Source organism: Anabrus simplex, chromosome 2 (assembly GCF_040414725.1).
Source record: "Anabrus simplex isolate iqAnaSimp1 chromosome 2, ASM4041472v1, whole genome shotgun sequence".
Lineage (NCBI taxonomy): Eukaryota > Metazoa > Arthropoda > Insecta > Orthoptera > Tettigoniidae > Anabrus > Anabrus simplex.
This window is the reverse complement of record NC_090266.1, coordinates 565,223,445-565,295,533: the sequence shown is the minus strand read 5'-3', so window position 1 is coordinate 565,295,533 and position 72,089 is coordinate 565,223,445.

The following is a 72,089-nucleotide window of genomic DNA, read 5'->3' as shown; positions in this document are numbered from 1 at the left end:
TAGAGAGAGCTTCGAGAGGCAACATTACATGCTCCGCGCCAGTGGGAACTGGGAATGTGCCTGTACGGAACGTGCTGTGTGGTGTGTGCCTGCGTGTAGTTATGGCCATGGTCCAGCATAAAGCTGCAGGGAACGTGAACGAACAGTCGGAACACTGAAATTCGCGCCCAATAATCACGTTTAAAGGCTGCTTTTTGGTTAAGATTTTTCCGGTCAATATAAAATACACATAACACGGTTACAATGGCAGTGCGGGTGTTTAAAAGTAACCAATTCAAGAATATTTTCACCAGTTGAATATATTGGCCTGTATTGTGAGTAATTAGTAATTAATATCTCGAAAATTTCCCTCAACACTTTCTCGGGAATTGACGTTAAAAATTAATTTGGACTTTAAGAAAACTTTTAAGCCCAAGAAAAATATGGGTCGTCGCTTTGGAATTAAAAATATAACTGGATGAAAACATTGATATACTTTCGTGCTGTTATGCTCCCTGCACTTCGAATTCCTTCCCTCTCAACTTCCATTTACTTTCTTCAATATCTCGAAAATTTCCCGGAACACTTTCTCGGTGATTGACGTTAAAAATTAATTTTGACTTTAAGGAAACTTTTAAGCCCAAGAAAAATATGGGTCGTCGCTTTAGAATTAAAAATATAACTGGATGAAAACATTGATGTACTTTCGTGCTGTTATGCTCTCTGCACTTCGAATTCCTTCCCTCTCAACTTCCATTTACTTTCTTCAATATCTCGAAAATTTCCCTCAACACTTTCTCGGTGATTGACGTTAAAAATTAATTTGGACTTTAAGGAAACTTTTAAGCCCAAGAAAATATGTGTCATCGCTTTGGAATTAAGGATAAAACTGGATGAAAAAATGTTGACACTCCAGCATAGGGTGGCACACAGCCGGTATCGACAGGCAGACACAGCCAAGGCCAACTAATCTATCTAGTGCGGCCTTGGCACAGCACGTTCGGTTCAGGCACATTCCAGCGTAAGCGGAGCATGTCCTGTTGCCTCTCGAAGTTCTCTCTAGGACGCAGTTACAGCCCTGTGTCATGTGTCCCGTGTCCCGGCACTCTGTACCTAAACACTCCGCCTCAACCTACTAATGCTGCGGAACAAGTGAATGTTCCGGTCTGCCCAACCCTACTTCGTTGACGAAGCTGGCAGAACATGCAATGGATACCTAAATAACCTTTTGTGAGTACCATTTGAACACACTACTTCCTATTCTTGCTACTGTGTGAACTTGCAATCTAATGTCGCCTCTGTTTTCAGTGAGGGTGATTTGGGTGAGTTGGTGGGTCCCTGGCAAGCATAAAGGAAGGATGTCTCCTCATCCCTGCGTCACATATCGTTTCATATCGTTCGTGCATGCGTTTCTGATTCCTAAACATGCACCCGCGCCCGTAAATTGGGAACCGTAAATTGCCCCATACTGATCGGGCACTCAAGTGGTAGGACCTATCGAAGCGGTCTCTGATGTTTTCTTCCTTTGTTATTAAATTTCAGTATTTTAATGGGGTGACATTATATCATCAGTATGCATTATGTGATGTGAAGTGCTCATTTTCTGCTGTAACCCATGGGATGCTTAGTTGGTGTTTGTATGTACATTTAAATATCAAATGTGGGCTCGTGACGTCATAATTTCATCATGGCTGACCTTCCAAAGGTTGAAGGGATGAACTATGACGTCATAAACACGGCTACTCTGGCAAGAGAGTCGTAGCGCTTGGCACATTTTGGCATTTATTAATTACTTAAAAATTGCCAACATTCCTAATTTTCGCATCTATGTTCCTTAGCAGTACGAGCGCACTTACAAGTGTACTGCATGCAACGTATTCCTTTGTCTATCAGCATTCAGCTGGTCTTATCATGTAATAATTCGTGCTTAAATTGTTTCGTGCTCTGTTTCATCAATGGCAGACACGTTTACGGGTCAACAGTGAGTTTACATGCTTCAGTTGTTATGGAAGCAGAGAAGACAGACTACCAGAGTTCATAATGATTTTTAGGAAATATTTCCTTAGTCGCCATTGCCATTTCAGCAACATTTTCGAAATTTGAACCTTGAACATCAAATATAAAGGAACTGAGGGCATTAAAGAGATACGAGATCTGGTCGGCCACGTAAAATTCATACTGAAGGAAGTACTCAATTGGCTGCCCAGGCATTTGCAGGAAATCCTCGTAAATCCATCAGTACTGCATCTACACAATTGTACATATCCCGAATGAGCCTTAGGAGAATCTTACCAGATATCCACATCACACCATATCCTCCACATTTACTTCATGAGTTGTATGAGGATGATTGTGACAGATGTCTTGGGTTTCGTGAAGCTTCTCTAATCCTTAATTGAGCAGATCCAAAATTTTGTGGTCAATCTTTTGGAGAGTTCAAACAAATTTTAAGCTCAATGGATATGTAACAGTCACCGACACAATTGCGTTTACCTGTCTTACTCTGTACTGGAAGGAAATCCCAACGCGCTTCGTGCTTGTGCCTGGAAGGAATGTGGAAGGTGAGACTAATATGTATTAAGAGATGCATCAGATCGCTGTGTTACCCAAGGTGGAATACAATCCGGATTTCTTATTTATTTGTTAATTTGGCAAAAATATTGAGCTCTTCCCCACTTCAGATTGAAGGTCCGCAATTTATTGACTGACACATTTTCAGAAAAGAGCGGACGTAGTGGAACCATCGATTCATGTGACTTGACACCATGGGAGATTTTGAAGGAAACTGTGTATTCCTAGTCACCTTTAAACGTACATGAACTAATGCTGACCATTGAACATTAATTTGATGATGTTAATGACGATAAATACTGCCACATTGCCATTTCAGCAACACTTGTAAAAACTGAAATTTGGACATCAAATGTAAAGGAACTGATAGCATTAAATATATACGAGATATGGTCGACCACGCACAAATCATACTTAAGTGTGTGCTCGTGCTGAATTGTGCATATGTTGTTATTAAAGGGTATAATCTCACATATCTTTGACACCACTCACCACCGGACTGAGCCGGGATCCAACCAGCCAAACTGAGCTCAGAAGGTCAGCGTTCCACCGTCTCAGCTAATCAGCACGGATTATTGTACGATCTACATTCTTCTTCTTTCTTAGTCCGTTTAACGTCCAGGGTTGGCTTTTCCCTCGGACTCAGCGAGGGATCCCACCTCAACCGCCTCAAGGGCAGTGTCCTGGAGCTTGAGACTTTGGGTCGGGGATACAACTGGGGAGGATGACCAGTTCCTCGCCCAGGCGGTCTCACGTGCTATGCTGAACAGGGGCCTTGTGAGGGGATGGGAAGACTTGGCGGGGTAGACAAGGAAGAGGGAAGGAAGCGACCGTGGCCTTAAGTTAGGTACCATCCCGGCATTTGCCTGGAGGAAGTGGGAAACCACGGAAAACCAATTCCAGGATGGCTGAGGAGGGAATCGAACCCCCCTCTACTCAGTTGACCTCCCGAGGCTGAGTGGACCCCGTTCCAGCCCTCGTACCACTTTTCAAATTTCGTGGAAGAGCCGGGAATCGAACCCGAGCCTCCGGGGTTGGCAGCTAATCACACTAACCACTATACCACAGAGGCGGACACGATCTACCGATCAATTATTTTGGTTAAATGTTGAATGCAGAGGGGTGCTTACTGTGACTTCGATGTTCCAAACATTTCACGACGGCATTGTAATTGAATATTTCCTTCTGTGTGCTTGAACTTTCATGACCTTCAGTGTGTGTAGAATCTGTTATCCGAGACTGTGTCCATACCATCCACCATTTTCTCCTGACCTTCTGCAGACTCAAATGAAATAATAATATCATAGGCAAGTCTCAAAGTTTTGATTTCATCTCTTGGATTTTGATTCCCTTTTCAAATATATCCTTGATCTCTCTTACAGTCTGTTATATCTAAGCACATAAAAGGAGAGGGGACTAAAGCAGCCTTGCCTCATTCCTTCATTGACTGCTGCTTCATATAAGTTGCCTTCGATTCTTATCACTGCAAACTGATTTGTGTACAGATTGCGGATAATCCTTCTTTCTCAGTATCTGGCTCACATCACCTTCAGAATCTCAAATCCATTCAACATTACCGAATAGAAAAAAAAATTTGAAATTGCTGCTCTCAGAGATTTTAAATTAGAATCGCGACGCTGCGTTGACTTAACTGGTTACAGCACACCCCTTTATTTTCCGGTATAGTAATTTATTTCCGTCCAAGGACTCCTATCGGTTTACAAGACTAATGTGTTTACGGTAGTAAATACAATAATTGTATTTAACCTTTGATTCTTACCTCTCTCATGGATGTTTAGGCAATCCAAGGTTATGCAGTGAACTGTTTTATGCGTGATGAATTACTCTGCGGTATTGTTTTGGATTGATTGCCGCTCACGCAAAGAACGCTCCTCAACTGAAATCAGGAGTCTGAAAGAGCGCAGGTGTTGAATCTCAGACCAAATTTACATACATTGGACGAACTGGCAAGCGGAACTGGAACAAACTTTAGCCTATCACAAACTTATCACAAAGTATTCGGTGCTGATGACCAACAGCAACCCATTACACTGGGCTGATCTGATTGGATAAGCTGAGAAATGTTTTCAGTGAACTTTAATTTTAATTAGATTCGTGAGGCTATTTCCAGCCGAGTGCAGCCCTTGTAAGGCAGACCCTCCGATGAGAGTGGGTGGCATCTGCCATGTGTGGGTAACTGCGTGTTATTGTGGTGGAGGATAGCGTCATGTGTGGTGTGTGAGTTGCAGGGATGTTTGGGACAGCACAAACACCCAGGCCCCGAGCCACTGGAATTTACCAATGAAAGTTAAAATCCCCGACCCGGCCGGGAATCGAACCCGGGACTCTCTGAACCGAAGGCCAGTACGCTGACCATTCAGCCAACGAATCGGACTTTCAGTGAACTACCAGTCACATATAGAAGATTCTTCACTGACACCTCATTGGTCACCCCTGTATGAGTAACACTAGTTTACGTTAATGACCTCCTCCCTCCTATTACTCACACTTCTGTGAAGCACTTTAGATAAAATCTCTCCGTCGAGCTCCCATTCGTCTACGGTCCAGCCCCTTACATCGATATGCCTTGGCAAGACGTATGATGAAGATAAAAGTAAACCAGAAATCGCTTTCACCATGAAGTGAAATGAGAGTCAGGTGTGGTAAATCTTGACCACCTCGCGAGATAGCAAGCATGTAAACGAGGAACTTACCGTCGATCATCGCTGTTCTAAATCACGCTAGACTGCGCTCCGGTATCCTCCTCCGTGCTGGAAGTTCACTGCCGTGCAAGAGATAATATACAAACAGTTATTCTTATTTATAGAACTGGAAATGAGGGGATTGATATTTGTTACAATCTTTACAAGTGGTCATTTCGACTATTTCATATCTCAGCCCCTACTACATGAACAGTAATGAAATATTTTAAATGAGGCACATTGCTAATTTACAATAGAATCACGTATTTCAGAACTGGCATAGACATTACCAAATTCAATATTTTTTTAAGAAATCATTCCCGACATACTTCAGAGTTTAGAAGTTACGATGAATAGAGGTTTGAAAAATGTACTTTGAATAAAATGAGCGAGAAGTTTTCTTTAGACATGTACTAATACACTGACTGCTAAAACGTAGCTCGTTGCTCTTCAACTCAAATATCAAAATTAATACTGATATTTAGAAATTATTTCACTACATTGTACTGATATTATTGGGCTATAAATAAAAAAGACTGCCCAAATTCGAATATTCAAAGGTCGTGGCATGTACCAATCACGTTAAATTTTAGGAAATCTTGTGAAGTGGAATGTTGTTGGAAGTACGTCTGTTACAAATAATTGGCATTTAAGTGTGTTTAAATTGTTGAGACGTCATGTAAAGGATTGAGAATTTCTGGCACATTTAAAATAACTTTCAGCTTTATAAATAAGTATGTACGTATGTTTAGTCCTCATCCCGAAGGCTGGTTGGATCCTCAACAGCTCCGCCATCAGCCGTCATAGATGGTCTAGGCGTCAATGAAGAGGCGTACTAGGGAAATGAGGAGCGAGGTAGTTTCCCGTTGCTTTCCTCACTGAGCCAGAAGTTGCTATTACATATCAGTCTGCCAAGCCCAGTGAAACACATGCACCAACCGACCCTATGAGCAATATTTTCACACCATTCATAGCAGGGACTGGCTGCAGATGGAATGGCATTACTAGCATCACCCATGCCTCAGTCACCTTCATTTTGTCAAAGCTTAGGATAAAGCTGAGACAGATCAATGAAAGTAACAAAATTGCTCTAGCCCATACCAGAAGACATGGTGCAGTGTAAACAACAGGTCCCGCCAGCAAAGGCACTATAAATAAATAAGTACATGTATAAATTATGGCGGCTTCTGCTTAAAAATAGTACAATACTAAGATGAATGGTTTTTGCAGAATACTTTAGTGACATTTAAGCACAGAACGATATTAATCCAAATTTCCAGAAATATGCCTCAGTAGAACTAGATACACTGTAAGTTACGAGAAATTAGAGGTATTCTTTATCGTGTGTCTGTTAGCTCGTCAGCACGGTGGTCGGTTGAATACTGAAGTTAAGTGGTTGTAGGAAAAAGTAAAAACAATGACACTGCCAAAATGAGGCATAATGGTCAAGATGAGGAGCCAGGTAGTTTGTCATTGCTTTTCTTACTGTGGCAGAAAAATCTATTGCAGCCTGGCAGATCCAATGCGTAGCACCTTTCATAACACTCGGACGCATTATTCGTGCTCCAAATAATCTTACGAATAAAACACTTACCTCGAGAACTTTCATACTGTCCCAATCATAAATGAGACTAACATTTCGCGGGAAGATACACTTTTCCAAGAGATTGTAGTACAAATAATCTGTCCATCAAGAAATAGTAAATAGCATGTAATACAATTATCTCCTGAGTGTTAAATACAATTAACCTTGGTAGTCAAAACAGCTCAAGTAAGCCAACCTTGAGTGAGTAGATTTATAGGCATAGACCTATAAAAATCCCGTGGGACAAAATTCTGGCACCTAACCATTTCATAAAAGAGTGTGCGTTATTTTGACGAAGATACAATCACATTATAATTATTATGAATCTATGAATCCATCAGTCCATTTTAACATCAATCGACGGTAGCAACATTCAGTCCCACTAGATAAAACACAGGAAACAAGAGCCGACTGGCTGTACAATACAGCCAACTATTTACAGTGTAGATTCAAATGTCTTCTGAGGAATAAGTCATTAGAAACATCTTGCACCTAACTTGCCAAGTATGTCAACAAACTTCATACAGTCGGCCAGAGGTGGAGAGCAAGTGTTCCCTGATACGTATTCACCTCGGTGAAAGGTATGCCGATCGGTAAAGAACTAGAAAACCTCAAACATTATCCCCATTGTATCGAAACTCATTGCTATTTTCATAAGTATACGTTCGATTCTAAGCTTGTTGAAGATCATTGCAGACACATTCTCTTGTACTGTTTGTATACACAATAAGTGTACTCCATTCCGACCCATTCCGGCATAAGTCAATACAACGCAATGGTACTCCATTTCGGTGTACACATGTTATCCAATGCTCCATAACATTCATTGAACTGGCATATGTGAAACGTAATAAAGAAGTATCAGACTGATGTCGTAACCAGTCATAGTCCCATTTAGTGATTGTGCTATGCGCGAAAATTCCTTCTTACTCTGAAAAAATTTCCTTTGAAATTCCTTTTCTTACTACTGGCTTTACTTCGCATCGACACAGACACATCTTATGGCAACGATAGGATAGGGAAGGGGAGAAGTGGATAGGAAGCGGGTGCCCTGAATATGCTTTTCCTTGGTTCCCCGTTTTCACACCAAGCAAATGCTGGAGCTTTGCCTTAATTAAATCCACTGCATCTACCTTCCCAATCCTAGACTTTTCCCATCCTTGCGTCGCTAAAAAAACTTCGATGTGTTACAACATGTTAAACCGCAAGCAATTAGGCCTAATAACCTTTGTTAAAAGACAATTTCTGTATTTCACGTAAATGTTTAAGGGAACCAACGAATTTCTGCATGATTAAATTTAAAATGTAAACCAAGTAAGAACGAAAAACACAGTGACGCCGATGGAGCCTTAGTCATTCACTTGCCGGTCAATGGTTTCCAATTATGTTTATGCATTGTAGACAACCTAAATAAAACAGGAGCAATCAAAAGACTAGTTCAAGTGAAGCATACAAGTAACAGAATTGTATCAGATACCCAAGAATCATGCCACCTTATTCCCACTGCTTACGAAATTCTACCGTCTGAAAGTGGTAAAACGGTACATTCTACTAACAGTTGACTCACCACAGAGGAAATCATTACAGACTCGCCCACTTATTTATAATAAACAATTTGTAATGTATGATGATGGTGATGATGATTATGCTTGTTGTTTAAAGGGGCCTAACATCTAGGTCATCGGCCCCTAATGGTACGAAATGAGACGAAATATAATGACAAATTAAAAGTACAAAATCCTCCACTGACCAGAATTCAAAACGTGAGGACGAAGAATGAATGGATGGATAAATTTCTAATGTAGAAAGGCTCAGCTAAAGGATACCAATGCCAAGTTTATGAGTGGAACATAAGCGTAACCTAAAGTGAGGGGACAAGTTAAACAAAAAAGAGAAAATTTTATGAAATCTTTAGATGGGAAACAATTCAACATAGATAAAAGTCTGAGTTTTAGTTAACCACTTACTTATCTTAAAAATTACAGTAAAAAATACGAGAGTGTATTTCACATTACTTTCATTTCAGTAATGTAAGAGAGCCAAAGGGGAGTCTCTCGAACCAAACATCAATGTGACGTAAAAGCAACAACATAAAAAGCAATAAAATATTACGTCCGAGTTAGCGTTGAAACGCGTCACCTCAGAAGCTCCCTTTGCACTGCGGTAATTGAGGAAAGTGGGATATCATGTTTGGCCACTGTCCCTTTGATATTGCTCATAAATGTGTAGCCGCGACGGATTTCATGTCTGTCAGAGGACTGGTGCAGATTGACTTCAGATGCAGAGAGTCACGTGCACATAGACCAATGGTCACATGCGATTTCCTAATGAATTTGAGCTGTAATGTTGATGGGAATTCCTCGACAACTAGTCACTCATAGCCTCTACTTATTTAGTAGCATAAATATTCCTTTCAAAGCAAAAATAAAAGTTCCGATGTACTGAGTTTTTTAACACAACGTGGCATGATGTGTCGTTTACATCTCGGAAGAATATGTATTCACTTGTACAGGTCTATTCCCCCTCGTTTCCTCCCTCTACCTTCTTATTGAACCCTTTAAGGTGCTCTGCAGTCAATTACCTGGGCCGCGTCGGAGACATGTATCGTAGATTCTTGTATTGTCACGAAGTTTTCAGTTTCTTCTGTCACTTGCTGACATGATCGACAGGGAACAAGAAAGGTATAACTACGATAAATTAAAGGCAAGAGCATTGCTGAATCAATTTTATTTTACTCAGAAAAATGAATTAAATAAAAATGAACCTTTCAAGGGAAAATTTATAAAAATAAGTTTATAACCAAAATAAATACAAGAATTTACTCAAAACAGCTATATGACTTACTCATGTACCTATGTATCTCGCCTTATGGGCTGCATGAATTGAAGACCATCATTGAAAACGATAATCACAAAACCAAGACCTGTAAGTCATAATATTCGGCTTCCGTAAATAACCAAGGGTAGTATATTTGATCCGTGAAATTTCGACCCTCGCAAACAGAACTCCAGACTTTCGATAAGAATTATGTTCATCCGCTGACGTAATACCATCGCAGGGTACATTAATTCATCGCCTGTATCCTTAATTGAATCAGAGTAACTTCCAGTTCTATCTGGATAGGTCACTCATATTTGTAAAGGTTTACTGTGGTTATGGTAATCACCAGACTCCAAAATGAAATGATATGATTGAAGACAATTATAAAAACTTATTATGCCCCTTGTCACAAGTCTACATCATAAGAAAGTAAATGCTGAAAAATGCTCAAAACACGCACAAAGAATACAGGCTGTGTTCGAAGAACAAATTAACTAATCACGAAAGTAATTAATGTTAACCTTGAATAAAGGAACTCATTAAATTTCAGATTACTTCCAATTTCTTCACTTTAACTAGCTTGATTGTTCACGTACGATGTTATTTGATGAAAATATAACACTGAGTAATATTGAAGTTAGGATGGAATGACAAATGAAACTGACATTGAACATGGTTTCCATCGAGCATCGAAACCGATTAACATTCAACTTCGATACTTTTTAACATTTAACATCCAATATTTAACTTCAAGAGTAGTTAATATTTAGCGTCGAATTTGGTTAACACTTAATTTTCAAGTTGGTTGGTTTTATTTTTTTGTTTGTTTTAGACAACAAAGTTGCCCATGATGACATTGTGCGTAAGTTCATCATTGTCTAAAGTTTTCTAAGGTTAACAAAATCAAAACTCAAAAACAATAAATATACAGTGACGTTACATGTGGGTTTTCCTTAAGCGATTTATTTAGATGAATTATTTTAATAAGCACTCACTAAATTGCGATATGTTAATCTACTAAACTACACCAAAATATCCTACACCGAGATAAAAATTAAAAATATCATCTAAAACGTACGAAACAATTATACCTAAACTATACATTCACTGAATATATCCTTGGATTAGTGTATGATCAACTGTCCACTATAAGAATTACTTACTTACAACCAAGAAACAAAGTATCTATTAGCTTGAACATGAATGCCACCAATGGTTCGTTTGACTGGATTACTACAGTTAATAATGTCCAAGTTCCTCTGAATTTTATTGACTAGGCGGAACTTGGACATATTGACTGTAAGAAAGAAAGTGGCAATGTGAATATCAATCGCCATCCCTGTATCATAAAATAAAAAATAATGACCTAAAATAATAACCCATTACTATGTTATTCTATCAAAGATGTAGTGATTGATAACGCCGCTAGGTTATTAACTGTAATTATGAAGACTCAACTGTCCTGCTATAATCATGATCGCAAATAAACGAGGATTAAGTCAACCCATGTTGCACTCGAGGTCACTCAAAAAGTTCTATCAGAAGTACGAGATCAATTAGGTTAAGTTATCTGAACCTTTGTTATAAATGGCATAGTTAATAATAATAATGTTATTTGCTTTACGACCCACTAACTACTTTTGCGGTTTTCGAAGACGCCGAGGTGCCGGGATTTAGTCCCGCAGGAGTTCTTTTACGTGCCAGTAAATCTATTGACACGTGGCTGACGTATTTGAGCACCTTCAAATACCACTGGACTCAGCCAGGATCGAACTTGCCAAGTTGTGGTCAGAAAGCCAGCACCTCAACCGTCTGAGCCATTCAGCCCGGCAATGGCATAGTTAACATTCAGTTAACCTTCGTTCAACATGAACACTAAATGAAGATCGAACCAACCTAAGTTAAACTTGATGTATACCCAAAATTTTCAGTTAAAAGGGCAAGCTCAACTAGCTTTAATGCTCTAAAGTGTTCCAACTTCCATGACTCCTATCACACCTGATGAGTCAAGACGCTCACATAAAATCACAACACCTTGACGTAAATATATTTAACGCAAAACAAAATGATAACCAAAGTTCCAAACTACTCCCTTTCCTACAAGATCAAAATTCAATCCTTCGAGGCCTAAGGAATCACTCAACACTCAACAAGTTTCAATTTGGTATTCTGGAAGACTTATATTACTAATTTCTAGACAAACGTTAATCACCAAATATCACTTCAGACCACACGTATTTCATCAAGCATTTCACTCACAAATCCCAGCAGTCTACCGAACCGGAACAAACCAAACCATACCCCATGGCGCGACAGCCCCGAAGGGCCAAGGCCTACCAAGCAACGGCTGCTCATCCCGAAGGCCTGCAGATTACGAGGTGTCGTGCGGTCAGCACGACGAATCCTCTCGGCCGTTACCTTGGCTTTCTAGATCAGGACCGCAATCTGACCTTCATATAGTTACTCAATTATAATCACGTAGGCTGAGAGGACCACGAAACAGCCCTCAGATAGGGTAAAAATCCCTTATCTGGCCGGGAATCGAATCCGGGGCCACCGGCTTGAAGACAGGCACTCTACTCGTACACCACGGGGCCGGCTCCAGGAACCTACAGTGAAAATCCACAGCATTTTTTCAGTCATTCGACCGGAAAAGGAATGGAATGAATGAAGCCCTATCTAGCGGCGTGGATAGGAATTGTGCCGACTGCCGAAACTTGACGCACTGCTCTGGTCCAGCAACCTACACCTCATCGTTATCCCACTGGACATTCAAGCCTGGAATATGCACAAATGTGTGTTTCAGGGTCTCGCAACTCCCTGGAGCAGAACAAAACATGTGTTGAACAACACAATTTGCAAAATAAGGACAAGAAATACCCTCCTCTGTGGTGTTGTGGTTAGTGTCGAACGGGGTCCACTCAGCCTCGGGAGGCCAAATGAGAAGAGGGGGTTCGATTCCCTCCCTACCCAACCTCGAAGTGGTTTTCCGTGGTTTCCACCTTCTTCTCCAGGCAAATGCCGGGATGGCAACTAATTTAAGGCCACGGCCGCTTCCTTCCCTCCACCTTGTACATCCCTTCCAATCTTCCCATCCTACCACAATGCCCCTGTACGGCATAGCAGGTGAGGCCGCCTGGGCGAAGTACTGGTCGTCCTCCAAAGTTGTATCCCTAGACCCAATGTCTCACGCTCCAGGACACTGCCCTGTAGAGGTGGGATCCCTCGCTGAGTCCAAGGGAAAGAAACAACCCTGGGGGGTAAAGAGATTAGGAAAGAAAGAAAGAAAGAAAGAAAGAAAGAAAGAAAGAAAGAAAGAGAAGAACGACACGAAATTCCACCGGCACAATATCCCATGATTACTCCAGAATTATATTATTATTACAAATTCCCTCACACTTGGATCTCGAAAGTATGTTAAATTTTACATGAAACTACAATATATCAATCCTCATTTTAACAATCCATTAAATTTCCAATTTATTCAGGATTTCTTATTTTCTTAGGGGAAAGCTATACATTTTAATATTAATTGTATTTATTAATAGTTATAAATGTCCGCCCCTGTGGTGTAGTGGTTAGCGTGATTAGCTGCCACCCCCGGAGGCCCGGGTTCGATTCCCGGCTCTGCCACGAAATTTGAAAAAGTGGTACGAGGGCTGGAAAGGGGTCCACTCAGCCTCGGGAGGTCAACTGAGTAGAGGTGGGTTCGATTCCCACCTCAGCCATCCTGGAAGTGGTTTTCCGTGGTTTCCCACCTCTCCTCCAGGCGAATGCCGGAATGGTACCTAACTTAAGGCCACGGCCGCTTCCTTCCCCCTTCCTTGCCTATCCCTTCCAATCTTTCCATCCCTCCACAAGGCCCCTGTTCAGCATAGCAGGTGAGGTCGCCTGGGCTAGGTACTGGTCATACTCCCCAGTTGTATCCCCGACCAAGAGTCTGAAGCTCCAGGACACTGCCCTTGAGGCGGTAGAGGTGGGATTCCTCGCTAAGTCCGAGGGAAAAACCGAACCTGGAGGGTAAACAGATGATGATGATGATGATGATGATGATGATTAATAGTTATAAGATATCACTGGACATAATTTAGCACATAAAACAATTCTAAGCTCTCTGACACGACAATAGTGAAAATTCAGCATTAATGGCCTTATCACTCGCCCTCTAACACAAAAATAACGACAGTTTTAACAAAAATGACTGTGTATACTTCCTTACATCGCAATGCAGTTTAGTAATGATACGAATGGTTTTGCCTCATAACAGAACAGTATTGACAATTTACGTTTTTTGAACACAGCGACATTACCTAACATTCGTCCTAAGACATGCGGTATTGGGAAAACACCACACACAGTAAAAATATGGCTTAAATCAGCCCTGAAATGGAGAAAAACAACTCGACAAAAGCAAGTATTTACTTTAGAATAACACATATAGTCACAGCCTTTCATTTTACAGCCGACGCCTGCCATGATTCCAATCCACTGGCTATATCGGGGGCTTCCATTCCATATTGGAAATCATTTACAACATGGTGTGCATTCTAGGTAAGCACATTTTACAAATCCTCGTGATTGTTACACACCTTATGCTAGAAATCTTCAAAAGAAGCACTTATTTACATTGGGATGATATCTCGCATTCGCTTCCTTACTAGACCCGTACCACTTCGCGCACACGAAAAGTTACTGCTCCACTAAAAGGTAAGACCTCAAGTAGTGTTGCCAACCCAGTAAACTTTACTCCACTAAATTCTAGTTGGCAATCCACTAAATTCCGCGAAATTTCCAATTGAAGTAAAATGGCATATAACTGCAGTTTCTATGGCCCAACACTCAAGAGCTTTAGAATACGAGGTCATCTTCGTCCACTCTCCGCACTGTATCATCTGAAGCTGTTGTGCTGGGTTCAGGTCCTGTGATTTCAGGTGAAACCATGGTATCATTCTTTTTCAAAACATCTGATGGCAGTTCATAGGCAATGCAGCACTTGTTCATTCGTTTCGGTCTTGTTCTGGTGGTAAGCAATAGTGGTAGACATTCTGTTACGCAGAGATGTTTTACCAAATTTAATTGGCTGAGATCTTTTACAACATCAGCACTGGGCCAATATCCTAATTCTTTAGCACTCTTTTGGAGCAGCCAAAGAAACTTTCCGTAACACTGGTACAATGTGGAGGAGTCAATGTTGCAGCTCAGCAGCAAGGCACATATCAACATTTTCAATCCATATCGAATGTAATTTCCACTTTCATTACTCTATTAATAGTTTTTTATCAATTCGGAAAGAAAGACTTCAATTTCATAGCCAGGATATATTTTAGGAGTTTATGTCTACTAACATCTACTGGTGCACTATGTCTTCTGGTATGGGCTAGAGCAATCTTGTTACCTTCATTGATCCCTGTCAGCTTTATCCTTGGCTTTGACAATATGAAAGTGACTGAGGTATGAGCGATGCTAGTAATGCCATTCCTTCTGCAGCCAGTCCCTGCTATGGATGGTGTGAAAACGTTGCTCATAGGGTCGGTTGGTGCATGCATTTCAGTGGGCTTGGCAGACTGACATGTAATAGCAACTTCTGGCTCGGTGAGGAAAGCAACGGGGAACTACCTCACTCCTCATTTCCCTAGTACGCCTCTTCAGTGATGCCTAGGCCATTTATGACAGCTGATGGCGGAGCTGTTGAGGATCCAACCAGCCTTCGGGCTAAGGACTAAACATACACACACAACATCTATTGTTAACAGATCACCTTTGTACCCTGAAACAGCAATTCTCCTGGCGATATTGCTAATTAGGACAAGGAGGTCATGTAAAACACAGACTGTTCTGCAGTGTTCGACTGAATGGGTTTATTTACTTTCAAACATTTTTAAAGCACGATTTCAGAAAAGTAGGTAACGATTATTAATGATATCACTCGACATGCTGTACAGAAGTTCAGCAATGAAACACTTTATTTGACCTTGTTTCTTGAAAATAGATCATAAACTCAAGTCACTGGGAAAGGATGCGATCTATTGCGACTCGAATAGACAATAATAATGTTATTGTCTTAACGTCCCACTGACTACTTTTTGACAGTACCGGAATTTTGTCCCGTAGGAGATTTTTACGTGCCAGTAAATCTACGACATGAGGCTGATGTATTTCAGCACCTTCAAATGAAACCGGACTGAGCAAGGATCGAACTTGGCAGGTTAGGGTCAGAAGGATTTCTGGGCCGATCAGTCCGGCACTTGAATAGACAACCATCTTGTGTTGGTTGGCTGCACAATTCGACTGAATTTACGTATAATGACCGTGACAGTGATTAACCTTTCGAGGCAAGTGATGAAGGAGATATTTCAGAAAGTGATCTGAGTGATAATAATAGTGACAGCAATGTGTCTGATGTTGAGGGAGACGAAAATGTGGTACTGCATGTATCTCGTGGACTACAGGTGATGTGGCCCTGCTTAAATTCCGGTTTAGGTCAGTAAGTGGATATGCAAGCCATAGAAATAGACCTTTTACAGAATTACCGTACCGGCAATTATATTTTACGGACCAGCAACTAACTTCTATTAAGAATGAGACTAACGAATACGCGAAACTGAAGATTTATTTATTTATTTATTTATTTATTTATTTATTTATTTATTTATTTATTTATTTATTTATTTATTTATTTATTTATTTATTTATTTATTTATTTATTTATTTATTTATTGTCCTTTTTAATATGGCGGGACTCAGGCTATGAAGCCTACTATTCTGTCCGACCATACATACACCTACATGATGAGTTAAATATACACTAAATTATCTACAATTTAATATCTTAAGGTATCAATTAAATGTTTCAATTAACCTAATAACTTAGCTATGATATAATCCTACTATGTTATAAAAAATTATTATTCATTATTAACATTTATTAACATTATTTATTAACATTCAGAGAAACACTCCACTTCAGAAGCGGTCTATATGGTGTTTATGTAAGTAAGTGTTCGACTCGTTGGCTGAATGGTCAGCGTACTGGCCTTCGGTTGAGAGGGTCCCGGGTTCGATTCCCGGCCGGGTCGGGGATTTTAACCTTCATTGGTTAATTCCAATGGCCCGGGGCCTGGGTGTTTGTGCTGTCCCCAACATCTCTGCAACTCACACACCACACATAACACTATCCTCGACCACAATAACACGCAGTTACCTACACATGGCAGATGCCGCCCACCCTCATCGGAGGGTCTGCCTTACAAGGGCTGCACACGGCTAGTAACAGCCACACGAAATTAATTAATGTAAGTCACAGTAGAAGGACTCCATGCTTTGCGACTATAGGAAAGTTGAGTGGGAGAGGCGAGAAACGGTTCACTTCTGCAAAAACCTGTGAGAAGCAACCAGGACTTCACCCAGGACTGTGCTTCGAAAAGTACCGCATCCTCCAGAAATTCCGATGAAAATGTGGCAAAAAACCTATCCGTGTCTTCCTTATGTCTTTGTTTACAATATCTTTGTATTTTGGACCTGTACAAATTTGTTATAAGTATGTAAAGAAGTGTTTCATAATACATTTCCCAGTACGGCAAAAACTGACTGAAATAATTACAAGTTGGGTGACATTATGGCTAGGAAAATATTCGAGGGCAAAAGGTATTGTTAAGGGATCAGCACCATCATTGATTGCGTGGAGTAACTGTTAGTGTCTATTTGTCTTAAAGACTATTTCGACAACCAGCAATAAGTCTAAGACAGCAAAAATTATGCATTTCTTGGCAGTGATTGAGCTGCAACCATAGATACGGTACTACTAATTGATTAGAATGTGCACACGTAAGGAACTGCCGTAATATACGGTTAGAAAGTTCTTCTTGTATGCTCCATTGTATACGCCAACCATAGCTGCAGGAAATAATCTTATTGTTGGAAATGTAGAAGTATATTCTTTAGAATTCTTGAATGCAGAGAATTCTACGTTTGACTCTAATTGCAATGAAAATGGCAACACAACGTTTAAATGTACGTTAAAAATCCCATAATTAAGAATGTCAAAAAATGTCGCACATATATATTGCACTGACATTATCTGCACCATCCGTGTTCAGATTCACTGGAAGACTCGAACAACTACTCTTTTATAGATTTATTATTTAATTACATATTGATATATTTCGGACTTTATGTTTCAACATATTATTTCGACATAATGATATACCAAAAATACCATAATTTCAAAAGAAAAACGATATAAAAGGCGACACTACGTAGCTCATCAAGATTACAGTAACTACAGCAACGCTAAACAACTGCTGACTGAGGCTGAGGGCCACAGCTGGTGTAGAAGAGGAGTATCAACTGGCCTCACGTTATGAATGAGAAACATTGCTGGGTCATCACATTTTTCTTAAGTAATATATGCAGCATAAGCTCAATTAACAACGAGATTATGCTAAGTTCTGTATAGTCAATTTTATGATATTGTTGCCATTGAAATGTAATGAAATGTCGTATGGCTTTTAGTACCGGGATATCCCAGGACGGGTTCGGCTCGCCAGATGCAGGTCTTTCTATGTGATTCCCGTAGGCGACCTGCGCGTCGTGATGAAGATGAAATGATGATGAAGACAACACATACACCCAGTCCCCGTGCCACTGGAATTAACCAATTAAGGTTAAAATCCCCGACCTGGCCGGGAATCGAACCCGGGACCCTCTGAACCGAAGGCCAGTACGCTGACCTTTCAGCGAACGAGTCGTACATTGTTGTAATTGAAAATCGTTAACAGAAGTCTGAAATTTCGCTGTCCGATCAATGGAAATTTATCCGCTGTTCCATTTTAAAATCCGCCAAAATTAACGAAAAATCCCTTAAGTGGCCACAAGCTATATCTGGGACTGGTGATAAGAGAAAATCACCCCTAATACAGAAATTTCTTCACACTTGGCGTTTACAGCTGACCTTAGATTGCGTAATTGTACATTTTCAACAATCAGTCATCGTAATATTTTCAGTATCTCGTGAGTGGTATAATACTAACATGACGTATGCCTGTAGAGGCATATCTGACCTACAGTCTTGTCTATGGTTGTTAAATTACTTTTCTCCCCACCTGGGGTGAAATTGTTAAGCACTGACAATGGTGTACAAATATTTAGACTTCCAAACTCAAATGTAGTTCAGGTCCCTATTCCCCCATGATGAAAAAGTTAAAGTACAGGAAACGATATAAAATTCTTATATGCCCCCAAATTCAACTACTACAGAATACTTTAGAGTACACATACTTCTAACTTAAACGGAATAGATTCTTGTAAACTAATCTGACAAGAAACAGTGCTGGAATACCCTTCGCTCTCCATTAGAAATGACAGCTGATACACACGGGAGCCCATGTTTATAATAAGGATCCTTCCCGCAAACATGTGTGGTGCAACATCACGCCATGGCTTGATTTTCTCTCCTCTGCTGAATTTCATATCAGACTCATGCTCATTGTATTCCGAAAATTACTACCATACTTGATTGAGTGCTTAAATAATTTTAAATACATTCTTTGATATAGTAGTGCTGAAAGAGTCACCCTGCCCTTACTCGTGTCTCATAGTGACCGGAGCACTGCTTATGATTCCACTGGTTGGAATCCGCTTGACATTTCTCAGGTCTGAAATGTATGATTCCACACTGGAGAATTCACTTGTTTACTTGGATTCTTACCATTCAAATTTAGACTTTATGTATGCCACAAGGGCTTAAATATTCTAGGAAATAGTTCTCCAAATTCTTTCAAACATACGACTTGTGACGACTATTTCTAATTTGATTTCGGAAAGGGAAAGTTTATTTCTTGTTTAGATCATTTGCCTAAGGAGATTGATACGCGGGACCGATGACCTTAGATTTTAGGCCCTTTTAAACAAAAAGCATCATCGTCATCAGACTGATACGCTTACGAAACCTATGTGCTGACGCAGGTCAGTAGGATATCGATCGCTTTCCATGCCCGTGGGCTTGCACAAAGTACACAAGATGGCGCGTTAATTCAAAGCCTGAGGATTATGCGTTCATTAAACTAGCAAACAATATCGTGAATAAATGTAGGAACGCTTAAAATTTTGCAGGTTAGGGTACTTAGGGTTGCCGACTAACTGGTAGATAGTTACGTTGTACTGGGTGCATGTAACTCCATAAAGATCATAGAGATGAGCGTTCAGTCGTATACGTAGGACTGCTTCCATGTGGTGAATTGTTGCTTTAGAAGAGGTACTAAGGGCTATTCAAATTCGGTAGGTAAGTGCCCAAGGAACTGTGGGTAGAACTGCTGATATGTAGTGATTAAGTTAGGTACCTTCAACAGGGAACGCAAAACTGTCTCTAACTGGAGGAGATATCCAAAACCTACTCAAACTAGAATAGAATAAGATTATGTATATATATGTGTTTACGATCGGCTTAATGTCGCACCGAACTAGTTTTATGGTGACGATAGGATAATAAAAGGGGCTGCCCGGCCGAGGCGGTAAAGGCGTGCTCTGTTCGCACGGAAGGACGTGGGTTCGAATCCCCGTCAGGAAGTCGTAAAATTTAAGAAACGAGATTTTCACTTCCGGAGGTGCATATGGCTGCCCGGCCGAGGCGGTAAAGGCGTGCTCTGTTCGCGCGGAAGGACGTGGGTTCGAATCCCCGTCAGGAAGTCGTAAAATTTAAGAAACGAGATTTTCACTTCCGGAGGTGCATATGGCCCTGAGGTTCACTCAGCCTACACCAAAATGAGTACCAGGTTAATTTCTGGTGGCAAAGGCGGCTGGGCGTAAAGCTAACCACTCTACCCTATCACCTGCCGCGGTTAACAATGGTGGAAGCCTTTACCTTCCACTCCTCCAAGGGCCTTCATGGCCTGTACGGAGGTGACTTTGTCTTCATTTTTGATGGGATAATAAGGGGCTAGAAGTGGGAAGGAAGCATCCATGGTCTTAATTAACGTACAGTACCAGCATTCGCCCGGTGTGAAAACGAGAAACTACCGAAAACCATCTTCCTGGCTGTCGATAGGAGAGCTCGAACCTACTATTCCCCGGATGAAAGTTCACAGCTTTGCTCCCCTAACCGCACGGCCAACTCGCTCAGTAATATAACTTAACCCTTCCGTGGGAAGTGTATGTAGTGTTGCATTGACGTGATGCGGTATAGAATCTTCTCCTATGTTAGCTTGAGTTGACTCAATAAGTGAAGTGTAACCATCACCCTTCATTGGCCAAGGGCCTTAATTACAAGGAATAACTATCTCAGTGACACGATATGTCTGTAGTTTTGAAATATATTTCCTATGTTTTTATTGTCAATTCTCTCTAGAAAGGTACAAGGGATTTTAGAGAAGTGTAATCATTTCGTCGCCTTCAAATACATAGCGAAAGCTGAAAAGTGTATTTAAGTGAAAAGACATCCTACACTATGTATAATATTGATATTATAACCTAAAAGTGATCTAAAATAGTATTTAAGGGTAAAGGCAGCCTGGACTACGTGCAATAATCATATCATCACCTAAATTTGATATCTTTGACAATATCTTGAGTTAGAAAGAATTCAGCTGACTGAATGCACAGTCTTACATGTATCCCAATAAATCCTTGCTAAAACACTCAAGCTATTTTTTAATTATCATCAAAGGGAATGTAACGGTTTTTGCGGAAGTGCCTCAGACGCCTGATGCCCAGCTGAGTGGTGTTCTTAATACTTTCAGAAATATTAGTGACATAATGGAAAGAGTACATGTTTGCAATATGAATTATTTTAGTTTCTTGATACGATGAAGGTAAATGCATAATAACAAAAATTATTATTTCATATTTGAGAAATTCGGAGCGTCCGTGGCTCAGGCGGCAGCGCGCCGGCCTCTCATCGCTGGATACCGTGGTTCAAACCCCGGTCACTCCATGTGAGATTTGTGCTGGACAAAGGGGAGCGGAACAGGTTTTTCTCCGGGTACTCCGGTTTTCCCTGTCATCTTTCATTCCAGCAACACTCTCCATTCTCATTTCTTAGCATCTATCAGTCATTAATATATATCACATTAGGAGTGGCGACCCCATCTTAATAACAGCCTATATATGATTCATTCATTACATCCTTGACCCCGTCAATGACTGGAAAACAGGTGGTAGGTTTTCATTTGAGAAATTCATTAGGGAGTTGTACTAACATTGAGACAGAATGTTACAGTGAACGTTGCACCTCTTGTGTAAGGAATAACTGTCAATATATTTTATTATGTGTTTCAAGAGCCCAAAGGCCAGGTGCCCCTTCAGATTAAGTAGACCTGTTTCCACATTTCTAGTCTCGCAGACGAGCAAGAGAGTCCACATCATTCGTTAGTTTTATCATACACACAGTGAATAAAAATTGGGCAATTTAAGTATGCTTTCTACACCAGGTAATACAGTAATTACTTGTAAATAACAATATATATCTTACTTAAAGCTGAGTGTCAGAACTTCATTAAATGTACAATTTTTAAGAATGAGAAGCATTGATGAATCATTTACCACAGGGTATGGATGGCTTAGCACAATCTGGCATTAAAACCAAGTTATTGGCATAGGCTAAACTGCTCACTGCATTTCCACCCTATTGAATCCACCCCAGACATTTTATACCATTCAGTAAACGACTCTTGCGTACTATGCACAACAAAGGTAACAAATTTCAATCTTCAAAAAACCCTGCAACTACTCTGCATCAAAAACTCATTCTGCCATTAATTGTCACTGTGGATCAATTCTCAACATATATGGCTTTGGTTACCTATAATATCCTAATATTAATCCCATATTCATCGAGGAATACTAACATCTTTTTCCTTGATAGTGTGTCACATGCCTTCTCTGGATCTACGAAACATAAACGCAATTGTCCATTCCTCTCGTAGCAGGAGAACAACAATGGCAGTGAAATTACGATCAAAGTTGAAAGGATGGTAAATTAACTAAATTGTCATAAGGCAGCAGGAATAGATGAGGTTAGATCTGAAACTGTGAAATATAGTGGAAGGTAGAGGTGAAACTTGCTTCTTACAGTAATAGGACTTACATAGAACGAGAGTTAGAGACTAACTCCCTGTATAAAAGCAGGAATTTCACCAGTCTGTAAGCAATGGCAAAGAAAGGATTACAATATTCATCGAGGTATGCCGTTGGTCAGTGTACCAGGCAAGGTGTTCACAGGTATTTTGGAACGGAGGATGTCATCAATTGTGGAAAGCAGGTTAGATGAAAACCATTGGGGTTTAAATCCACAGACGGAAAGTCAGGACCAGTATTACAGGGCGAGTTGGTTGTGCGCGTAGAGGCGCGCGGCTGTGAGCTTGCATCCGGGAGATAGTAGGTTCGAATCCCACTATCGGCAGCCCTGAAAATGGTTTTCCGTGGTTTCCCATTTTCACACCAGGCAAATGCTGGGGCTGTACCTTAATTAAGGCCACGGCCGCTTCCTTCCAACTCCTAGGCCTTTCCTATCCCATCGTCGCCATAAGACCTATCTATGTCGGAGCGACGTAAAGCCCCTAGCAAAAAAAAAGGACCAGTATTTTTGTATGTGTCAAGTGACTGTAAAATATTCAGAGAAGAATATACGGTTATATTTTTTTGTTTCGTAGACTCGGAGAAGGCATACGACACAAAGCGGAGTGGCCGCGAATTCTAACACGCCACGGCTATGGAGCCAAGCTCTCTTCATTCGGGAGATGAGTGTGTTCTAATCCCACCGTCAGCTGTCCTCTGAATGGTTTTCTGTGCTTTCACGTTTTCACTTGCAGAAAAATGCCTGGACAGTTCTTATTCATAAGCCTCATCCGATTCCTTCCTCTTCCCTACCCAATTACATTCACTTTCATCTTGACCTTCTCTTTTACAATTTTACGCTGCACAGACACACATAGGTCTTATGGCAGTGGGATAGTCGAGCGAAGGAACAGACTGTAGCCTCAATTAAGTTTCAGCCCCACCATTTGCCTGGTGTAAAAATAGGAAACCACGGAAAACCCTGTTCAGGGCAACCGACAGTGGGATTCGATTCTCCAAGGTAAACTATCATCCTCCATTCGCAAAACATATTCCCACAATTGAAGCCGTTTTATATGTACAGCTTCATCCAACAAGTTAATTCCTGACTAGGCTTTTATCTCTTCATTTCGAATACCATCCTGCCGTTTTCCTTACCTGATTGTATCAGTAATCATTTACGTAAGTTTCGAGTCCGTTACTTTTAATTTATGAATGACATGTTCTTTGTCTAGAAACTCTTGCTGCCGTACAGCAATATCGGTCCGAAATTGGACCGATGAGGAGATAGTGGAATCATTGTGAAAGAAACCGGAATACAAGCACAAGACAAAAAAGATCAGTTCGTTCGCTCGAATTCAACAAGAAATTCTATTAAATAAATTGATGAAAATATATTAAGCAGTCTGGCCTTCGCCGATGACGTTGTCTGAATTACAGACTGTGCAGAAAGCCATCATTCTAATATCTTGCAGCACGAAACGTGATGCAGGGTGTATATTATGGAAATTAATATGTCCAAGACTAAAGTGACATCATTAGGAAAGGAACATGTGAGGACTGATGCTAGATGCAGAATACGAAGCTGAAACAAGAGGATAATTTCAATTACATACGTGGTTAGAATTCTAGGTGAAACTGAACCAAGGTACAGTAAAGCCAATGCAATGAGCTATCAGTTGCCATCAAGAGTAATCAGTGGGGAAGAAGTGAGTACTTGAACGAGATTAACATTAAAATGTTGTTTATTCGTACTGACTTCGATGTACGTGAGTGAAAACTGATTCGATTAAGAATATCTTGTTCGTACGGGGGAACTAACAGACATAAAGGAGTCGAGAATGATTGTGGTAAAAGAGGGTGGTAACCTTGACATGAGGGTATTCGAAATGAGAAGAAGGCTTAGTCAGAGATAACCTCCATGGATGAAGCTGTGTGTGTAAACCGGCTTCGGTCGTGGGGTCAGGTGATGCAAATGGACGAGGATAGGTTACTTTGGAGAATAATGCACTTGGCTGCGGAGGGCAAGAGAAGTATAGGAGGCCGATATGACGACGGCTGGATGACAGGTTTGAATATTTAAATGTCAAGAGGAGTCTTACTTAACAAGACCAACAAACTATTTAAGAATAGAGGATTATTTTGGCGCTTAAATAATTTACAGAGGCTTCAAAACTGAACGCTAAAAGGCATAAAATCCTACAATGAAGATAGGCCGTATATGTATGTTATGTGTATGTAACTTTCGTATTTATGCATTTGTTCTATTCTACTTAAAATAGACCTTAGGCTCTAATTAGAGAAGAAAATTATCTATATTTAAATCAATCAATACAATGCGCAGAATCTGAGAAAGAAATACAGCCGTTAAATGCGTTATCAACAACTGTGCTTTATTGAGCAACTGTAGACTATGATAGAGCCTTTTTATATTCAATATTGTATTCGTTCTCATGTTTCAGTTTACTATCAATTTCATTCTTTTTATATATTAGATAGTATTATATTCATAATGCTACAGTTATATGAGAGTTTTTGTTGTTTATGTTGCATTTGACTATAACAGCAACAACCTACTGTGATTCAGACATAGTCAGGTATTTTAGGAAGTATTAAGTTTTTCGTTTTCTAGAGGAAGAAATTTTGAACATACTCATATGAGTACATTAATTCGCTCGAGGAAATGAACTGAAATATACAGATTACCTTAGTGTTTAACGTAAGTAAGTAAGTAAGTAAGTAAATATAAATGGAATATTAATAAAAAAACTCTAATTCAAAACTGCAACGAACTCCTAAAAGTAATTAAAGTTATGCTACATTTTGTCTACTTTAGAAAAAGGCAAGAAATTTTGTCAGTGCCTTAAAATAAGATATGTGCTTTAAGATTTCACGGCATTTTGATTTTGACTTCTGTAATCCTTGAAAAGACCAACTCTTGTAAACGAAACCTGAGTACAATTCGAATTCAACAAGAAATTTGATCAAGTAGTTCACCTACATTTTTACGTAGATGGCCACTTCTTCCCTACGGAGCAAGCAGTTAGAAGAGTTAGGAAATAAGGTTAATTTTGTAAACATAAATGGAACGTTTTCCGAATGATTTTTCCATCAAGGCATGAAGACTTACTGCTGCAAGGAAAAATTCTAAAAAAGTATTATGATATGAAATGCAGAGTTCTATAATTTGCATTCTGTGAGGGTAAAGTAGATAGTTTTTCCCATATGAATACCAATGATTCGAGAGGAGGTGGGAGTTCCACTGGATGAAGGTGAAAAATAGGTACTAGAGATGAATTATGCTACATAATGCTAATGTCAATTGAAATTAAAATAATTCGAATTGAGAATGAACATTATGACCGATAATTCTATTTCAATGATAACTGAGACTTATATTAGTAGAATCAGCATACATCAACTGCCTATTTTAATTTTCTATATGTTTTTCCATTTATAATACACTACGGATGTTTGAAGTAATGCACGACTAGTAAAATGCACACAAAGGGTGCAAGCACGCCTTAATCAAATTTCGAAATACATGTATTGTTTGAAAAACGTCATTATGACTTATCTTTTAATGATGAATTAATTTCAGAATAATCTAGCCTCAGAAGTACGCGAGATTTAATGACTCCACCTAACAGTGGAACTGTTATGATTTTAATCATTCTCTAACTTATGTTCGTCTTTTTTCGTACCTCAATACCTCCTTACTTTCAGTACGTCTCATACTTTAACTTGTATGTTCTCTCTTGTGTAGATTAGCCAGTCTTGCTAGAATTCTGTCCGATTAAAGTGAATAAAATATCTAACCCAATTTTCTACGAAATAAACCCTAGTGACGTGAAGATACGACTTACTGAAACGTTCGTGAGGATTAAGTATGGATGTCTTTGTAACAATAATGAGGGCTGGCTGCATCTGCATGTGTAGGTAAGTACGTGTTATTATGGTAGAGGATAGTGTTATGTGTGGTGTGTGAGTTGCAGGGATGTTCGGGACAGCACGAACACCCAGCCCCTCAGCCAATGGAATTAACCATTTAAGGTTACAGTCTCCGACCCAGCCGGGGATCGAACCCGGGACCCTCTGGACCAAAGGCAAGCACGCTAATAATTTAGTCGTGGGGCCGGACGATATGTGTGTAATTAATACATTTCACTGTCATAATAAATATCCATAACCTACAAACAGTCAGCACACGACGTTTCCTCTGTTATTTACACAGCGCATAAACTTATAATTAAAAAATTAATAATGTTGGTTGACGAATAAAATTGGTTGCGCGTTAGTATAATCCGTCCTTCAATATCAAAGATAAATTTATAAGCTGAAAATTTATATTTTACTTGCTCAGACACATTTCTGAACATTTTGGTTCCCTCTGTTTCAGTTCTGTCTGAAATATAGACTCATGGGGAGGAGGAAAATGATGTTGGTTAAATTACGCTTGAGGAAGTGGAAAGGGTGGTAATTAAACTCCATTGTCATAAAGCAGCAGGAATAGAATAAATTAGACCTGAAATGTGGGATGGCAGGGATGAAAATGCTTCATAGAATAATAAGATTAGCATGGAATGTTGGTAAGGCACCTTTAGATTGTACAAAAGCAGTAATTGCACCTATCTATAAGCAAGGGAACAGGAAGGATTGCAACAGCTATCGAGGTATCTCATTGATTAGTGTACCTGGCGAAGTTTTCACAGGCATTTTGGAAAAGAGGGTGCGATCAGTCGTTGAGAGGAAGTTGGATGAAAACTAGTGTGGCTTCGGGACCACAGAGAGGCTGTCAGGATCAGATTTTCAGTATGCGCAAGGTAATTGAAAAATACTACGAGAGGAATAGGCAGTTGTGTTTATGTTTGTTTCTAGAGAAAGCATATGACAGGGTACCGAGGGAAAAGATGTTCGCCATACTGGGGGACTATGGAATTAAAGGTAGATTATTAAAATCAATCAAAGGCATTTATGTTGACAATTGGGCTTCAGTGAGAATTGATGGTAGAATGAGTTCATGGTTCAGGGTACTTACAGGGGTTAGACAAGGCTGTAATCTTTCATCTTTTCTGTTAGTAGTTTACATGGATCATTTGCTGAAAGGTATAAAATGGCAGGGAGGGATTCAATTAGGTGGTAATGTAGTAAGCAGTCTGGCCTATGCTGACGACTTGGTCTTAATGGCAGATTGTGCTGAAAGCCTGCAGTCTAATATCCTGCAACTTGAAAATAGGTGCAAAGAGTATGGTATGAAAATTAGCCTCTCGAAGACTAAATTGATGTCAGTAGGTAAGAAATTCAACAGAATTGAATGTCAGATTGGTGATACAAAGCTAGAACAGGTCGATAATTTCAAGTATTTAGGTGAGTGTTTTCCCAGGATGGTAATATAGTAAGTGAGATTGAACCAAGGTATAGTAAAGTTAATGAAGTGAGCTCACAGTTGCGATCAACAGTATTCTCTAAGAGGGAAGTCAGCTCCCAGACGAAACTATCTTTACATCGGTCTGTTTTCAGACCAACTTTGCTTTACGTGAGCTAAAGCTGGGTGGACTCAGGATATCTTATTCATAAGTTAGAAGTAACAGACATGAAAGTAGCGAGAATGATTGCTGGTAAAATCAGGTTGGAACAATGGAAGGGAGGTACTCGGAATGAGGAGATAAAGGCTAATTTAGGAATGAACTCGGTGGATGAAGCTGTTCGCATAAACCGGCTTCAGTGGTGTGGTCATGTGAGGAGAATGGAGGTGGATAGGTTACCTAGGAGAATAATGAACTCTGTTATGGAGGGTAATAGAAGTTGAGGGAGACCAAGACGACGGTGGTTAGACTCTTTTTCTAACGATTTAAAGATAAGAGGTATAGAACCAAATGAGGCCACAGCAATAGTTGCAAATAGAGGATTGTGGCGATGTTTAGTAAATGCAGAAATGCTTGCAGATTGAACGCTGAAAGGCATAATAGTCTATAATGATAATGTATGTATGTATGTATGTATGTATGTATGTATGTATGTATGTATGTATGTATGTATGTATGTATTATTATTATTATTATTATTATTATTATTATTATTATTATTATTATTATTATTATTATTATTATTATTATTATTATTATTATTATTATTATTATTATTATTATTATTATTATTATTATTATTATTATTATTATTATTGGAGTACGTCCTAGTTCTTGACGATGGGCAACGGCTGTGTGGCCTGATAAGTTGACCTGAGTGTTGGGATACCAGTTGTTATGGAATAGCAGTAGGCATCTCGGACATATTCTGAGTCATGGCCCTTGATGTTCTCAGGCGGCTAAAATTATACCATTCACCACTAGTCCCTAACCCTCTAGGATAATGCTAATGGGTTATTTCAATGCCTTGGTTGAAGTAGAACTGAATATTATTAGAAAGTGGGGAAGATATGGAAGCTAATTGGAATGGGGAGTATTAAGTGAACTTCTGTGCTAGTATGGGATTAGAAGTTACGAATATATTCTTCAAGCATAAGGCTATACGCCGATACACGTGGGAGGGTAAGTTCATCAGAATCATACCGACTTTGAATTACGAAAATCTGTTAGGAATGTGCGGGTATTCCGGGGATTTTTGATAGTGCAGATCACTATCTGACCTGTAGTGAACTAAGTATTTCTGGGCCTAGGACAGAGAAAGTCAAATCTGTCAGCAGGCGAATCAGGGTAGAAAATTTCCAGGGTGAGGAATATAGAGAGAAGTACATGGGGATGATTAGTGAAAAGTTCCAAACAACAGACAGTAAGAAGGTTCAGAATATACTGTAGGAAGAGAATGGGTGGCACTCAGAGATACTGTAGTAGAAACAGCATAGGAATGCCTAGAAAGAGTTTAAAGTTGGCAAAAAGCACACATCTTGGTGGATTGATGAATTGAGATCAGAGGAAGTCGTATCAGAAATGGCTCTAAACAATGACTGATGCAGACAGGGTATTGTATGTAGATAAAAGGAACTGAGCGATACAAATAATTGCTGAATCCAAAATTCGTGTTTCGGTAATAACCTGGTCAAGGCTAAGCCAAGAAGCGGGGAAAACTTCCTGGACCATAATAAAGAAAGAAAGGGAGAGAAAAATGTAGTGAGTAGTGTCTTGTGTATACCAGGTGAACTCAAAATCTAGCCCAGGTAATCGCTGGACAGATGAAAGGTATACGCTGAAGAACTTCTCAACATAAAAGGACATATTTCTGGTGAAAGTCGCGACAACCGAGCTCATGGGGAGAAGGACAACGATGTTGGAACTCCATTGTAATAAAGCAGTTGGAATAGTTTAGACCTGATATGCGTTGGGAAGTCAGGGATGAAACGGCTTCATAGAGCAATAAGATTAACATGGAATGTAAAGTATGTTCTGATTGGAAGAAAGCAGTAATATTACACCTTTGTATACCGAGGGAAGAGGAAGCATTACAAAACCTATCGAGGAATTTCATTGATTGGTATAACAGTCAATGTACTGACTGGCATTTTAGAAGAGAGGGTGCTATTAGTGGTTGAGAGTAAACTGGATGAAAACCAGTGTGGTTTCAGACCACAGAGGGTCTGTCATTATCAGATTTTCAGTATGCAACAGGTAATTGAAAAATGCTACGAGTGGAGTTGTCAGTTATATTTGTTTCGTAGATATAAAACAGGCATATGACAGTGTACTGAGGGAAAAAATGTTCACCGTTCTTGGCGACTATGATATTAAGGATAAATTATTAAGAGCAATCAAAGGCATTTATGTTGATAGTCGGGCTGCGGTGAAAATTGATGGTAGAATAGGTTCTCGTTCAAGATGGTGGTTAGACAAGACTGTAATCTTCCACCTGAGTTGTTTATAATTCACGTAGACAATATCAGTATAAAGCAGCAGCGAAAGGATCTTTTAGGTGAAAATGTAGTAAGAGGTTTGGCCTATGCCGACAACTCGGTCGTATTGGCAGACTGTGCTGAAAGCCTGCTGCTTAATATCTTGGAACTTGAAAATAATTATAATGGGTACGATATGAAAATTAGGCTCTCCGGCACTAAAGTGATATCAGTAGGTAAGACATCTAAGGGAACTGAAAGTCAGGTTATAATTACAAAGCTGAAACTGGCAGATAGTTACAATAATTTAGGATGTGTATTCTCTCAGGATGGTAGTATAGTAAGTGAGAATCATTGTGCAGCAAGGCTAATACAGTAAGTTCGCAGTTGCGATCAACAGTATTCTGTGAGAAAGAAGTCAGCTCCCGGACGTAACTATCTTTATATCGGTCTGTTTTCAGACCAATTTTGCTTTATGGGAGTGAAATATGGGTAGACTCAGGATATCTTGTTCCTAAGTTAGAAGGAACAAACATGAACGTAGAGAGAATGATCTCTGGTACAAACAGTTGGGGACAATGGTAGGAGGGTACTGAGAATGAGGAGATACAGGCTAAGTTAGGTTTGAGAGATTGATGAAGCTGTACGCATAAATCGGCTTCGGTGGTGGGGTCATGGATGAGGGTAGATTACCAAGGAAATAAGTGGTCTCCGTCACGGACTGTAAGAGAATTGGAGGGAGACAAAGTCGACGATAGGTAGACTCAGTTCCTAATGACATAAACATAAGAGGTATAGAACTAAACGAGGCCACGGGGCGAGTTTCAAATAGAGAATTGTGGCGGCGTTTAGTAAATTCACAGAGGCTTTCAGACGGAACGCAGAAAGGCATGATGAAAACTATATATAATGACAATGGATGTGTGTATATGAAACAAGAGCCAACAAGACCCTTTGCCTGCCAAGACGACTGACGCCCAGTCTGAATGCCTGCAGATACAGGGGTGCTATGTGTTAAGCCTAATAATTTCCTCATGTTACTTCGTCTTGGTGATCGGGTTCTCTGCCTCTCTGCCTGCTCAGTTGGTCTCACGAGGCTGACTGAAACTCATTCCAGGCCTGATTCCAGAATTTTCTTAGGGCTGCAGGGATTCGGACCAGGGAACTTCTGGTAGGAGGCATTATTATTATTATTATTATTATTATTATTATTATTATTATTATTATTATTATTATTATTATTATTATTATTATATACGTCAGTGGCTCAGGCAGCAGCGCGCCGGCCTCTCACCGCTGGGTTCCGTGGTTCAAATCTCGGTCACTCCATATGAGATTTGTGCTGGACGAAGCAGAGCTGATACAGGTTTCTCTCCGGGCACTCCGGTTTTCCCTGTCATCTTTCATTCCAGCAACACTCTCCAATATCTTTTCATTTCATCTCTCAGTCATTAATCATTGCCCCAGAGGAGTGCGACAGGCTTGGGCAGCCGGCGCATCTCCTACCCTCACCGCTATATGGGGGCTTCATTTATTCCATTCCTGATCCGGCCGAATGACTGGAAACAGGCTATGGATTATTATTGTATGTGTGTATGTTGGGTATTCAGCCCGAAGGCTGGTTGAATCCTCAACAGATCCACCATTAGCTGTCGTAGATGGCTTAGGTGTCACTGAAGAGGCGTACTAGGGAAATGAGGAGTGAGGTAGTTTCCCGTTGCTTTCCTGACTGAGCCAGAAGTTGCTATTGCATATCAGTCTGCCAAGCCCACTGAAATGCGTGCACCAACTGAGCATTATTATTCAGTTATAATGCTATCATCATACGCAGGTGATCAAGTTCGTTTATCTCCCAGAGACGTGCATGTTCTGGAAATACATACACATACATTTCAAAGTTCGTTTCCCTTTTACCAATTCACTGTGCGTTCGGCGTGTTTTACGCATTTACACTTTTGGAAGCCCAGCATGTGATTTCTCTCTCTGTTTCAGTTTGTCTATGACTGTATCCGCATAACTTGTTAGAGTTTTCTTCTTCTCTTTTTTTGCTAGTTGCTTTACGTCGCACTGACATAGATAGGTCTTACGGAGACGATAGGACAGGAAAGGGCTAGGAGTGGGAAGGAAGGGCCGTGGCCTTAATTAAGGTACAGCCCCAGCATTTTTCCTGGTGTGAAAACATGAAACCACGGAAAACCATCTGCAGGGATACTGACAGTGGGGTTCGAACCTACTGTCTCCCGAATAATGGATACTGGCCGCACTTAAACGACTGCAGCTATCGAGCTCGGTTAGAGTTATTTCAAGCAAATTTTATACTTAGAATGATTCACCTCAATGATGCTTTTTGGTGCATATAATTTCAAAATTTTGTAATGTACTGAGGGTTTTCTGAAAGCGCGAAACAAGAAGTTTGGAATCTCTGTTGATATCGAGAGGGCTTTTGAAGATACGTTTTGAAATAAAATTGATGTAATTGTAGTCCATGCAACACTTGTTCAGTGTACGATTTCACTTTGATGAAGTTTGGATATTGTGGAATTTTGGCATCTTCCCAGTCTCAGACGTCATGCCCACGTATTATTATTTTCAATTTGTTTTACGTCGCACCGACACAGATAGGTCTTATGGCGACTATGGGATGTGAATGACCTAGGAGTGGGAAGGAAGCGGCCGTGGCCTTAATTAAGGTACAGCCCCAGCATTTGCCTGGTGTGAAAATAGGAAACCACGGAAAACCATTTTCAGTGTTACCGAATGTGGGGTTCTAACCCACTATCTCGTCGATGCAAGCTCACAGCTGCGCGCCCCTAACCGTAAGGCCAACTCGCCTGGTATTATTATTATTATTTTTATTATTATTATTATTATTATTATTATTATTATTATTATTATTATTATTATTATTATTATTATTATTATTAATATTAATATTGAACCAATGACAGCACATATGTTCAAATCATAACTTTGTATCTTACACTACAAACACATTAATACTGATTATGCAAGGATTTTCTTATGCATACAACCAATTAACTGCAGCGATAGCGAGAACAAGAAGAAAATTGTTATACGTATCCACTATCGTGACAAGCTTACCACCTTGGTGATGTATGTCCCTCCCATGAATTATATTCGGTAACGAACTATTTTAATTACAAACCGTAGCACTTGCAGTACTTCCAAAAATATCGTCCATACAGTATGCACGCATAGCGAACCATTACAATTTCTTTAGCATCCAACTGAGAATCGAACATTTGTTTAATTAGACGGAAAATTACAACTATTATATTATTGAAGTTATTCGCGCATGTCCATTACATTTCATGTTTTTACGGCTGAGATCCACTCGTAGCATTATTTATTTTATTTAACCAGTTTACCCTACAGGATTCGTTTTACCCTCGGACTCAACGGGGGATCGCACCTCTACCGCCTCAAGGCAGTGTTCTGGAGAGTGAGACGTTTGGTCGGGGATACAATTGGGGGAGGACCAGTCCCTATCCCAGGTGGCATCACCTGCTATGCTGAACAGGGACCTTGTAGGGGCTGTGAAGATGGGAATGGATAATAGGCAAGGAAGAGGGAAGGAAGGCTGAAGTTACGTACCATCCAGGCGTTTGCGGGAGAAGTGGGAAACCACAGAAAATCACTTCCAGGATGACTGAGGTGGGAATCGAATCCCCTTTACTCAATGGACCTCCCGAGGCAGAGTGGACCCTGTTCCAGACCTTGTACCACTCTTCAACATTTTTGGTAGAACCAGGAATCGATTCCGTGCCTCCGGGGGGGGGGGCAGCTAATCACACTACCCACTACACCACGGAGGTGGGCGTATCTCGCATTTAAGGATTATAATTCACTATTAGGAACTTCGGCATTGAATGTGGACGTGAGCAACATCTTAAAGGGAGTTGGATTTTATTATTTCACCAATGATCAAATTGTTCATTTTATGTCCCTGTATATCTGAATCATGCCCATCGGTTACTTGGAAATATTTATGTATATACTGGATATCCGATATATATCCACTGAAGAAGTTTTTTTCTTGTGGTTTGCTTGAGATGAATGATTTCTTTCCACAAAGAGCGTTTATGAGGGGAACAAATTCTACATAAAAGCGTCTAATTCTGGCAATAAGAATGCTTTTGCTATAATTTTGGGTCAGTGGATTGTTTTAATTGTTAGGCCTATAAGATATTGTTAAAATTTCGGATACTACCCGCTAGGTGGTGAAATATTTGTGCTTACTTAGTTCAAAATGCCAAGTGCTAAGAAAATACGATGCAAATGTTCATTATGATTACTCAAACAACGAAGCACAGAATTACAAACCAATTATCGCACTGTAATCAGTGGTATTCGTTAAGACAATAATACTAATGTAAGGAATGGAGCACACCTTTATAATTCATGTGCACCATATCTGTGAACTGGCTTCAAAAAGTGCAGAGTTGAATTGAAACATTTGAAAATTATTGAATTATTTAGCAGTCACTTCATAATCTTCAACAACGTGTTTTCGGATTCAGTTTCTTAACCACTGATATTTACACCAATTCGATTACTACAGTTTCATCTCTCCTTAAAGTGATGATGCTATACGATATTTCCCGTATGTTGAAATGAGACTCCGGTATTAACACGTCACCTTAATGTTCGTGTTACGTAACTTTTCCTCTTAAAGCGTAAGATGTCTTAGTCGTATGACATGCAATTAGTCAATGCATTTAATAACTTACCTTATCTGAACCATGTTCCATTGAAGTGATACTGCTCGTCAGGCCTCAACATAGTCGCCAGAAGTAATATCAATAGGGACGTTTTATCTAGCATATTGTTGGCGAGCTGTAGGATGTAAGGAACGTTGATATTCAAGATAAAATTTAGGCTTGCAGAGTAAATATATTACTCTGTTCCAAATGCAGAAGGTAATTTTAATGAATTTCTAAAAACTAAAATTTCCATTTTCACCCATAGCAAAGGGGTCCCTTACAGATCAGAGAAATATGATGATCGATAGTGAATTTTGGGATCCTCAGTGTATCGAGGAGTGTCATAAAATTATTTAAAATCGACGATTTCTCTCTATCGGTGGTCAGAACGTAGTAACTTTCTCTGATCTATGGGGAAGGTTGCATCAATTAACGGTTAAGTTCATGTCGCATATAGCCGGGTAGTGTAGCTCGGACGGTACTGCGGTGACCTTCTGCCCTCAAGTTTGCGGACTCGATCCTAGCTTAGTTAGGTGGTATTTTAAGGTCGTCTTTGCAGATTACCGCCCCATAAAATCACTCATGTAGGCCTACGACAAAATTCCGACTCCGGCGTCTCCAGAAAACGTGCAGTACACTGTTCAATAGAATTAGCAGAACACGTTTTTGAACGTATGGCATACTGCATAGAACAATAATTCATAACTGGCAACTCAACCGGATAAAGCATACAATGAAACACAATTAGATTGTCATGAAGTTTTACGAAACATACTTAAATATCTGAACCGCGTCAAAAATGAATTGGGAATAGCCGCCCATCCAGTCATCCAGTTGGATTTTCTTCCGATTTTGATAATTTTACTATCGTATATGCCCTCCATAAGCATGTATCGCAACCTGACACCTACGTTGCATACTCCTTAAAATTCTACGGTGGTGACTCTGCGATATCCGTTCCCATACTTCAGTGAGAGCCTGTAAAAGTTCCTGCAGAGTCTGTACTGTAGTGCAACAGAACGACCACGAACACGTCTATCAACTATTTCCCACACGTGCTCAATAGAATTCTGTTCTTTACTGACCGCTGTCCAATCCATCACTTGAATATGCAGCCTTCTTGAGGCGTCCATGGCGTCGCAGGCTACATATGCCCTAGCATATTCGTGCATGATAAGTAATATTGTGCCAACATCGTACACAGCATCCACCGCATGGTACAGCAAGACCTGGTTGATGTACTCCCTGAAGGTAACGCGGCCAAGGACAACGACAATATCTGTACTAGAGGTCTGCAAACGACCCAGTTATTTCGCTCACGCTCATTCGCACCTCATACGGTCGACCGTATCTTGCTCGACCTTGAGGGGATTGGCTAGCAGCAAGTATAGTGCACTTACGGACAGTATCAACGAAGTTACGACGAACAACCTTAAAAGAAGCGAGGAAAGGAGAGTGGAATGTTGGACACCATGCAAATATTTTATCGAAATATGCACTGAAATAATGTACACATTACCTTGCACAGCATTTCATATCGTCAGAAACATTCATTGCCGTGTTGAGTGGCTTAGACGGTTGAGGCGCTGGCAGTCTGACCACAACTTGACAGGCTTAATCCTGGCTCATTCCGGTGATATATGAAGGCGTCCAAATACGTCAGCCTTGTGTCGGTAGCTTTACTGGCACGTAAAAGGACTCCTGAGGGAGGGAGTAATTTCCAGCACTTTGGCGTCTCCGGAAACCATAAAAGTAGATAGTGGTACGTAAAGCCAATAACATTAGTATTATTTTTATACATTCATCATTATTGTGTCGTTTGTTTTAGTACTGAGTGAATCAAGAGAGCGTCTTGGTTAAGCCAGCTCCTTTTTTTCACTAATAAAGTTACTAGCTGAACTGAAATGTTTTTCACATGTCTGACTGGAGGCTGGGACAGACAATATTTTGTTCGCTAGCAGAGCAAATCGTGGATATTTTGTGCTGTTATTTCCCACTATCAATGGGATTTTCATCGGAAAGGTGATTTTTAATAAATAAATTGTTTTATGAAGGATATCGTCCGTAGTTTGCACCAACATTAACTAGTTTTTGACATAGATCTAGAAATCTATTCCCAAAACAACCGTAAGGGGACGGAAATCTGTTGTACAAATTTTGACGCACTTTCTGGGTGATGCTTTGTTTGATATCATATGATACTGGATTATGGACGCATTGTATTCGGCGGCACTTTACACACGTGTGCTTTCATATGTCAGGTAGCAGATGCAAACGTCAAAAATGAAGCACATTATTTACATGGCACATATCCTGAATGTTGAACATTCGCAGTTTGCTAGAATTTGGAAAGGAAATAACAATCCAAGGAGAGGAAATCAAAATCCTGAGATTTGTCGGTGATATTGTTAAATTATCTGAGTCTGCAGAGGACCTGGAGAAATTGCTTGAAAGCAATGGGCAGAGTCTTGTGTAAGGAGTGCAAAACGAAAATAAATGAGTCCAAAACAATAGTAATGGAGTGTAGTCGAACGAAGTCAGCTGATGAAAGAAATATTAGATTAGGAAATGAAGTTTTAAAGTAAGTTGGTGAATATTGTTACTTGGGTAGTAACTTAACTAACGATGTCAGAAGTAAGGAGGACATAAACTGCAGACTAGCACAAGCAAGGGAGGCCTTTCTTAAGAAAAGAAATTTGCTTACTTCGAACATTGATACAGGAATTAGAAAGATGTATTTGAAGACTTTCGTCTGGAGAGCGGCATTGTATAGAAGTGAAACATGTACGATAACTCGCTCAGAAAGAATGATAATATATGCTTTTGAAATGTGGTGTTACAGAAGAATTCTGAGGATGAGATGGATACATTGGATCAGAGATGAACAGATACTGAAATGAATTGGTGGGAGGAGATCAATTTGGATAAATTTGACCAGAAGAAAACTTGTTCAGTTGGTTTTCGAAGGAAATGTAGGTGATAAGAACGCTATGGGTAGACCAAGGTAAGAATATGACAAGCAGATTAGAGCAGATGCAGGATGCAGCAGTTACGTAGAAATGAAAAGGTTGCCACAGGATAAGGTAGGATGGAGAACTGCATCAATCCAGTCTGTGGACTGAAGACTCAAACAACAACAACTAGTAGGAAATATTCCCAAACTTAGCTCTTTATCCTTACTTAATTTTGTAATACATATTGCTTCCTCTCAGGTTTTACTTTCACTGCATCTTTGGACTCCCGTTCCATGTTCGCTAAGTATGTCGTAGTGACTGCGAATGTGAATCAGTGGGCTCAAACTGTCGAGCATCAAGCCGTCGGACAAGCCACGCTCACTGGCGGATTAGGACTTAATTACATGAGTACATTTGATCGCCAGACCGTAAAAGGGAAAGGCAGACCTTTAATCTGTACGGCTGTCGACGCAGATGCCGCATCATACCATCACGGAACCTTGTGTAAATCTGTCCACTTGTTGAACAACATTATGGCAAGCAATGCTTACCAGCGCGTCTACATACTGTACATGAGTCAGGGGAAATCACGACTCGTCTGTGCACAACACAGCTCTCCCATGGCGAAATTGGCAATTTGAGCGGGTACGGGTGAACAGGTCGTCTGAGCCGTAAGATCATTTTGCGCAACCTGTTTCTTACTGTTTGATGGGATACTCTGTCACATGTTTCCCTTCTGAGGTCTGTCTGTAGGTACGTGTCACTGGCTTTACGACGACGCAACGAAGAAATGAGCAAATATCGGTTTTCATTTTGGATTGTGATGCTTCGACAACTGTGTTCAACCCGCCGAGTGAACTGACATTCTCGTTATATCGATTCCATAATGACTGCCGGGAGACAATGAAGTCCGCGAAGGTCCGCTCTTCCTGGATTAAAGTGACTGCCTTAGAGACTTGTAAGTCGGTAAGATGTCTTATTGTACGAGTTACAATATGTACGAACTACGAAAATGACAACGTCAGTCAATTTACGTCGGTTCGACACTCCGATACACGGGTATTCACTTTGTTTTCAGGGGTCTCCTGGCACTGCATTGCAGGTATAAGACTATCGAGACAGTATGACTCAGATGTTTCCCTCCTTAAACACAGTAATCAAGATGCCCGCCTATATAGGAAGGCCATTGGTACCAATTGTGTTAAAATTACTGTACCATATCAGATGCTAAAACACATGTTACGCTAAATTTTTGGACAGTGCATTTAGTGGGACATAAAACCAATTACATTGTTTACCTTCTGTTCAAAAGCATAAATTATAAATACCCATTTTTGCTACGATTTACCACTCCCTGGTCCGTTATACCCGTAGGGTTATTTCTTGATGTCATATTTTAAACATCTACTTACTCTCTCGTCCTTTCCAAATGATCAGAGAAATGACCAAAAATAAGAAATACCTTTGTGAATTTGTGGTTCCTTGAAATTCACAGGAAATTTGAATAATAATAATAATAATAATAATAATAATAATAATGTTATTTGCTTTACGTCCCACTAACTACTATTTTAAGGTCTTCGGAGACGCCGAGGGGCCGGTATTTAGTCCCGCAGGAGATCTTTTACGTGCCAGTAAATCTACCGACATGGGGCTGTCGTATTTGAGCACCTTCAAATACCACCGGACTGAGCCAGGATCGAACCTGCCAAGTTGGGGTTAGAAGGCCAGCGCCTTATCCGTCTGAGCCACTCAGCCCGGCCAGAAAATTTAAACTCCACGGATTATCACCGGCAGCTGTATGAGTGCCGTGATCCTTCGAAACAAATTAATATACATGACACACAGTCCTAATAAATCATACATTGTTATGTTTACGACATCATTGCAGGTGGGAACCACACAGAAAACAGTATTTACGTTGTTGTGATATGGTCTCCTTGTTATTTCAGGGATTAAAGTTCGGGTATATTGGTATATACAACTTTATAAAGTTCAAAAAGCAAGAAAATAAATTTAGAAGTACATATTGGACTATCGACGGTTACGAGTAATGCAGAGTAACTCAGGTGTCTCAGGTACTTTTTAACTCATACTACAATTTCATCCAAGAGTTTGGGCTTATCTTAGGAAACACAATATACTATATGTGATCTGGTTCTCTCCCCTTGTCTTTATATAGAGATTCGTTTCCCCATTTCCCAGTTGCACGTGATAGATCACAGTAACTTTTAAAAAGGTAAACACCTGGCAAACTGCAGATAACGAGCTGAGGGGGAATTGACTCAGAAACAGGATGGTGGGGTATATTTTTTCGTAAATAGTGAATTAGCACGGAGGTTTGGTTCGCTATACTTGCATTACCATTATTTTAAATATGACGAGGAACTTGGTGTAGAATAAACGGTATAATTCACATAATGTCAAATTACGATATATCTTTTAAGTATAATGAAGAATCCATTCGTATTTCTTAAATCAGCACATAGTTTTACATCTGAAATGGAAAGACACTAAAAGCATTGAAAGCCAGTATTATCAAGCTCTTTTTTGATCTTTCATGTGCAAATGTTAAACGACTGAACACATACGAGCAGGATGATGGTGTATGGTGTGAATGCAAACTTTCTTCCATTCTTTAAACCAGTCGAACTTACCTGCACTTTTAACAACCATTTAACGTCATCTAACCGATATGTTGAGACTCTCGATTTAGGTCTCAGGCCTCGATAGGTTGTGAACGAGAGGAAATCTAGCTGGCGCTCTAGCCGTCGTATGTCATCAGACTTACTCTCACTTCGTCAGATTGCTTTGCACGTCGAATGGAATGGTGAAGAGAATCTACGCTCTGTCAACACCTTGTCCGGATATACAGATGTCACTTTAACTACATGTCCGCCTATGTGGTGTAGTGGTTAGCGTGATTAGCTGCCACCCCGGGAGGTCCGGGTTCGATTCCCGGCTCTGCCACGAAAATTTGAAAAGTGGTACGAGGGCTGGAACGGGGTACACTCAGCCTCGGGAGGTCAACTGAGTAGAGGTGGGTTCGATTCCCACCTCAGCCATCCTCGAAGTGGTTTTCCGTGGTTTCCCACTTCTCCTCCAGGCGAATGCCGGGATGGTACCTAACTTAAGGCCACGCCCGCTTCCTTCCCTCTTCCTTGTCTATCCCTTCCAATCTTCCCATCCCTCCACAAGGCCCCTGTTCAGCATAGCAGGTGAGGCCGCCTGGGCGAGGTACTGGTCATTCTCCCCGGTTGTATCCCCCGACCAAGAGTCTGAAGCTCCAGGACACTGCCCTTGCGGCGGTAGAGGTGGGATCCCTCGCTGAGTCCGAGGGAAAAGCCGAACCTGGAGGGTAAACAGATGATGATGATGACTTTAACTACATACGATTCGTAAATATTAACACCATCCTTATTCCTAAATGAAATTATGCTGCTTTCCTTGAGAACATCAAGAAGGCACAAGTATGTGCTTCGAACCCAGGTCGTTCACAGTGCATATAATCTGAAGTCAATTTCATTAAAATGCTCAAAATTCCTATTATGTAATTTCAAATAATGATATCAATTTTTTTTTGCTAGGGGCTTTACGTCGCACCGACACAGATAGGTCTTATGGCGACGATGGGATAGGAAAGGCCTAGGAGTTGGAAGGAAGCGGCCGTGGCCTTAATTAAGGTACAGCCCCAGCATTTGCCTGGTGTGAAAATGGGAAACCACAGAAAACCATCTTCAGTGCTGCCGATAGTGGGACTCGAACCTACTATCTCCCGGATGCAAGCTCACAGCCGCGCGCCTCTACGCGCACGGCCAACTCGCCCGGTACAAAATTTCTACGGAATAAAACAGCTCATGAAACACCACTTAGGGAGCTGGTACCTAAGGCAAAGAAATCAGTCAGTTATTATTATTTGCTTTACGCCGCACCGACACAGATAGGTATTATGGCGGTGATGGGAGAGGGAAGGCCTAGGAGTGGGAAAGAAGTAGCCGTGGCCTTAATTAAGGTACAGTCCCAGTATTTGCCTGGTTTGAAAATGGAAAACCACGGAAAACCATCTTCAAGGCTGCCGACAGTGCGGTTCGAACCCACTATCTCCCGGATGCAATCTCACAGCTGCGCGACCCTAATCGCACGGCCAACTCGCCCGGTGAAAATCAATCAGTAACTATAATAAATTGTCGTCTTTTTTCAGAGATGGATTATAACAATTTGTCTTAAAATACTGTACAATGGAATAAAATAAGTCCGCCTCTGTGGTGTAGTGGTGAGTGTGATTAGCTGCCACCCCTGCAGGCCCGTGTTCGATTCCCAGCTCTGCCACGAAATGTGGAAAGTGGGACGAGGGCTGGAACGCGGTCCACTCAGCCTCGGGAGGTCAACTGAGTACAGGTGGGTTCGATTCCCACTGGAAGTGGTTTTCCGTGGTTTTCCGTGGTTTCCCGATTCTACCTAACTTAAGGCCACGGCCGCTTACTTCCCTCTTCCTTGTCTATCCCTTACAATCTTCCCACCCCCCGGCAAAGCCCCTGTTCAGCATAGCAGGTGAGGCTGCCTGGGCGAGGTACTGGTCATCCTCCCCAGTTGTATCCCCCGACCAAGAGCCTGAAGCTCCAGGACACTGCCCTTGAGGCGGTAGAGGTGGGGTCCCTAGCTGAGTCCGAGGGAAAAACCAACCCTGGTGTATAAACATATAAAGAACAAGAAGAAGAATAAAAAGAAGAAGAAATAAAATAAACATACAGGTTACTAACATAAAATGAAATGAAATATAATTATTTACGCCATTTTAAAAGTTATGCTTAACAATACTGGCTAGCAATAACTGTTATGAACGGGGTGCTTACTTTCCAATGAAATCAGTCCTCACGAAGTGTCAACAACTACAAAGAGGCAGACTTTCTAGTCACATAATAACTTTAACGTTTAACAACAGTAAAAATACACAAAAATACACAATCTACCTTTAGTCTGACAGTGACAAAATCCCAGACAAATCACGTTCATTCCTCGAATCACCACTATCCTTCGCGATACGAATTATAAACTCGTTTCTTTTACTTTACACAGATAGGTCTTAAGGCGACGATATTAGAGGAAAGGCCTAGGAATCCGAAGGAAGCGGCCGTAACCTTAATTCAGGTACAGCCACAGACAGCAATTGCCTGGTGTGGAAATGGGAAGCCACGGAAGACCAATCTCTGCTGGATGTAAGCTCACAGCTGCGCACCAACTCGCCAGGTTATAAATTCGGCCAGAACATTTATATGCTTGTCATCTTTTGCTAGTATACCCCTTCAAGGTTTTCGGTGTGAATGCAAACTTTCTCCCATTTTTAAAGCATTCGAACTTACTTGCACTTTTAACAACCATTTCACGTCGTCTAACCAAAATTTTGTAGCCTAGTGTTTCCACCTACACATTGTTTAACATATTCCCATGTAAGCTCTACTTGATTTAAATCAAAGTGGTACAGAGGAAGTCGCGATGCATTATGACCGTGTTTGGCCATAGTATTGTCAATTAGAAATTCTTTCCAAAAGGTTTATTAATTTAAATCAAGTCATAAAGCTGGATATACCGAGCTCGATAGCTGCAGTAGCTTAAGTGTGGCTAGTATCCAGTATTCGGGGGATAGTAGGTTCCAACCCCACTGTCGGCAGCCCTGAAAATGGTTTTCCGTGGTTTCCCATTTTCACACCAGGCAAATGCTGGGGCTGTACCTTAATTAAGGCCACGGCCGCTTCCTTCCCACTCCTAGCCCTTCGCTGTCCCATTGTCGCCATAAGACCTATCTGTGTCGGTGCGACGTAAAGCAACTAGCAAACCCAAAAAAAAAAAAAGAAAGAAAGAAAAGCTGGATATTGGGCATTTCATCGTTACTTCTCACCAGCCGCTCTTTCATCACAGCCTTGGTGCTGCTAGTGGTTGTCACTTTATCTAACTGCACACTGCAATTTGACGCATTGTTTAAAACCAGGACTAAATTGGGAGGCAGCCTAGGAATGAGTCTCATACTTACAAGGGGAGGCTATGATGCATGGGTGACCGATTCTATCCATCTTTGGTGCACATGTAGGGCATGACACGAAGTATAACATGTGCAAGCAGTAAGGCGCAATTCTCCTTCCGAGGAACTAATTATTGAAAAAATCCAGTGCGCTATTATATGCAAGGTATGTTCGCGAAAAGGACAACGAGTCGTGGTGCAGTGCCAAGAACTCCGCTTCGTAAGTTCGGGATCGCTTGACCGAATCCCGCCGATGGTCAGTTTACTTTTCCAAATACTCCATACATCTCACAAATTAAGGGCTCTTCAATAATGTTCATTTTCTTATCTCATCTTCTTTATCTGTTTACCCCCCAGGGTCGGTTGTCCCCTCGGACTCAGCGAGGGATCCCACCTCTACCGCTTCAAGGGCAGTGTCCTGGAGCTTTAGACACTGGGTCGGGATACAACTCGGTAGGATGAAGAGTAACCTGCCCAGGCGGACTCACCTGCTATGCTGAACAGGGGCCTTGCTGGAGGATGGGAAGATTGGAAGGGATAGACAAGGAAGAGGGAAGGAAGCGGCCGTGGCCTGAGGTTAGGTACCATCCCGGCATTTGCCTGGAGGAGAAGTGGCAAACCGTGGAAAACCACTTCCAGGATGGCTGAGGTGGGAAACGAACCCAACTCTACTCAGTTGACCACCCGATGCTGAGTCGACCCCGTTCAAGCCCTCGAACAACTTTTCAAATTTCGTGGCAGAGCCGGGAACCGAACCCGGGCCACCGGCCTGGCAGCTAATCATTTTCTGATCAATTTCACCAAATTACATTTTTAGCGGGAAAAGGGTTCTGAAGAAATCGTACAGGAGTTTTTTGAAAAATTAATACTTTTATTCCCAGTATTTTGTACAACTGTCCGCCTCTGTGGTGTAGTGGTTAGTGTGATTAGCTGCCACGCCCGGAGGTCCGGGTTCGATTCCCGGCTCTGCCACGAAAATTTGAAAAGTGGTGCGAGGGCTGGAACGGGGTCCACTCAGCCTCGGGAGGTCAACTGAGTAGAGGTGGGTTCGATTCCCACCTCAGCCATCCTGGAAGTGGTTTTCCGTGGTTTCCCACTTCTCCTCCAGGCAAATGCCGGGATGGTACCTCACTTAAGGCCACGGCCGCTTCCTTCCCTCTTCCTTGTCTATCCCTTCCAATCTTCCCATCCCTCCACAAGGCCCCTGTTCAGCATAGCAGGTGAGGCCGCCTGGGCGAGGTACTGGTCATTCTCCCCAGTTGTATCCCCGACCCAAAGTCTGAAGTTCCAGGACACTGCCCTTGAGGCGGTAGAGGTGGGATCCCTCGCTGAGTCCGAGGGAAAAGCCAACACTGGAGGGTAAACAGAATTAGATAGATAGATAGATAGATTTTGTACAACTTATTCTACACTACTCTTTATTTACTACCGTGCTGCTCGCACGACGAATTACTGCATGAATCAGGATGATATCGGTCATGGAAGCAGGGGAAGCAACTATTATTGCGGCATCTTGCGCAAGTGATAAGAGCATACTTTTGCATTTTTGCACGATTTGTGCAGAACATTTTTCTCGCTAAAATTAATTTATTGGAACTGATTCGAAGATTAACTTTATTGTAATCACCTTTTTTGTGAGAAATGTGAAATATTTGAAAAACAACGCCCAGCGGCAGAATTCGATCCAGCTATCGTGCGCTCACGAAGCGGAGGTCTTACCGCTGCGCCACGAGCTGCTAGCGTTCTGCCCAAACACAGCTTGCACATAAGCGCACTGGAATTTTTCATTAATGAATTTATCGGAAACGGCTGAGAATTGTGCCTTACTACTTACACAAGTTACACTCCTGGTCACATACCCTACACGTGTACCAAAGATGGATCAAATCGGTTACCCATGCGCCATAGCCTCCCCTTGTTAGTCAATTTTGGTAGTTGTTGGCGTTAAACACTCCATAGTATATCCTGTTTGCTGTAGGGATTTGAACACTAACAATGATCCAGGAACGAAACCAATTCGTCCTCATGCATCAACTGTAATTAGTCTCCGACCTTTCGAAATCGGCGCTGTGTAACTTGGTGTGGAATCGTCAGTGCACTTCTTTGTTATTTTATGACTCCTGTGAATATAAGTCTCATCTTCGTGTATTAGAGGTCGCTCTTCCCCGCTGTGTCCCCTAATTGCAATCAAGTAGGCTTCACAATGAAATGTGATATTTCCTCTCTTTATCAAAGTTGCCATTTTGATCCGGTTTTCTCCCTGCCTGAAACACAAATTCTTCAATATTAATTTAAGTCTGGTGTTCCCCCTTTGAAATTAATACTTTTTCAAAGTTTTTTTAAGCGTCCGCCTCTGTGGTGTAATGGTTAATGTGATTAGCTGCCACCCCCGGAGGCCCGCGTTCGATTCCCGGCTCTGCCACGAAATTTGAAAGGTGGTACGAGGGCAGGAACTTAGTACACTCAGCCTCGGGATGTCAAATGAGTAGAGGTGGGTTCGATTCTCACCTCAGCCATCCTGGAAGTGGTTTTCCGTGGTTTCCCAGTTCTCATCCGGACGAATGCTGGAATGGTACCCTGCTTAATGCCACGCCCGCTTCCTTCCCTCTTCTTCGTCTATCCCTTCCAATCTTCCCATCCCCCCACAATGCCAATGTTCAGCATAGCAGGTGAGGCCGCCTGGGCGAGGTACTGGTAATTCTCCTCCGTTGTATCCGCCGACCCAATGTCTCACGCTCCAGGACACTGCCCTTGAGGCAGTACAGGTGGGATCCCTCGCTGAGTTCGAGGAAAAAACCAAGGGTAAACAGATTAAGAAAAAGGGGAAGAAGTTTCGGAAGCTGTAGATGAACCGTAAGTACTGACTTTTCCTTAATGTACAAATTGTACAGTCCGAATCACTCCCTTGTCATGATCATCCTCACATGTCCCGGGTTAAGGAGCCTGGTGATTTTTGCCAAGAATACCATAGGAGGTACCTTCCTCCTCACACCGAGAACCTTCCTTGACGATTCTCTAAACAGACGTCTTCAATATACCTGTGCTTTTGCCAATCGCGTTCTTGTACATTTCTTAAAGGTACGGATACGGTACTGGTCCTGACCTCACATTTCAGTATACTCCACTTCCGGCGTTTTGCTGTGCAGGCTATTGAAGGAAGTTTGGAAAGAAGGGGCCGCGTTCCACTTATTCAATATTTATACTGAGCTTTAGTCAATAAAAATAACACTTCGTACTTTAACACAGCCAAATTAGCGTTCGAATGAGTGATTGAGGCAAGCGTTTAAAGAAAAGTTACTCATAATTGTATCACAATGATGGCACAAGAAACAGCGAAGAGCTCCTGCGACGACGGGCACGTCTCTAGTGATGGACAGTTCGTTAACGAACTAGTTCTCGGAAACTACTTCAATCCCATGAACTATGAAGTAGGGTTGGGCAGACCGGAACAGTCATTTGTTCCGGAACATTAGGAGCTCGAGATGTAGTGTTTCGGTACGGTGTGTAGGCACAAAACATATGGGACACGGGACTGTAACTGCGCAGTAGAGAGAACTTCGTAAGGCAACATGACATGCTCCGCATCAGGGGGAAAACGCTGCTATACGGGACGTGCTGTGTGTAGTTTTGGCCAGCATAAAGCTGCACGGAACTTGAAGGAACAGTCGGAACACTGAAATTCGCGCCCAATAATCACGTTTAAAGGCTTCTTATAGGTTAAGATCTTTTCAGTCAATATAAAATACACATAACACGGTCACAATGGCAGTACAGGTGTTTAAAAGTAAGTAATCCAAGGATATTTTCACCAGTTGAATGCATCAGCCTGCATTGTGAGTAATTAGGGCCAGGACGAAACTTCACGGCACGTGAGGAAGCAGTAGAAACTCTGAAATACGCACCCAAAAAAATCATGTCTAAATTTTGTTTTTAGGATAGGAATGTCATCATTCATTCTGAAATACACATGGCTAAATTACACTGGCAGTAGATGCGTTTACAAATGTCACAATGTTATTTCCACCAATTAAATATGTACTCGCACAGTTGAAGAAAGAGTTGTCAGAACTCTATTTACGCAAACAATATACAAGCGGAACACGAAAACAAAAAATTAACCCATACGAGCAAAACAAGAAGATAAAAATTAAACACTATATACAAGCGAAACACGAGATTAAAAGTAAAACTATATAAGCAGAACACGAAAATATTGTGGGATGTTTAAATTTTAAATGTCTTGTCGTTGTGCTGGTTGAAGATCCCTTTGCAGACAAAATAGAAGAACATAAATTGCATTTCACTCTGTCCGGTTTAATTTTAGTAAAAATGTCCTAAATAGGACTCCGATGCGACATTATGAAAATTTTACCGTCTTTCGTAGGGTTATATTACTAGGCTTCTATGTAAAACACTCTTACAAAACAGTTGAAAGCAAAACAAAACACATTACGTTATTCGCATGTACCGACAGGCAGTAGCCAGTGCAACGGAATTCACAGAATCAAGAGGATGTGACAGAACACGGAACACTCCAGCAAGTGGCGGCACACAGACGGTATCGACAGCCATCTAGTAGGCGAAATGCAGTGCATAGTGGCGCTTCTGTCGGGACAGCGAGTCAGTGTCTTGGTCTCGCTTAAGAATGTTTCGGAACAATTGACACTCGGTGTTCCGGAACAGCGGAACATAACCGTGCACCGGTACAGTGTGCCTAAACAGGCACATAGTGCCCAACCCTACTATGAAGTGGTTACTCGTCTCTTAAGAACAACTTCGCGAGCTGTATGTACAGACCAAGGGACATCACGAATGATGTGAATGGATTGCTTACGGAACTACTTCGCGAAGCTATAGAGGCAGGACGCTTCTGGAAAAAGAACACGTCACAACTCGCTCATGAACGATATGGAATAATTATAACGAACTTGCGAGCAATATAAAGAGGTTAATTACTTCACAGTTCAGAGAACGAATGACATGTAATAGATCACATTGCTCGTAAGGGAAACACTTACCATGAGAGCAGTAGTTCACTGTGAAGCAGTCTGTTATTAATCACAGCAGCAAACTGGTATTACATAGTTCTTAAGCCCACACACACAAAATTAAACCTAAAAAATAAGTTAATAATTGACACAATAACGCCGTTTGGAGAAATATTGTAATAACATATTTTCGTTACAAATTTGAGATTAAGAACAACATCTGTTATAACTTTTTCCCAGCTAAGCCAGTTCACTTATCTCTAATTGTCTGCCCTACCTTCGAAAAGGCTCTCACATGGAACAGACGTAGCGACAACGCACAAACGGATTTTGCCTTTTCGAACAGGGCTGTATACACTTGGTGCCTTCTTTGCCAACATGGCAAGGGATTTTATGTCGTGTTAGGTTTTCATGAAGGTAATTATTCATCTAAGCAATTTCTGCAGTTGCAGGGTTTGAGATTCCGAGCAATTTCGCAAGTTGCTTTACGTCGCGCCTACACAGATAGGTCTTATGGCGACGATGAGACAGCCAGGGGCTAGGAGTAGGAAGGAAGTGGCCGTGTCATTAATTAAGGTATAGCCCGTGTATTTGCCTTGTATGAAAGTGGGAAACCACGAGAAACCATATTCAGGGTGCCGTCAGTGAGGTTCGAACCCACTATATCCCGAATACTGGACCCTGGCCGCACTTAAGCAACAGCAGCTATCGAACTCGGTAGGACAAATTTCGAAACACCGTCGTAGAAATAGTCTCAAATGGAAGAGCCTGTGACCTGGTTTACCGGTACTTGCTCTGATAAAAGTGGTGATGTATTTGCTAATGTTCGGCGCTTTTCATATTAACCAATGGTACCAGCAAATACTACGGTTTTATTGTCCTGGTTGACCTCACTGTGTCCCATGGGTTTGTAGGGACTTCCAAGTTGTTATAAAATATATCAATAGAAAAAATTTTGATGGGATATCCCTTCATTATTTATGTCCACAACGTATTGACTGTTTAGCCGGCCCCGTGGTGTAGGGGTAGCGTGCCTGCCTCTCGCCTGTAGGTCCCGGATTCGATTCCCCACCATATCAGGGATTTTTCTCTCGACCAGAGGGCTGGTTCGAGGTCCATTCAGCCTACGTGATCAGAATTGAGAAGCCATCTGACGGTGAGGTGGCGGCCCCGGTCTGGAAAGCCCAGTATAACAGCCGAGATAATGCGTCGTGCTGACCACACGGCCCTTCGTAATCTGCAGGCCTTCGGCTGAGCAGCGGTCGTTGGGCAGGCCAAAGCCCTTTCAAGGACGTTAAGTGCCGTGTGGGTTTTGGCATTGACTGTTCAATTTCCTTAATAATATGTGTAACGGGCGGTACACCTCCACGCCGCTAATTCAAACATTGCGCCAGTTGAAACTCCTCTACTGGAGAAAGCCTGAACTTTAACAACCATATTAATTCTAAGGTTTCTCAGAAGATGTCTCTACGGTAAATTTTGAAGTGTTCTGAACTATGCCTGTTTCGATTTGTATTTGTTTGCTCTGTAGTACGAAGTGTGAACATTCTCTTCTAGATGGCACTACGTAGGAACTACAATTGTGCACCCTAGTGCGAAGTGAAGGAACTCTTTTTTGAAGAAATTTGGTATTCATAAGTTTGTTCTTTGTTAAATTTCTTTCAGTCATTGTTTGGGTTGGCAGTATAACCCTTCTCTTTCCGGCAGTTTGAATTTGACCAATGAGTAATTTCTGTAATTAATTTTCCACCAATCCTAGATGTCTTCTTCAGTTTGGACTTGTAATCTTTAGCCGACCAATAAAATTTTGTGAGCGGGTTGTAATCATTCATGAAACGTCTCGAATTTTCCGCGAGGGTATATAAACTGCTGATTTTCGGGTCTCGGGGCCACTTCAGTAACATCTCTCCTAGTGTGATTATGTAGCAGGGGGCGGGAAGCGCCTCTTTCTTCGGGCAGCAGTTCATCCATAAGGTAATGGCCGTTTAATAACTTCATTTTTCGCTAGCTCAGCAGTTTAACCCTCGGGGCATGTTCGAAAACCTTTATCATGTAACCTATCGTTAAAATGTAATAGACACTTGGTAAAACTTCGGCTCTTTATCTATTGTCTTGAGGTGACTTTGTTTTCACAACCGTTTCCTCTTTTTTTAAGTAATAAAGTCTTCTTATACAAGTCACCCCTTTAGTATGGGATTAGCCCTTGTGCATACGGCCTAGTGCCAAATAGGTAAAAGTGTATTAGGAGTGCTAGTTACGCCTCCAGTCAAGTTGGAATTTTGGGCCATGTAATTAACTTTTTTTTTTACTGAATAGGCCTCAGTAGGTTGGGTATCATTACCCCTGTTCTTATGTGCCCGGAGGGCAGCTTGAAGGTGGAGTTTGGTGTGGCCTTTGAATAGGCTTGAACTTTGAGAGCGGGTTGCTCTTTCTTAAAAATGTATTTTCTGTGTGCTCCTTGGCATGATTGGGCTTTTCTGCCCCTTTTTTAAACTTTGTACATAGGTAAAGTTGGGCTCATTGCTCAAGGATTGCGTGTCTGGGCTCGAAGCACAAATCCATTAACCAATTGCTATTGTACATTCTTAATTTGTTGATATGCTACTGAGTACCTGTTATACTTGATATTTCTTGATCTTGAAAAGAAAATATAACCTTTGTTAAATTTTAAATTAACTTTAATTTCGTAGTCGAGACCTATTCCACCCAGCACCTTCTTTCACCTCTGCTGTTCCACAGATACCTCGGAACAATATACAATGGGGAAATTAATTATCCAAACACCATGGAATAAGGGATGTAGAATACGGAAAAACTTGGCAATATATTTATCGAGGTAACATATTAAATGTATTAAAGGTACAACACTACAGGTTAATATCATCGCTAGAAAAGCCATCGGAATTGTGGCATGCTGGTCCATTAATAACCAGTGCAATCGCCTGACTTTTGAGTGCAGGCATGCAAACGTGCATGCATTGTGGCGTACAGGTGCCGGATGTCAGCTTGTGGGATGGAGTTTCATACCTGTTGCACTTGGTCGGTCAATACAGGGACGGTTAATGCCGGTTGTAGATGACGCTGGAGTTGTCGCCCAATGACGTCTCATACGTGCTCTATTGGGGACAGATCGAGGGATCGAGCAGTCCAATGAAACACAACGAATCCATGTAGAGCACGTTGCGTTACAACAGCGGCATAGGCGAGTGCATTGTCCAGTAGGAAAACTCCCCCGGGAATACTGTTCGTGAATGGAAGCACAACATGTCGAATCACCAGACGGACGTAGGCCCTACACATCTGCAGTCAGGGTGCGTGGGATAACCACGAGAGTACTCTTTCTGCCATAGGAAATTGCTCCCCGGATCATAACTCCCGGTGCAGATCCAGTGTGTCGATGCCGTAGACTAGTGGAATGCAGGCCCTCACCTGGCCTCCTTCTAACCAACAAACGGCCACCACTGCCACTAAGGCGGAACCGGCTATCATCGGAAAACACGACGGACCTCCAATCCATCCTCCATTGAGCACACGCTTGACACCAGACGCAGTCACAGACGGTGGTAGTTTGGGGGAAGGGGAATGCACGCCGCGGGTCGCCTGGCTCGAAGCTGTCCTTCAAGTAACCGGTTTCGAACATTCTTCTGCGTCACTGCGGTGCCAACTGCCGCTCGAATTGTTGCCGCAGACGCAATCCGCTGCGCTATAGCCATGCGCCGAATGCGGGGGTCCTCCCTCTCGGTGGTGCCGTGGGGATGTCTGGAGCCCGGTCTACTTACGGACGTACCTTTTCGTGACCACTGCTGCCAGCACGCATGCGCAGCGATGGAGGCATTCCTCCCAAGTCGTTTTACAATTGAGTTGAAGGAATATTCACCTTCACGTAGCCCTATTGTAGGGCCTCATTCAACCGCAGTGAGCTGTTGATACTAGCCTCTTCTTCATCGTAAAGGAATTCTTGACCGACTCGTAGTCACTCCGTCCAATCTCACAGGTGACTGACGCTCTCGCACCTTACAGCCTGTATTTAAACAAACCTGATGTGCAACGTCATGAGACTGCTACTAGCGCCACGCTAATACGATTTGCGGGAAATTTGTATCAGCGTCATCTTTCAGATGTATAAACACGCCTACCAACGTTCGATAATCTAGTACAAACCCTTCTTGGTGTTTGGATCATTTTTCTGCAAGTGTATAATGAGCCAGTAGTCATGAATTTAATGAGAGGTTCCTATCCCTTTACAAGTGTTTTGTGAGTCTAGGATTGGTAGAATGAAAGCTTCCGTTGCTCCCTCGTTCATTTACTTAAAAGTATGAGATGTTTCTCACCTTGTCTCCGGCCGGCTCTCTTCGTCTAATTTTAAGGCATAGTACTCCCTCCTTTGTTTGGTTCGTTTGTAAAGTTAAGCATGTCCATGTGTCAGGATAAAGGTTTGCGGCCTAGGGTATACTACGCGAGCGTAATATGCTTCATAATTCGGGTGTTAGAATTGGTACTGGTAGGGTAAAATATTTATGTCATCTCCCTATATATTTTATTATGCCCTAACCTCGTCATGATTCAGTATGGCCTCCTACTGTATGAAACAGCATTAAGTGAAAGGTAAATTTCTATTATATTATTCATTCATGAAGTATTATGCTTCAAATTGTAATGTGTGTAATAACCAATTATTAAAACAAAATTTCATATAGCTTAAAGGCGCACTAAAAATATTTAAGGTATGAAAAGAGTTAAGGACTTGACGTATACGACAGGTCATTACCGTGATAATAAAAAACCACCGAAATGGAAGGACGTTCAGACGTGTAACCAATGGCTAACACACGAGGGGCGTACTATACTGTTTTACACTTTATTTTTTGTACGTCCGGGTATGGTTCACATTTCACTTTTGAAAGTGTTGACGTGGAACTAGTGTCTTGTTCCACCGTTTGGTAGCAGCACAGGCACAGGGGCCAACGAATGCACTCGTCATAATAGTTTCCTAACAACACTGTCAGCGTAGGAGCGGACAAGATGGAACGCAACCGTCGGAGAAAGCGATATACAACTTGGTTCCTACGGAAAAAGGGCGTGACCACTGCAGAAATTAATCGGCGCTTGGTGGCAGTCTGTGGAGAACATGCATCGTTACGGAAAACAGTTTACAACTGGGTGGGAGGTTAGAAAACAGGGCGCACGTGTCTCATCACCACTCACAATCCTAGCCATGAAGTCGGCTGGACCTTGATCATGGCGTTGCAAAAGTTCTCTGCAGTCGTCCACACGCCTCTTCTTTTTGTCTGCAAACAGGTGTCTAGGCACCCACGTGGATGACACCTTCCCCAACTGTAAGTGGCTGTACACGATCCGCTGCAGTGTGATTCGGCTGATTCCCGTGGCTGCCTCCATTTCTGTAAATGTGGTGCATTTGTTTCCTTGGATGGCCTATTCCACTCGGGCAATGTTGGTTGGTGTTGACACTGTCACATTGATTCCACAACTGGTTCCCTTGTCCACCGATGTGCGCCCTGGTTTTCAACCTTCCACCCAGTTGTAAACTGTTTTCCGTGACGGCGCATGTTCTCCATAGGTTATCACCGAGAGTCGATGAATTTCTGCAGTGGTCACGCCTTCTTTCCATAGGAACCAGGTCGTATAGCGCTGTCCCTGACGGTTGATTTGCATGTTGTCTGCACCTATGCTGACAGTGTTATTATGAAATGGCTATGACGAGTGCATTCGTTGTAACTTGTCCGTGTGTTGCTACCAAACCATGGAACAAGTCACCAGTTACACGTCACCACCTTTAAAAGTTAAATGTGAACCATGACCGGACGTACAACATATAAAGTGTAAAACAATATAGTACGCCCTTTGTACAATTTTTCTATCTTTGCTAATGCTTCTGAAAACAATGCTAGAAACGATATTATGCAAAAACCCATAATACCTCTATTGATGCTGATTTTATTTTGTTTGCGGATGTGAATTAATGCACAATTAGATGTTCCTTACATCTTTGGAAAGCTCGCGGTTAAGGAAGTCGGATGAATAGACGGAATGTTGATGTGCAGAATTTCATGCTGGGAGAGAAACTCAGACATTAGAAAGAACTAACGAGCAGGACCGTTGTCACGGAGAAGGTACCTTTGTCCACTTCACTACATCCGAGTCCATTCACGGACAGACTCTCGTAAGCGAAGTAAACAATTTTTTACCATTTTGTACTCAAGAATGAACTGTTAAAGGATAATCTAATTATTTCGGCTTAGAACGTTGGCTTTAAGTTTCTGTTATTTCAGATTCAATATTGTGTGAGTGATTTCAAAGAATTCGCGCTTTCATGAAACACGTGTTTCGTGCCTGTGTTCCTCCCACAATGTTATATGTTTATCACATAGTGGTTTTCGCAGGTGCAACGACGAAATATACTGTGATTATATGAATCATCCGTCTCTTTGACTTAATGGTTAGCAAAATGGCCTTCTGGTTAGAGGACCCAGGGATTGATTCCTAGCTGGGCTTGGGATTATAGCTGCGTCAGGTTAATTCCTCTACAGTGGCTCCGAGGCTGGTTGTTCCAAATACACATTCTCGCTTAAGTGCCACACTTCATACTACCAATCACCACAGGAACGTGCAACCTTCTGATAGTTTTAACGTCAGGAAATGCATTTGGCCGTAAAACTAGGCTTAATCCAAACATAGTGACGATACCAAATAATTGGGAAAAGACCGAGAACATGTAGATGATGACTTCATATTATGAATTATTTAACGCAGTCAACTTCTCTCTCGCCAAGTTGGTGATCGAATCACCATGATGAAATAAGAAAGAATGGAACCATTGGGTACCACAGCCAAGAAGGGACCTTGATCTGCCAAGATGAATATTGCTAAGTCAGATGAACAGACGAAATGATCACTGTAGCAACTCCTCAGCCGTATGATTTGCCTTTCATGGCCGGGTGCACTATACCATTATCCAGTAGTTCCTAAGTTATCCTCTCGAGACTGTATAATTCCGCTGTAACCCTCAACACAAGATGGAATACATTTGACAAGGTGTAAATCGAACACAGGAACTCCGGGCCTCCAGATGAGAGAAGGAGAAAATATGAGACGGATTTAGTTAACCAAGTACGAATATTCGTAGCCTACTTTTCTGTTTGTTTACTTTAAGGTACCGTACAATTTCGTTCAATGAGTTATGAGACTTACCTTATAGGGTAACGAGAGACATTCAATAAAATTCAGGTGCAAATACCTATAGTGTCCATCATGACATTTCTATCACATAATCGCTACATAGCACTTAACACTTGTTCTATAGAAATAATAATAATAATAATAATAATAATAATAATAATAATAATAATAATAATAATAACTCTTAACATGATTTCCATGTCTAGAAAGCCAAGAATAACGGCCGAGAGAATTCGGCGTGCTGACCACACGACACCTCATAATATGCAGGCCTTCGGGCTGAACAGCGGTCGCTTGGTAGGCCATAGCCCTTTGCAGCTCTTGCGCCATGGGGTTTCAGTTTTGTTAATATGACTAGCTGATGTACCCGTGCTTGACTACGGGATTCTCAGAAAGACTGACTTCGTGGTTTTCCTAAATGAAGTCAGATAGGTCACTACAAAAACGTCAGTACGAATGTAGCGATTAAAAGCAATGTTATATAAACTATTCGATCAAATGAAAAACTGCACATTTTCTCACTTTTAATGAAGAGTAGGCTACTACGGTGCCGATCTAACAGTCCAAATTTCCAGAGCTGGAATGACCAGGCAGCAGACAGCCGTGAATACTCCTCTGCCATTATTCCGTTAAATATGCACACTGCTCATTCAAATCTGTGCCTCAGAGTAGGGAATGAATAGCTGGAATGCTATGACGAACTAGTGTGTTACGTACCACTAGTATCAGAAAATTTATGAACCAGAGGAATGGCATGCTAAAGAAGAAAGTTATCTAACTCCCCCAGCTACTTGCCGCCAATATTCAGGCAAGCTGTTACACTCGGTACGACCGGGCGAATTGGCCCTGTAGTTAGGGGCGCGCAGCTGTGAGCTTGTATTCGGGAGATAGTGGATTCGAACTCCACTTTCGACAGCCCTGAAGATGGTATTCTGTGGTTTCCCATTTTCACACCAGGCAAATGCTGGGGCTGAACCTTGATTAAGACAAAGGCCGCTTCCTTCACACTCCTAAACCTTTCCTATTCCATCGTCGCCATAAGACCTATCTATGTCGGTGCGACGTGAAGCAAATTTTTAAAAATATACTCGGTACGCAGCAATAACCCTGTCTATCGGAGATAAGAGGCAACAGAAGACAAAAAGCACATCACAAAAAACAGTGGTCAATGTAATGTTATTGTTGACCAATTTTATGAGTTTTTTTTTCTTTGCTGTAGCCCTTCACTCTGCGATATTATGGCGTCTTATAAAATTATTTATAGCGTAGACTGTAGTTCCTTATTCTCCGACTTTACATACCGATTTTCATTAAATTCTGTTTACCTATTTTCTCGTGATTCGCCGCTTACACGACTTAGTATTTAAAAAATCCAAATTCATGAATATCTCGGTGATCATAGCCGGCAGGGTAACAATGTATAAGACATAAATGATCGGAAATTTAATACTACATAACTTTAGTTATGTAGTATTTATCGATACAACCACTAATAACATAAATATCGGATAAATTGTAGGTCTTCCCCAAAACTACCATTTTAGTCAGTGTGAATACATTTTCTATGGCCAAGATTATAATGACTTATTCCCCGACTATGCATACCGATTTTCATTAAGATATGATCACTAATAACATAAATATTAGGCCTTCGCCTAAACTACCATTTCACTTCGCGTGAATAAAATTATTTATGCCTAGAATGTAGCGACATATTTGCCAACTTTGCCTACCGATTTCCATTAAGTTACTACCACTAATAAATATTTGAGAATTAAAATTTTGGCCTTCCCCTAAACTACCATTTCACCCAGCGTGAATGCAATTACTCACAGCCTATATTATAGCGACTTATTCTCCGACTTTGCATACCAATCCACGTTAAGATACGACCACTAATAACGCAAATATTTGAGAATTAATTGTTAGGCCTTCCCCTAAACTACCATTTTATTCAGCGTGAATAAAATTATTTATGGCCTAGATAGTAGGGACTTATTCCCCGACTTTGCATACCTATTTTTATTAAATTCACTTCAATCGTTTTCTCGTGATGCGTGTACATACATACAGATAGAGAGACGGACAGAAATAACGGAAAATTAAAAAGTGCATTTCCATGATACTGAGGACACGACTCATACAGAAATACCATCCTTTTTAAATTCCGAGCAATGTACAGACAAAACTCTTATCTATATATATATATAATAGCTTGTCCTGACTGACTGACTGACTGACTGACTGACTGACTGACTGACTGACTGACTGACTGACTGACTGACAGACTGATTCATCATCGCCGAGCCAAAACTACTGGACATAAAGAAATGAAATTTTGGGGATACATTCATATTAAGATGTAGGTGCTCGCTAAGAGAGGATTTTTGGATATTCCGTCGCTAAGGGGGTTAAAAGGGGGGTGAAATTTTAAAATGAGTGTTCCTATATCTCAAAACTTCAAAAGTTAACGAATGTAAAAATTGGTATTTAGAATCTTCTTTAAAAATAAGGAAACACGTATTTTTTTGTTTTCAGAAAATCTCAATAGGACGGGTGAAAAAGGGTGAAAAAGGGGTTGAATGCCTTTAATCAGGATACCGGTACTTATATCTAAGAAACTGAAGGTATTACAGACCTGAAGATTGGTACCTTTGATCTCTTTTAAAAATAAAGAAACACATTTTTTTTTTGTTTTTGGGAAATCCAATTAATGGTAGGGTGAAAAGGGGGTGAATTTTTAAAATGAGTGCATCTATATCTCGAAACTTTGAAAGTTTATATATGTAAAAATTGGTACTTGGAATCTTCATTAAAAACAAAGAATCACGTATTTTTTTTTCTTTTCGGAAAATCCCAATAGGAGGGGCGAAAAGGGGTGAAAAAGTTGTTGAATGACTTCAATGAGGATACTTATATCTCAGAAACTGAAGATATTACAGACCTGAAAATTGGTGTTTGGGATCTCCTTTAAAAATAAAGAAATACGTATTTTTTGTTTTTGGAAAATCCAATTAATGGGGGTGTGAAAAGGGGGTGAATTTTTAAAATGAGTGTATCAATATCTCAAAACTTTTAAAGTTTAAAGACGTAAAAATTCTCATTTAGAATCTCCTTTAAAAATAAAGAAACATGTATTTTTTTTGTTTTCGGAAAATCCCAATAGTAAGGGTGGAAAAGGGTGAAAAAGCGGTTGAATGCCTTTAATGAGGCTACTTATATTTCAGAACCTGAAGATATTACAGACCTGAAAATTGGTATTTGGGATCTATTTAAAAAATAAAGAAACAGGTATCTTTCATTTTTGGAAAATCCAAATAATGGGGGGTGAAAAGGGGGGTGAAATTTTAAAATGAGTGTGGCTACATCTTAAAACTTTAAAAGTTTACAGATGTAAAAGATTGTTATTTAGAATCTCCTTTAAAAATACAAGAACACGTATTTTTTGCTTTCTTTAAATCCCAATAGGAGGGGGTGTAAAAGGGTGAATAATCGGTTGAATGCCTTTAATGAGGTACATATATCTCAGAAACGGAAGATATTACAGAACTGAAAATTTGTATATGGGAGCTCCTTTAAAAATAAAGAAACACGTATTTTTTTGTTTTTGGAAAATCCAATCAATGGCGGTTAAACAGGAGTGACAAACTGGGGTGAATTTTTTGAAAGACTATAACTACAGAATATCTGAGAAACGTAAAATGTTACAGACGTAAAAAGTGGGTATTTGGAATCTCCTATAAATGTAAAAAAAGATAGGTGATTTGTTTTTGGAAACTCCCCTTAAGGGGAACTAAAAAAGGGTGAAATTTTAAAAAGAGAATTTCTACAGTATATCTCAAAACCTTAACATGTTACAGAAGTGAAAAATGGTATTTTTTATCTCTATTAAAGAAACGTGTATTTTTAGCTTTCGGAAATACCACTTGGGTGGAAGGGGGGGTAAAAGTGACTGAAAATGGTGTTGAATTCTTTTAATTAGGCTACTGATATCTCAAAAATGAAGATATTACAGACTTGAAATTAGATATTTGGAATCTGCTTTAAAAGTAAAGAAACACGTATTCTCGGAAAATCCAATGAAGTGGGGGGGGGGTGAAAGTATTGAAAAATTAATTGACTTAATTGTATGAAAATACATACATTTAATAAAAACTAAAGTTTTACGCACGTGAAAATTGGTATTTGAATTTCCTTAAACAAAGAAAAGGGCGTTTGGGTGGGGGGAACCATATTAGGAGGCGGGTGTGAAAAGGAGTTGAATTCCTTTCATGAAGACACATAGATCAAAAACTGAAGAAGTTAGAGTCGTGATAATTGCTATTTAGAAGATCCTTTACTATTAAAGAAACAAGTATTTTAGCAGGAAAATTCACTTAAGTGGGGGGGGGGGGGAGTGTGAAAAAAGTGAAAAACAGTTAATTATTTTTATGGGGATACTTATATCCCAAAACTGAATGTAACAGACGTGAACATTGGTGTTTGGAATCACCGTTAAACATAAAGAAACACGCCTTCTATTATTTTTTTTGGTGGGGGGGGGGGTAAATAAACTTAACGGCGGTGGGGTGTAAAAGGAGGTGAGACAAATTGATTTTACTGTTCATAATGTACTTATAAGGAGCCTCCGTTGCTCAGGTGGCAGCGCGCCGACCTCTCACAGCTGGGTTCAGTGGTTCAAATCGCGATCACTACATGTGACATTCGTGCTGGACAAAACGGAGGCGGGACCGGTTTTTCTCCGGATACTCCGATTTTCCCTGTCATCATTCATTCCAGCAACACTGTCCAAATTTAATTTCATTTGTCATTCATCCATCATTGCCCCAGAGGTGTGCTTCGGCAGCCGGCACAATTCCTATTGTCGCCGCTAGATGGGGCTTTATTCATTCCATTCCTGACCCTGTCGAATGACTGGAAAAAGGCTATATAGTTTCGATGTACTTATTCTGATCATAAACCGATCATTTTTAATCTTCCCTGGGTTCGTTTTCAACAGCCATCTTTTCATTCGGAGAACGTTCTTAGATCACAGTAGATTCTCCTGCCATATAAATAAAAATGTAAACACATTTGAAATATACGATAGGAATGAGATGGACCGTCAAATTGTTCACCTCTATAACAAGGTCAATAATGCACGGAAGTATGTCATTGGTATCGCCAGAAATCCCGCAAACTTGCCTTCGCGCTACGATGGTGCTGGTCACATTGTAACAATGACACTGGCAGCAGATGTAATTTACCGCCAAGTAGCGGTCTTGCACCTTGCTGTGGGGTCCAGCACAATAATAATAATAATAATAATAATAATAATAATAATAATAATAATAATAATAATAATAATAATAATAATAATAATAATGTTCTGGACCGTTGTCAAATGTGTGGACCACCCTGGAAACGGGTCCTTGACGGGTAATGACTAAGAATGCAGTCCGGCCGCGGGTTCAGTACCGCCAAGGCACCCTAGACGACACCACGCCGGATCTCCTCCAGGATTTGATCCATATTAAAATGCCTATAGGAAAAGTTGGCAAAGATTTAGGGACCCAACTGACCGGGTGGAATATCTGAACCTAGCCCGGGAAGTACGAAATCGATTGCTGGAAAGAAAGATTGAGTAATGGGAGGAAACACACCGTAATCTATTAGAAAACGAGTCAGATCGAGAATTTTGGCGGATTCTCGCAGAAAATGAGTCAGATCGCGAATTTCGGTGGATTATATACACTGACTGACAGAGACAATGCAACACCAAGGAGGAGTGGTTCGAAAGGGATGAAAGTTGGCGAAAAAACAGAGACGGCACGGATGAATAATTGATGTTTATTTCAAACCGATATGTAGGTTACACAATGCGCACGGCATCGACTCACTAGGATGTAGGACCACCGCGAGCGGCGATGCACGCAGAAACACGTCGAGGTACAGAGTCAATAAGAGTGCGGATGGTGTCCTGAGGGATGGTTCTCCATTCTCTGTCAACCATTTGCCACAGTTGGTCGTCCGTACGAGGCTGGGGCAGAGTTTGCAAACGGCGTCCAATGAGATCCCACACGTGTTCGATTGGTGAGAGATCCGGAGAGTACGCTGGCCACGGAAGCATCTGTACACCTCGTAGAGCCTGTTGGGAGATGCGAGCAGTGTGTGGGCGGGCATTATCCTGCTGAAACAGAGCATTGGGCAGCCCCTGAAGGTACGGGAGTGCCACCGGCCGCAGCACATGCTGCACGTAGCGGTGGGCATTTAACGTGCCTTGAATACGCACTAGAGGTGACGTGGAATCATACGCAATAGCGCCCCAAACCATGATGCCGCGTTGTCTAGCGGTAGGGCGCTCCACAGTTACTGCCGGATTTGACCTTTCTCCACGCCGACGCCACACTCGTCTGCGGTGACTATCACTGACAGAACAGAAGCGTGACTCATCGGAGAACACGACGTTCCGCCATTCCCTCATCCAAGTCGCTCTAGCCCGGGACCATGCCACGCGTGCACGTCTATGCTGTGGAGTCAATGGTAGTCTTCTGAGCGGACGCCGGGAGTGCAGGCCTCCTTCAACCAACCGACGGGAAATTGTTCTGGTCGATATTGGAACAGCCAGGGTGTCTTGCACATGCTGAAGAATGGCGGTTGACGTGGCGTGCGGGGCTGCCACCGCTTGGCGGCGGATGCGCCGATCCTCGCGTGCTGACGTCACTCGGGCTGCGCCTGGACCCCTCGCACGTGCCACATGTCCCTGCGCCAACCATCTTCGCCACAGGCGCTGCACCGTGGACCCATCTCTATGGGTATCGGCTGCGATTTGACGAAGCGACCAACCTGCCCTTCTCAGCCCGATCACCATACCCCTCGTAAAGTCGTCTGTCTGCTGGAAATGCCTCCGTTGACGGCGGCCTGGCATTCTTAGCTACACACGTGTCCTGTGGCACACGACAACACGTTCTACAATGACTGTCGGCTGAGAAATCACGGTACGAAGTGGGCCATTCGCCAACGCCGTGTCCCATTTATCGTTCGCAACGTGCGCAGCACAGCGGCGCATTTCACATCAAGAGCATACCTCAGTGACGTCAGTCTACCCTGCAATTGGCATAAAGTTCTGACCACTCCTTCTTGGTGTTGCATTTGCTCTGTCAGTCAGTGTATCTAAAACAATAAGCATTCAATTGTAAATTTCAGTATAATACCGTAGCGAAGCACGGGTATCTTGCTAGTTTTATATATATGGAGATTTGTTATAACCATTTTTCTGTAGATATTATGTTGATGAAGAGGAGATTGTTCTGTAAGTGCCTGTTGTAAATGTGAAAATATCCCTGTTATGAACGCAAACAAATAAATAAATAAATAAATAAATAAATAAATAAATAAATAAATAAATAAATAAATAAATAAATAAATACATTATTAATAGCAGTTTTAGTATTCCAGCAGGGTAGGATACAAAACTGTACAAGCAAACAAAACAATATCAGAACTATAATATAGAAGTTATTTGTTTAAATACAAATCATTTTTATTCCAAATTAAATTCTTCGCTATTTACCGGGTGCATAATTGATGGACCTGCAATCAAAAGGTCCAGTTCAAAAATGAGCATGCTAGTATTGTCTAGGAGTAACTGAAGTCATTACTGAGATTAAAACGTGGACCGCACTCTGAATCAAAAATGATAATCCCTTCAGAGCAAAAGCGGCACACTCTGTGGACAAGAGAAACAGCATGTTCTTCCTTTGAATCGTCGTGGTTAAGAATGAATTGTAGGGTGCCTCCCACTTTTCAACGTCACTTACCTGACAGTCCCACTCCTATCCACTTGTTTATTTTAGCCTACTCTATTTCATCCTCACCCTCAACTGTCCTATAGCTCGGAGCATTCTCACAAAGTAACAAGTCTTGTACCTTCGACCCAAACCATCGACAAGCTTGCATTTGATATACGCTGTGATTGTTCCCAGGCGTTCTGATGGCAGCAAGAGTGTATCTAAGATCGGGCGCATGGTACATCAAACTCCCTCAGGATCTCTGAGTGCTTCTGGACACCTGGTGGTATTCCTATCCTGTTAGTTGGATACTTCTATATTTCATTGCCGGGACATTTCAGTATGAACGTCAGAAAATACGTATGAGTTGAAATTCCACAATCAGTTAAGTTGTGGAATAGGAAATGTGACATTAACTTTTCACTACTATTAAATAATATCCGATGTAATACAGTAATTTACAAAATTATCGATAGATTTACTTGTAAATCTTACACACATACCCGTGCACCTATCCATAGTTCGATTATATTTAGGTCACTTTAACCGGGCGAGTTGGTCGTGCGGTCATGGACACTCAGCTGTGAGCTTCGGTCCGGGAGATAGTGGGCTCGAACCCCACTGTTTGGAGCCCTCAAGACGGTATTCCCTGGTTTCCCATTTCCACACCAGGCAAATATTTGGGCAGTACCTTAATTAACACCACGGCCGCTTCCTTCCAACTCTTAGGCCTTTACTATCCCGTCGTCGCCATATGACCTATCCGTGTTGATGTGACAAATTTTTTTTAAAAAATAGGTCACTTCACACCTAGCCTAAATCTATGATTTAAGAGCGCCTTGCTTCTGGAATCAATTACACAAAGTTGCATACACCAAGCTCTTCACACTTAAAAATGAGTCCGGAAATATCGCAGCGGCGTGGATAGCTCTATTGCCAAGACAGCGGGTTCAAAGGTGGGTGAAGACAGTTGTACTTGATGTTGTTTTCACAATGACAACTCCATGTTATTGGCTTTCAGCCCGTCAAAAGGCTGTTTCGTATCAGAATGCTGACACCTCTTGACACCTTAAAGATCACTCTCGTCTTCCATTAAGTCAAACTTACATTGTATCGAACCTCAGAATACGGAAGAAGTTTTGGTATATGTTTGCCGTTTTCCTGAATATGAAATTGTAAGACATGTTCCATCTAATATACATCATCATCCGCCTCACCACCATCATCATAGAAATACAACAGGGTTTAGACATTTGAAGCCTGTTTTGGCTCCACATTTCCAATCTTTTCTTAAACTGACAAAATATATCTCTCCATTTGGATTGTATTCCAAAGAAACTGTGGATACCTATTGGGTGCATCGTAAGAAAATATTCTCCACATCTCTTAATGTAGGCTCCGTGCGCACAGCAATGTGCTGCTGCGAGTGGAAATTACGAGAACTACTTAGGGGCACCTTCATCAACAGCTGACCCTAAGAAGCTAGAATATGTCTGATGTTTACATACATATATTCAATCATTTTATTGTGGCCCTCTGTCGCTGAATCCCTTTCTATATTTTTGTCTGAAGCCATTATTGAAATCTAAGACCACATTGTATGTTGATCCGGTCGTTTGTAATGTAGATAGCCGCCGTGTTTGATCACACTGGCGTGAAGTGTAGAACCTTGTGTCCCTTTACATTCTATACCCCATGTTTTATTTTTCTGTTTGACACAGTATATGACACCTTTATGACTCGATAAAACGACTAGTGACCGGGAATAACGCGAAAGCGGAACCCAATTAATAAATTAAGAAGTAGAATAAATAGAAGAAGAAGAATCATTTTACAATGGCGTCTTGAGATGATTATTTTTTAATGTCATGACTCATAACGTTCGGGCAGAACTATATGCTGGTTGTTGGCTGCATTAATAAATACTGTGTTACAAAGGTTTTCTTCACGACCTCATGAAATGCATTTGAAAAGATTGTGGACCATAACAGTAAATCGCAAGAAGTAATTCGGGATATATACATTTGAACTAACACCAAATAACTCTTTACAAGATGCATTTTAACCATTTTACAAACAGGTTAACAGTTAGAAACAAGGAAACCTTTGTATTAATTAAAATTAAAATTTAAAATTAATCGCATCCCTAGCAACATTAACCTGCGGTAATATGGCATCGTATTAGAAAGAGACAAAGATATTTTTCTTAAGACAGCATTGTTGAATGTGTATATGAACACTAATCTCGTTATCACCACTAGTAGTGCATAGGTTGCCTCTATCGTGAAATGGTAGGATACCTAGTGAACCAATGTTTCTTTCTGATCACATTTGCACATTTTTGATAGTGGACATGCGGTTTCAATATCAGGAATTCCAGTACGTCCAACATCAAGCCTGAGCCTTTTTATCAGAAAAAGTTCCTCTACTCTCTTCCCCCTGTTGTAGTTCTCTTTCTCTATGCTTGAGATGCGAGGTCGAGTCCATTCACACGGTCGATCAGTACGCGAGGTGACATGTTCTGAGAAAAATGCATAATCAATAGCTGAAATATGCTTATATATCAGGGAAACAATTATTCGCCTTCGTGAAATAACGATTGTTACCAAGACCTCTTTTAGAAAACATGGTTATGTTTAAAATTAATTAAAGTTAAATTTAAAATTATTGGCCTCCCTAGCAGCATTAACCTATGGTAATATGGTATAGTATTACAAATACACCAACGATATTTTTCTTAAGACAGCATTGTTGAATGTGTATATGAACAGCAATCTCGTTTACACCACTACTAATACATCAATTACTACGTTGCCTGTATCGTGAAGTGGTAGGATATCTAATGAGCCAATGTTTATTTCTGATCACATTTGCAGTTATTGCTCTGTTGCTATTTCCTGCGAACTGTTTTCCTGTAAATTTATTACATGACCACTTTCTGCAAGTTTAGAATAATGTGGCCAATTGTTGTTGCATAAAACACTCTGAAATCTCACTGTTATTATTTAGTCGACCATGGCAGCACGTGGTGAGACGACAGCGGATATGTGTGCGGTGAAACGCAAAAACTTACAGTGTACGCCATTCGCAGCGCAGCGGTGCATTTCTCCCAGCAAGGTCAGTCTAGGGAGGCCAAGATCCGAATGTTACTTATGGAGCCGCCATATTGAGTCTTTAAGTGAGCGTAACCAAAGGCAAATGTATTCGAATTTAGAGGATTTCGGTACCAAACATTGAAATAAAGACAATCGAATAACTATTTATCATGTAGACTTGTCCATTGTCCTTGTATATATAACTTTATAACTCGTAAATGACATGAATACATTCACAGCTATTTGAATAGGAAGATAATTAATAGAACCAAAATTTCATTTTTTGAGAAATAAGAATCAGCAGAAGTGCTCATGTATACTCTTTTACTTCTATACAACTTTGTTTTACTGTGTTTCTTATTAACATAATCTGTCAAAATACGTAAGCAGTCTGTCTCTCTTGTGTTGTGGTTAGCGTGATTAGCTACCACCCCCGGAGGCCCGGGTTCGATTTCCGGTTCTGCCATGATATTTGAAAAGTGGTACGAGGGCTGGAACGGGGTCAACTCAGCCTCGGGAGGTCAAATGAGTAGAGGTGGGTTAAATTCCCACTTCTCCTCCAGGCAAATGCCGGGATGGTACCTAACTTAAGGCCACGGCCGCTTCCTTCCCTCTTCCTTGTCTATCCCTTCCAATCTTCCCATCCCCCACAAGGCCCCTGTTCAGATATCAGGTGAGGCCTCCTGGGCTAGGTAGTGGTGCCTCTCCCCAGTTGTACCCACCCGACCCAAAGTCTGACGCTCCAGGACACTACCCTTGAGGCGGTAGAGGTAGGATCCCCCGCTGTGTCCGAGGAAAAAACAAACCCTGTAGAGTAAACAGTTTAAGGAGAAGAAGAAGAAGAAAATACGTAACCTTATTGACGGTACTGCTGTTATATTACGAATACATGAAGTATTGAACTTAATGTACTTAAAGACATTTGTTGTAAATTACCTTCGCAGTTGCGAAAGTGCAACTGGACAATCATCCGCTATTAACACTAGAGGAAAAATGAAGGTATCGTCCAAATAAATACACAGGTAACGAAGTACGTGATAATGAAAGACTCCCTAGGTTTCGACTGCTCTAATACTGTCGGGGTCGGAAAAGAACAAGAATTGACCAAGGGAGGTCGAGTAGGATAGGAAAAGTGAGGAGCCAGGCAAGTAATTGGAAGCAATGCCAGGACTCAGCTAAGGGCCCCGTAGTCGCAATCCACGCTCCCAAGTTAGTCCTTGGGTCTCCTTTTAGTCAAATCATACGACAGGAAGACTATACCGTTGATGTATTCTACCACTCTCGCAAAATGATACAAAGCCGTCAGCATCATTTGAGAACTGGTAATCGTAATTTGTAGGGCAACAGTCTACAGTTGGCTTTTGCTAACAAAAAAACTGAAGGTAATACTCATCAACTTCATCATTATCATCATAATCAACATCAGAAAAAGAAGAAGAAGAGAAAGAAGAGGAGGAAGAAGAAGAAGAAGACCGAGGAAGTGACTGTGCTCTTTGGGTCACGTTGCTATCAACTTGCATTCGGGAGATAGTTGGTTCGAACCCCACTGTGTTGGCAGCCCTGAAGATGGTGTTCCGTGGTTTCCTCATTGTTCACACCAGGCAAATGCTGGCGCTGTTCCTTAATTAAGGCCACGACTGCTTCCTTCCCACTCCTAGTCCTTTCCTATCCCATCGTCGTCATAAGACCTATCTGCGTCGGTGCGACGTAAAACTGATTGTAAAGAAGAAGAATACTTAGGCATTATGTGAATATTGAACTACACTTATCATTCGAATCACATGTTTCACTACTATAGGAGTGGTATAACACTTGCGGCAGATAACTGCGAATCTGTTTGTATAGGCTTTCATAATTGTTATCCCTTGAGGGTGGGGGTGATATACTAACTCTCATGCTAACCCCAGCCTCTAGTAAGAGACGATTAAGAGGGCCCCAGGGTCCCTTAACTTGGAAATACCCTGGTTTTTATCCCTTAGTCTACTAATCCCAGGCTCCTTACTGTAATTATTCCTAAACGACCTCCCTCGCGTAGTTAACTCGAAAAAGGAAACGCGAATAATATTATTACACAGTTTCTTCTAGTTGTTTCTTTAAACAATCTTAGTTTGGAAGCTTTCCCACAACAGTTTAAACATTGGGTGAATGAGGTAAAAGATTGGGTGAATGAGGTAAAGATTGAGTGAACGAGGGAATAATGTTTGGGATGGAATTCCGCTTGTTGTTCTGTCCATCTACACTCTTCTGTTCAAATTGCGATTCATCAAAATGATATCAGAAGAAAACACACTATGGAACCCGCAAATACAAAAATCGTTCATTTAAGCCTAAACATATTATTTATCAGGAATAATTTCATTGTAATAACTTACTAACCTCTAACAAGACGGAATGATAATAACTCAGAACCCCATTTTCCTTAAAAATGCAAAAATATTTCACATTATCACATCAGGTTCACCCACATCATAACGATGCTTAAGACTCAATATGGCTGCCATCGCAAAGGATTGTGGTAGCCTGACCAGACCTTCCTAGACTGAACTTGTCTCCCAGCACGGACGGAGCCTATAGCTGCCGATGCATTCAGAGCCTGGGTTGTGTCTGATACCATCTATACGAAGTTGATACATTCTTCTACAGAACAAGTGAACTGGATACGCATTTCGGGTCAGGTATCTGTCAGCTAGCATTTGGGAGATAATGGGTTCGAATCGCACTGACAGCAACTCTGAAGATGATTTTCCGTTGTTTCCCAGTTTCACACCAGGAATGTAGCTCAATTGTCGTGGTCGTGCTTTCACTGTCCTATCCCATCTTCGCCATGAGATCTGTATGTGTCGGTGCGACATAAAAAACGGCAAAAAGTTTTTAAAATGATATGGGCTTTTGGGCTTACGCCGTGTTGAGAAAACAAGGTGAAAATCTTCACGTTTCACAGAGAAATTTGCTCCGCGCCTTCAGAAGAATATCTCGACTGCTCACCACAAAGACTTCTACTATGAGGGTTTGAATTTAAGAATGCTTTACCGTTCGAGTTGTAGTGATACGCTCATGCGTCACCAGGTGCTCGCTGTATGCTAGCACTGCACTAGTATTCCAAGCGGGAGTTGACGATAACATTAAGCTCCAATTACGATTTTCTACCATACCGAGTGCGCGTGAGAGAAACAGGGATGACATGAGGCAAAGCACGGACGAATGTGGTAGCAGAGAAACTAATAAAATAAATTGCAACGCAATACACCAGGATAGAATAGAAAAGAGATGAAGAATGCAAAGTGCGTGAACATTTTTTTTTTACAGGTTGCTTTACGTCGCACCGACACACATAGGTCTTATGGCGACGATTTGACAGGAATGGGCTCAGAGTGGGAAGGAAGCGGCCGTGGCCTTAATTACGGTACAGCTGCAGCATTTGCCTGGTGTGAAAATGGGAAACCACGGAAAACCATTTTCAGGGCTGCCGACAGTGCGGTTCGATCCCACTATCTCTCAAATACTGGATACTGGCCGCACTCAAGCGACTGCAACTATAGAGCTCGGTCAGAAAACAACAGAGGATGATAATGATGTGAGACAGTGTGGGAGGCCGTGGGTCATAATTGGTGTTCACACGCTATGACAGTATGATTCATAACACATAGCCTGGTATGAACAACCTGGTGATGACGGACCTACGAATTAGGAAAACACCGAAACGAAATAAGAATACATAAATGACAAAGAAGAGAACTACCTACGTACATCCTTAATGGCTGGCAATCACGTATTACTTAACTGGTAGCCAGTGTCCCTGTTGAAATTGGTAGGAATTTTACGTATTTCCACAGTTTCCTGTATAATCCTACACCTGCAGTATTTAGTGTGGGTAAGAGCTCGAACATCTTGGAACACGACATCATGACCCGGTGATAGGACGTGCTCAGTCAGCTATTGCTGACTTGCCCGGCTGGTTGAGTAATAAACAAGTTTAAATTAAAAATTGAAGAAGCGAGAATAATTATCTTCGGACATTTTAATGCAAGGGTAGGTGAAGAAATTCCAGTCTACGATAGAGAAACTCTTGGCGACAACCGATGAAATAAAATTTGAAACAAAATTAATTAACAAATAAATGAATGAATTATGATGATAGCGATAATAATAAGAACGATAATAATAATATTCACCGAAAGTGCAGGTAAATGGGATCCATACGTCACCACAAATTCCTTAAATTTAGAATATTAATGACGATGATAATAATTAATTGTAGAACATAAACGATTCCTCTAAGATAGTGTTCAGTAAAGCTGGAAGGCTGGTACTTGGTTCACCGGGCCTTTCTAATACCTCTGCAAACGATAGAAAGTGTTAGGAGCGTGCAAACATGGGTAACATTAAGGAATTTAACTTACTGATTGACTCTAATATATATTATCAACAACAACAACAAAAGACATAAAAATTTACCATTGGGAATTTGCAATCAATCAATCAATCAATCAATCAATCAATCAATCAATCAATCAATCAATCAATCAATCAATCAATCAATCAATCAATCAATCAATCAATCACTACTGATCTGCATTTAGGGCAGTCGCCCAGGTAGCAAATTCCCTATCTGTTGTTTTCCTAGCCTTTTCTTAAATGGTTGCAAAGAAATTGGAAATTTATTGAACATCTCCCTTGTATGAATCCGATCAGCCCTAATGCGTACTGTTTTCATTTTCTTCACTCCTTTGTAATGGGTGGTTACTGCATCCACTAGATCGCTGCTTCCTTGACTGCTTTTGAACCTCACGTCCTGAAAC